Source organism: Aotus nancymaae, unplaced genomic scaffold (genome assembly GCF_030222135.1).
Source record: "Aotus nancymaae isolate 86718 unplaced genomic scaffold, 86718_ANA_hifiasm-v0.15.2.pri h1tg000002l, whole genome shotgun sequence".
Taxonomy (NCBI): domain Eukaryota; kingdom Metazoa; phylum Chordata; class Mammalia; order Primates; family Aotidae; genus Aotus; species Aotus nancymaae.
Window position 1 is genome coordinate 51609966 of NW_026988413.1, and position 72089 is coordinate 51682054.

At 40.7% G+C, this 72089-nt stretch overlaps 1 long non-coding RNA gene across 1 annotated transcript; it reads left to right on the top strand.

Annotated features, from left to right (window-relative positions):
- Nucleotides 1-25405: 25405 nt before the first annotated feature.
- On the top strand, nt 25406-54068 carry LOC135269906 (uncharacterized). The gene is made up of 3 exons (XR_010338161.1): nt 25406-25539; nt 50831-51043; nt 52860-54068. It is a non-coding gene; the product is annotated as an uncharacterized LOC135269906 (long non-coding RNA).
- The last annotated feature ends 18021 nt before the right edge of the window (nt 54069-72089 follow it).

Consider the following 72089-nt stretch of genomic DNA (forward strand, 5'->3'; position numbering starts at 1 on the left):
ACAGCCCAGGGATAATGGAATTTATCCATCCATCCATCCATCCATCCATCCATCCATCCATCCATCCGTCCATCCACACAGCAGTCCATTCATCATTCTATAAACACATTGAATATCTATCATCTATTGGGCACCATAAGAGATGTAAGGATGAATAAGACATGGTGCTGAAATCACATGTCTTTCAACCTCAGGATCCTGTGACACTGTAGTTTTCTCCATTAAATGATAAATATACAAATCTTCCTTTAGCCACAGTAAACAGTTGACTACTAGAGAAAGAGGTATCTGAAGTCAGAGTTTAGGTTCAAATCCCAGCCCCATCATAAGTTGTGTGATTGTGGATAAATTAATTAAACTCTGTGGGCCATAGTCTCCTCATTTGTAAATGGGAAATAATTCCAACTCCAGGAAGTTATTATATGGAATGAATGAAATGCATAAAACTCCTGGATATAGTAGTTCTCTTTTCTTATTTTTTATGGGAAAATCTTTCCCTCTAACAGGAGTGTGGCATTCCTCTTTAAAATAGTTGGTGTTTATAACTTTAGTTTGAGGCTCATAAAGAAAGGAATTTGATTGTATACTCCAAGTCAGGCTTACCTGGCAAGTCTCCTAGTTTTTTTTCAAAATAGCTCTCTTCCAGGATTCTTGGAATGTCCAATTTAAAGAGGTTTCAAAGCTCTCAAGCAGCCTCCTGCTTCATGCCAGGTCAACCTGGATTTCTCTTCTTAACAGTGCTGAATCTCCTTGCATATTTTGCTTATAGTGCATGCTAGTGCATTGAGGACTGCCAAAGGGGCCATCATTGCTCTTACTCATGCTTAAACATTTGCTCACCCAGCCTACAGACTCAGACTCAATGACACATACCAGGGAGCCACACACATTTCTCAAGTATGTAAGTCAAAGGCTAGTATTTATTTATTACTGGATCAGACACACACTATATATAAACTTAATTTAGTTAGTTTTTTTTTTTTTATCCTAAAGTCTCTCCAACCAAAACTTTAGGATCACCCAGCCTACAGACTCAGACTCAATGACACATACCAGGGAGCCACACACATTTCTCAAGTATGTAAGTCAAAAGCTAGTGTTTATTTATTACTGGGTCAGACACATACTATTTATAAACTTAATTTAGTTAGTTTTTTTTATCCTAAATTCTCTCCAACCAAAACTTTAGGATCAGAAAACATTGAATTCTATTTTTTTTTTTTTTTTAAAATGAAACAGGGTCTTGCTTTGTCACCCAGGCTGGAGTACAGTGGAATGGTCATAGCTCACTGCAGCCTTGAACTTCCGGGCTCACGTGATCCTCCCACTTCACTCTCCCAAGTATCTGTGACTACCACCACCACACGTTGTTAATTTTACTTTTATTTTTGTAGAAATGGGATCTTGCTGTGTTGCCCAGTGTGGTCTCACACTCCTGGACTCAAGCAATCCTCTGAAAGTGCTGGGATTACAAGTGTGAGCCACTGTGCCCAGCTTAAATGATCTTCATTATTTAAAAATGCGTTTATGGTTCTTATGAAAAATAAGATGAATATTGTTAAATGTCATTTCAGCAAAGATGGGAAATATCAAGAGAGGTAGAAATTCTGCAATGTGTTGATAATTTCACAAAGATTACATTGGGCAAATTGTAGAGCCTTTAAATATCTTGTTCCACCAGTCTTCCTTGCTAACTGCTGATGCCCTTTATTAGCTCTGTAACCATGAGCAAATACTCCTTCAGTGTTTTATTTTTTCCCATTTGTAACATGGGGAAAATAATACCTATATTCAGGATGATTGCAAGATCACAGATAATGCCTATAAAAGATGTAGCAGAAAGCCTGGCACATGACACTCAATAAACACTATATTACAGGTATGCCTTATTTTATTGCGCTTTGCTTTATTCCACTTTGCAGATTTTGTGTTTCTTCACAAATTGGAGGTTTCTGGCAATGCTGCATCAAGCCAAGTCTATTGGCAACATTTTTTTCCCAACAGCATGTGTTCACTGTGTCATATTTTGGTAATTTTCACAATATTTCGAACTCTTTCATTATTATTATTATATCTGTTATGGTGATCTCTGATCAGTGATATTGGATGTTACTGTTGTAATTGTCTTGGGGTTCCATGAACTATGTCTATATAAGACAGCAAAGTTAATCAATAACTGTTGTCTATGTTCTGACTGCTCCACTGACCAGCTGTTCTGTCTCTCCCCATCTCCTTGGGCCTCTCTATTCCCTAAGACACAACAATATTGAAATGAGGTCAAAATGGCCTCTAAGTATTCAAGTAAAAGAGACAGTTGCATGTTTCTCTCTTTAAATCAAAAGCTAGAAATTATTAAGCTGAGTAAGGAAGGCACATAAAAAGCCAAGATAGGCTGAAAGCTAGGACTCTTGAACCACAGGTAGCCAAAGTGTGAATGCAAAGGAAACATTTAGAAATATATATTAAAAGTGCTACTCAAGTGAGCACATGCATAAGAAAGTTAAACAGCATTATTGCTGATGTGGAGAAAGTTCAATTGGTATAGCTGGAAGACTAAATCAGCCACAGCATTTAATTAAGCTAAAGCCTAATCAAGAGTAAGGCCCTAATGCTCTTCAATTCTGAGTCCGAGAGAAGTGAGAAAGCTGCAGAAGAAAAGTTTGAAGCTAGCTGAGCTTGTTTCATGAAGTTTAGAAAAGAAGTCATCTTCATAACATAAAAGTGCAAGGTAAAGTCCTGATGTAGAAGCTACAGCAAGATATCCAAAAGATCTAGCTAAGATAATTGATGCAGGTGGCTTCACTAAACAATAGCTTTTCTGTGTAGACAAATAGCCTTCTATTGGAAGAAGATGCTATCCAAGACTTTCATCACTAGAGAGGAAAAGTTAATGCCTAGCTTCAAAGGACAAGCTGACTCTTGTTAGAGTTTAATACAGCTGGTGATTTTAAGTGGAAGCCAATGCTCATTTACCATTCTAAAAAATCCTAGGGCCCTTCAGAATTATGCTAAGTCTACTTTCCCTGTGTTCTATAAATGGCACGACAAAGCCTGGATGACAGCACATCTGTCTGCAGCATGATTTACTGAATATTTTAAGCCCACTGTTGAGATCTACTGCTCAAAAAAAAAATATCTCTTTCCAAATATTACTGCTCATTGACAATGTACCTTGCCCCTCAAGAACTCTAATGGAGATATACCAGGAGATTAATGTTATTTTCCTGCCTGCTAACATTAGATTTATTCTGCATCCCATAGATAAGGAAGTAATTTCAACTTTCAAGTGTTATTGCTTAAGAAATATGTTTTGTAAGCCTATAGCTGCTACAGTGATCCCTCTGATGGATTTCAGCAAAGTGAATAAAAACCTTCTGGAAATGATTCACTACTCTAGATGCCAGTTAGAACACCCGTGATTCATGGGTCAAAGTATCAAGATTATGAGAAGTTTGGAAGCTGATTTCAACCCTCATGGATGACTTGGAGGGGTTCCAGTGGAGCAATTAACTGCAAATGTGGTGAAAGTAGCAAGAGAATTAGAGTTAGAACTGAAGGCTAAAGATGTGGCCGAATTGCCACAATCTCATGATCCAACTTGAATGGATGAGGAGTTTGATAAGCAAAGAAAGTATTTTCTTTAGTTGAAACTTACCCCTGGTGATGATGCCGTTAACATTGTTGAGATGCCAACAGCGGATTTAGAACGTTACGTAAACTTAGTTGATAAACGCAGCAGCAGGGTTTGAGAGAATCGATTCCAGTTTCTAAAGGCGTTCTATTGCTATCAAACAGCATCTCATGCTACACAAAAGTATTTTGTGAAAGGAAGAGTAAACTGATGCAGCAAACTTCATTGCTATCTTATTTTAAGAAATTACCACAGCCACCCCAGCCTGCAGCAACCATCATGCCGATCAGTCAGCAGCGATCGACATAGAGGCAAGACCTTCTGCCAGCAATAAGATTAGGACTTGCTTAAGGCGGAGATGATTGTTAACATTTTTGTTTTTAGCAACAAAGTATTTTAAATTAATATATGCACACTTTTAGATACAATACTATTGCACACTTAATACTCTACAGTGTAATGTAATTATAACTTTTATATGCACAGGAACACAAAAAATTTGTGTGACTCACTTTATTGCGTTATTATCTTTATTGCAGTCGTCTGGAACCAAACTTGCAATATTTCCAAGTATGCCTATATTAAGATTTATTTTCCAAACATATTTCTCTCTGCCTCTATGTGTTACTATGTCTCAAAGATGACGGCTTTTATAGGTCAAAATGTCATCCATATGCAATATAAAGTATCTAAAAATGCAATATTTTTCTTCTGTCCTTGGGAAAAGCAACCCTTCTCTTTTTAACCCTTCTCTTTATTAAGCATATATAAAAAGATTGCTTATGAATAACTGATCAAATTTACTAAATTTTAGTGTTAAGAGTTGATTGAGAACTGAAATCCATATTGTAGTGGACACACAGAGAGGCAGTGAGAATTTCCTTAATTTCATGCATTGAAGTTGTATTTATTGCACATCTTCGGTGTCAGGTGCTGTTAGGTTTGGGTATGGAGTGATGAACCAAACATACCTGGTCCATATTTTCATGACGCTTAAAGCCTTAAACAAACACAAAATTACACATATAATTATAAATGGTGTTAAGTGCCATCAAATAAAAGACAAGGATCCATAGAGAGAATGACATGCAGGACAAAATTTTAGATTGGGGGATTGGTCTGTGGGGAAGAGACATTTAAACTTTGAACATTGGTAGGCTAGGAGCTAGCCAGGCAAAAAGTGGGCACAAAGTGCATTGTAAGAAGCTTGTTAAGAATGGATCTAGTTTAAGGAACGAGGAGAAAAGTGTGGACACAATCACTGAAAGAAGGGGAGTATGAGGAAAGAATGGGTACCAGAACAGGAACCCCAAGGCCTCGTCAGGTTACAGATTCTATATATTATTATACAGGGCACAGTGGGGACCTTAGGAATGTTTTAAGCAGGAGAATAAGCTCCTTAGATTCAGGATTGTTAGATGATATTCTAGCTGCTGTGTAAATCAGGTACTGGGGCCGGGATGGGAAGGTTGAGGGGGCACAGAGGTTAAGAAAGAAAGCAGGAAGACCAGTTGGAGGGTGGTGAGAGATCAGGTGATTTGGCATAGGGTGAGGTGGGTAGAAAGAAACAGAGGCAGAGCTGAAAGTACTTGGCGATGGATAGATAGTAGGAGAGATTGATGAGTGGGGGATGGAGAGTGACTTTCAGGTTTTGTGCTTGAGCAGCTGGGAAGAACAGAGCATCGTAAAGATGGTCTTAAGTTGGTTGTAGATTTCAGTTGCTGTTATATGTGGTATTAATTCATACATTTAGAGAATTTTGGTTAGAATTTTCCATTGATTGTTTTGTTTCTATCCAATTGCTTAGTTGTTACCACCTCAATTGGTCAGAAGATTGTCTCTAATTCTTTGCTGTCATCAAGGTCTTTTCACACTGGAATATAAAACTAGTGGGTTATGTACATAGTCTTTTGCTCTGTCTTTAGTTGCCATTGCAAATCTTTTTTTTCTTGTAGAGACAGGTCTTGCTACGTGGCCCAGTCTGGTCTCTAACGCCTGATCTCAAGTGCACAAACGTTTAATCGCCATGCTTTAGAAGAATCACCCACTCCAATGAAATTGGTCTCCTCACTGTTAACTGAACATCTTCCCCTCTTTTTTTCTGTATATTTGCTCTTGTCTGAAATGTCCTTCCCCTTCCTGCCTACTGATTAGCCCTCATCACACTAGAAGTTGAAGGCATTCAACTACCTGGCTAGATATAAATAATATTAAATTTCTAAAGTATTCTGCACATATGACAAAATAATTGGGCTTATGGCCTCTGTTCTTGCCTATCTACCAATGATTGGGGATTCGAATAGAAGAGGAAACAGCTTTTAGAGCTTCGTGATATTTCCATACTATTTGTTGCTGTACTTTCTAGAGCCATGCTGTCCATTTTTGTTTTTCATTCTCTGAAACACATTTATCAAGATAGCTCCTGGGCATGAGTCCAAAAAACAGTTGCAAGAATTCAGGGAATTAAATAGCACCAACCAAATTTTCAATCGCAACAATAGTTATTAAGTAGAGCTCCTTTAATTCCAGGCTATGATCTGGACCAAGGAAAATTAACTCTTGCCTTTTTTGAAGTCTCGCTATTTGTAGAACAGGGACACCAAAGTCATGTCTGTTTAAATATTTCATAGCCTAATCTTCCACCCAAGGTGTGCTAAATTATGACACATGTATCTTTAAGTCACATCTAGAGTAAACTTCCTTTGAGACTTTGGCGACTTTTCAAAATACTCTAGAGGCCACTTACAGTATCATAAAACCAGTACACATAATCTTTTGGTTTGGGAGATTGAAGTAAAAATATGAAAGATAAAGTCAATACAAACACAATCTAATTTTTACATTGTTTAATTGTCCTCTTTCCAGAAAGCAATTCATTGAGAATCCCCTAAACTGGATTACTCTCATTTTCTGTCTGGTGGTTGGGGGAGGTCTCAATATCTAGCACAGTGGTTCTTAACTCCAGCCTAGATTAGAATTAACTGGTTCCTAGGCACCACGGTGATCCTAATGTGCAGCCAGGGTTCAAGACCAAGGCAGCTAAACTAAATAAGGCAGCTGTAATGAGTATGCTTCTATCTAAACCCAGTGAAACAGGAATGCTTCTAGCAGCCTTCATTATAACAGCTGCAGCCTAGAAACAACACACATGTCTACACACAGTGGTATAACTAAATTGTGGAACACTCATACAAAAGAATAGGATACAGAAATGAAAATAGCTAAGTCACTATTGTACCAAACAGCATGGATACAACCCCAGTAATGTTGAGTGAAAGAAGTAAGACATAAAAGAGCACATACGGTTTCATTTTCATTTTATTAACTTCAAATACAGGCAAATCTAATCTATGGTGTTAGAAGTCAGGGTATTGGTTAAGTTTGGAGAGGGAGATGGAGGCAGTAATTAAGAGAGATCACAAGGGAAAGATTCCATGGTGCTGGTAATAGTCTATTTTTTAAGGTTTGTGGAAGTTAGAGGCCAAAGGTTATACAAAATAAAATTGGTTTTTGTTTTATCATTTCAGTATGTTCTAAAATCTATACACTGAAATGATTAAAGAGATTCACCTATAATATCAAACACTATAATATTTTGGAGGAAGATGTTTGGTTAAAAAATAATCAGATTTTACAGTGACATTTATTATTGCAGGTCTTGATTTTCTACTAGTTCTTGGTCTTTTAATATAATATGATCTTTGAGACAGACCTACTTAAGACAATATTTTTCAAGTTAATTCCAGCAAATGGGGTCTTAGATAAATCTGCTCATTTATTCTGCTCCAAAGTAAATAGGCTATGATGTAAAGCAATTTAAATATTTTTCAAATAACTGTAATATCTTATGAATTCGTATTGCAATATAGAACTGAACAGCATTAACACTGGGCTATTTTAAACCCTCTTAATATCAGGAGAGTGCCTAATAAATTTGTTAATTGAAATATGTTATTGAAGATGATGATATCTGGTACTAAATTATTTAATTCATTTACAAGTGTTATTATTTTCTAATTATAACAGTAATAGGTTTATTGTAAAAAAAAGTTGGAAAATAATTTAAAAATTAAAAATGCTTTAATTCAACCACTTAGAGGTAAGCACTATTATAACACTGTGGTATAATTCTCTGGGAAAAAGAAAGGATGTGTATATGCATGCAACAAAATTAGCTACACAGCTCTGAGTTCCATTTTTTCCATTGAGTAATGTAGTATAAGCATTTTCCTGAATCATAAATATTCTTCACAGGTATGAATTTTAAATATTAATTTCTTTAAACTCTGGTGTTGGACATTTAGGTTATTTCCACTTTCTTGCTTCCATTAGATGTTAAGAATGGAGTGAGCATCGTTGGTGGAGAAAACAGGCTGAAGACTTAGGCAGGTAATGTGCGAGGGAGGAGCTTGCATGGCCAAGCTTTGCAATCGCTTATACCTTGTTGTCAGTGTTTGCAGCCTTCTCTGGCTCCGCTTCCTCTTCTTTTATCCTCACACCTTTTTATCGTACCTAACCATACCTTTTCCTCCTCTCCTTTTTCCCCTCATCCTCCTCCCTCCTTTCCCTCTCTCTCCTTCTCCATTCCAGCCACACTGACTTCCTTGCTGTCAATATACCAGGTCCTTTTGTGCCCTCAGGAATTGTGGCTCCTTCTGCCTGAATTACTTTTCTCTCCTGTCACAAGTGTCTCCTTCACACCTTCACTTCCTTGAGGGGCTAAATAATTGTCCCCAGGTCAGATACCTAAAAGGTGAATCCAGGTCTTCCGACTTTGATTCTTTATTTAGGAGATAGCCCAGGGCTGGGATAGCCTGGTGAGAGAAGCTAGTGGGCCTGTAGGCTGGTCCTCTTTCCAGCTCCTATTTGAAAGTCCATGGTTGCAGATTCATCTCTGTATTTAAGACATTCTTCCAGTATCTCCCTCTAGAAGAGATAATACACAGAACTGTACATGTAATATTCAATGTCAGGCACTGTACACAACTTTCCATGCACCATCTCAGTAAACCGTCACGTTGACCTCTCACGTGGGAGTTCTTATTCCAGTTTCCAGGTAAGGAAACTGAGACCTTACGGGAGCGAAGTGACTTCCTCAAGGTCACATGGCTAGTTGTGGCAGATTGTGACTATCACCCTAGACTCCTGTTCCAAGTCCTCTGTACCACAATTAGATCTCTCACAATGAATGATTCTCAGATAACCATTTGGAAAAAGTGGTAAAAAGATATACTTAAGATTTCTAGTTCTCACCCAGGCACTGTTCTCCGGGTGATTTTGAGATTGTTATCTAACAATTTTGGTGTTTCTCTCTCTGAAAAACAGAGATGACATATTTATGAGCTTTGTCTTTGATAGGTTGCTGGGAGGACCAGTAAAAATTAGTAAATCTCACTGACAGATTAAAGTTACCAAGTTGAAGCAATGAGCTTGAATCCTTCTACAATCACACATTCGTTCCAGTAGAGGTGAGAGGTGGGATTTCAGATGGCTCTGATACTCTCCATCAACTTCTTTCCCCAGATCTGGCCATTTATTCTCATTTCATTCCCAGTTCTTCCCTTTGTTCTTTTTAAACCATATTTCCCATATGTCAGCTCGTTCCCTGTAATTTCTCCTCATGTCTAGCAATTGTCATTTCCCATATGTCCACATAAAATCTACCATCTAAGAAGAAAAAAAATCAGAAAACAAAACCAGAGAAGTAAGACTCAACATTAAAATTTAATTTAAAGTTAACACTTCCACTCAAAATATAGCAATAGGGACTGAATTTACATTCCTACTGGAAATAACTAAAAAAGTAGACGAAGTATATGAAACAATAGTTCTCAAGACATAAGACGTCAGTCAATGAAGGACAGTGATCCCTGAGAGATGGAAAATAAATGAAGAGATCCATAAAATTGTCCTAACTTACTGACTGAACAAAATTTACAGGCCATGGTACAGAGAGGAGGAAATCAGGCAGAGCTGAGGAGTTTCCCTGAATTGTCGAGATAGTCAGTAGTCCATGGAGGCTGCTGTGTTTCGTATCTAATGTGTATTAGGAAACTAGCTGAGACCAAGAGGAGAAACACCCAAAAGGATTAGAGGAAACAATACCCAGGATCACATGGGGCCGGGAATAATCCCTGTTCTCAGTAGCTGGTGTGGAAGACCTCATAATTCACATGCCATTTGGTAGAATGCTAAGGAGAGTTTTGCCACAGCAGTGGAGAAAAATTATCCCTCCACTAACTACTGCTCTGGTCTTGTCTAAAAAGGCTTAAAAACAAGACCTGAGAGGATAAAACTATTTCCAAGGAACTTAACTGTGTCCCTAAACAAAGTTCAAGAATATTTATGAGAATACAACAATATCCAGCACCCTCTAAGGTAAAACTCATAATGTTTGGCATCCGATCAGAAATTACCAGGCATGCAAACAAACTGGAGAATACAACACATAATAACAGGGAAAATCAGACAGCCCAAATGGACCCAGGAATTTTGCAGATAATAGAATTAGTAGAGAACATTAAAATGGTTATTATAACCATATTCCATATGTTCAAGAAGTTAGAGTGCAGATTGAGCATGTTAAGTAAAGACAGGCAAGTTAAGAAATCCAAAATAAACTTCTAGAGATGAAAACTATAATGACTAAAATGAAAAATCTCATCTTAAGATTTCTAGGTAGGTTTAATGGGAGATTAGATATTTTAGAATAAAAGATTAGAGAACTTGAAGACATAGCAATGGAAGCCATCTAAAATAAAACACATAGAGAAAAGAATACTTCAAGTGTAATTGGATCACCAAGGGGTAAGACAGGTAAAAAAATAGTTAAATAAGTAATGGACAAGAATTTTTAAAGTTGATTAAAACTATAAATGTATAGATTTAGTAAGCCCAGTGAACTGTAAACACAGGAAAACATGAGGAAAACTATGCTGAGTCACTTCATTTATTGATTTATTGCTTAAATTTGAAAATAAAAAGAAAATCTTAAAAGAACCCAGGAAAAAAATACAAATAAAAGCAGATTTCTCAACAGAACTGATATTATCTAGAATACAATGCAGAAACATCTTTCAAGTATATTAAAAAATATTTTTGTGACCCTGGATTAGGCAGATTTCTTAGTTACAACACCAAAAGCATGATTCATTACAAAAAAAAAAAAGGACCTTCTCAAACTAAGAACTTTTACTTTTTAAAGACTTTTAAAAGTATTAGATGATAAGACACAGGCTGAGAGGAAATATTTACAAGTGACATGTGACAAGGGGCTTGTATCCAGAACATAACTCTCAAAACTCAATATTGTGAAGATAATCCAATTAAAAATGGGCAAAAGATTTGAACAAACACATTACCAAAGAAGACATATGAATGACAAGTAAGTGCATAAAAAGCAAAAAGCTGCTCAACATCATAAGGCCTTAGGGGAAATGCAAATAAAAACTACAATGAGATAATACTACACATCTATTAGAATGTTTAAAACACTGACCTACTAAATGATGTGGTAACTGGAACGCTCATGCACTGCTAATGGGATTGTAAAAATGTAACCACTATGGAAAACAGATAGGTAGTTTTTAAAAAACATTTAAGCATACACCCAGCATGTGACCCAATTTACTTCCAGGTATTGTCACTAAAAAGATCAAAGCATATCCATACAAAGCATTTTACAGGAATGTCTATAGAAGCTTAATTTATACTAGGCAAAATGTGGGTACAATCCCAATGTGCATGATGTTTTAATGAATAAGGAAAACAGTGATGAATTCTTGATATATAGAACAGTGTGGCTAAGGTTCAAAATAATTATTCTGAGTGAAAGAAGCCAGATTCCTCACAAGAGAGAAAGACAGAGAATGTCCTGTATAATTTTGTTGATATGGTATTCTAGAAAATGTGAGAGAATCTATAGTGACAGGAAACAGACAAGTGATTGCCTAGGGCTGGACGTTGGGAGGTGTAGGATGGAGGGATAACAAAGGACATTTTTAGAGGTGACAGATATGTCCTTTACCTTGATATGGTGATGTTGACGTGGATATATGCATATGTCAGAACTTATCAAATTGGGTACTTTAAATAGGTACAGCATTTTAGTCCATTTTATGCTGCTTTAACAGAATGCCACAGACTGGCTAACTGATAATAAACAAAGTTATTTGGCTTATGGTTCTGGAGTCTGGGAAGTCCAAGGGTACCTGAAGATGCCAAAGAAGTCCAAAGGCATCCCGTGAGGGTTTTTGTGCTGCGTCATCCCACTGAGAAATGCAGAAGGGCAAAGAGCACACAAGAGAGCAAGAGGGGGCCAAACTCACTTGTATAGAAAGCCCACTCCCAGGTCACAAACTTACTCTTAGATGAACAATATTAATCCCATTCATGAGGGCAAAACGTTCTTATTAGTCCCCACCTCCCAACACTGTTGCAGTGGAGATTAAGTTTCCCACCCATCATCTTGGGAGACACATTCAAACCAAAGCAAGTGTTCACTGTATGTGAAGCCGTGTGTGTGTGTGTGTGTGTGTGTGTGTGTGCGCGTGTGCGTGTGTGTGTGTGTGTGTGTAAAGTATGCTATTAGATCCTATCAACCTCCAGGACTACTATGGCATTGCTCAATTTTGAAAACTGATCCTCAGGCATCCACTGATTCTATGAATCCTCAGTATTCCTTTTCTTAAAATATAAATGCAGTTGGGAGAAAGGGAAACACTCTGGCAGTTATGATATGTAGCAATTAGAGAAATGTGTCATAGTTCTTGGAACTGTGGTATAGAGGCGTAGTGTGTGTTTGCCTTAGGCAACTCTGATTCGGCTGATCTATTCATTATTTGTTTCCCAGTTATCTTCTGCCTCTTCCTGCTATATAATGAGCAAAACCTGGTTTGTTTTGATCACCTTTGCATTTATAGTAGAACAATAAACACCACATAGGAGGTGCTCATTAAATCTTTCTTAAACAAATGACTGAAATTTATTGCTCCTGTATAGAGCGTATATCCAGATATTAGATAATACTACCAATAGAAGTTCCCTAACCCATCATAATTTCACTGATTTCAAGACTTTCATTTTTAAACAATTTGTAGATTTTGTTAAAAACAACCACAAGCGGCCGGGCGCGGTGGCTCATGCCTGTAATCCCAGCCCTTTGGGAGGCCGAGGTGGGCAGATTATGAGGTAAGGAGATCGAGACCATCCTGGCTAACATGGTGAAACCCCATCTCTACTAAAAACATAAAAATTAGCCAGGCATGGTGGCACGCCCCTGTAGTACGAGCTACGTGGGAGGCTGAGACAGGAGAATAGCTTCAACCTGGGAGGCAGAGGTTGCAGTGAGCCAAGATTGCACCACTGCACTCCAGCCTGGGTGACAGAGGGAGACTCCGACTCAAAAAAAACAAAACAAAACAAAACAAAAACAAAACAACCACAAGCAACCTAGCCTTAAAATTTTACTTTCTGTATCAGACAATGCCCCTATTTGTCCTTCATTCACACTCTTATGTAACTGAATGAAGAAGATTCTATAATACGTTTCTTGTTTAGGAAAGCCAAATTCTTAATTTTTTCACAGTCAGACAATGAAATCTGACCATGTGAAACTCTGCAGTGACGTGGCAACAGAGATGGAGAATTGCTCTGGGCTGATCCTCGTAAGCTGCTTGGAACATGAGTGCAGTTAAATGAAAATGCATTCACGAATATGCTTACTGCTTGCTCAAATAACAAAAATCCAACACTTAAACAAATAAGTCATTTTTCCAGAAAGTAGTTTTGTAAGAGAGATAGAGGGGTAGAAAATTGATGAATTCTTCACTTGAGCCTTTCCTCCTGGAGATGTGGAAAGGCTCACATCTTGGGGGTGTGGAACGGAAATATGAAACCTGGGAACTTGTTGAAAGGGAGGATTGTCTTAGTAACAACATTCTCTAAATTGTGCCTTAAGCATTGACATGGTAATCAAAGGCAGTCACTTAATACTTATTATAAGTGGCTCAGAAGCTGACAGTTTTTACATGCTTCAACAACTATGTTTCATCATGTTTACTTTGTTCGTGTTCACTTTGTACGTGAACACTGACTTAGTAGTCATTTTATTCCCCCTTAAAAATGGATCCCATATATTCCAGTGGATTTTCAAATTTAGCCTTCCTGAGGTGGGGAGTGGGCAAAAGGGCATTCCTTGATATCTGTCTTTTATTTTATTGAATACTCAGGGACCTACACTGTAAAAAGATTCAGACTTTTCTCAGTCTGTAGTCAATTTGAATTGAAAGCCCACTCTCTATAGTCAATTCAGCTTAACAAATTTGTTGTTATCTTCCAGGCATTGTAAGACATATAACTGAAAAAAAAAATGGCTTTCCTAAGGTCATTTGTAATGGGTACAGTAGATTGACCCTCAAAATCAGCCTGCCTTCCTAATGATACCTCATTTATTGGAAGATCATGAAACAACTTAGTGGGTCAAGATCAGAGTGATTTAAAATAAAATAGAAACTATTTCACAATGCATACATATATCAAATCATCAGGCTGTACACCTTAAATGTACATTAATACAATTCCTCTTTATCTATTATATTTCAATAGGTTGAACTTTTTAAAAAATGAAATAGAACCATAATGAAAATATCAGAATACATTGCACTTAGTAAGGGTAAGTAATGTTTTATAAAAATTTTATTTCATGTACTCATATATGTGTGCTTATACTGGGTATGATAAAATATGCATTTCCTATAATGGTGTGGGGTCAAAATATTTGAAAGACACTGTTCCCATGTGTCTTTCTAAGCTGCCTGACTCCCTTGTACCTGGAGTTCTAGATAGGACTTAGGTTCAGCCAATGTAATATATAGTACTTGCCTGAGATTTGAAAGGTGTGATGGTTAATTAAATGTGCCCAGATATTTGGTCGATCATTATTGTAAGGCCAGGAGCAGTGGCTCATGTCAATAATCCCACCACTTTAGGAGGACAAAGTGGGCAGACTGTTGAGCTCAGGAATTGAAGAGCAGCCTGGGCAACATGGCAAAACCCTGTCTCTACCAAAAACACAAAAAATTAGCTGGGCATGGTGGCATGAGCCTGTGGTCTCAGTGACCCAGGAGGCTGAGGTGGGAGGATTCTGTAGGCCAGGGAGGCAGAGGTTGCAGTAAGGCAAGATCTCACCACTGTACTCCAGCCTGGGTGACAGAGTGAGATCCCATCTCAACAAGCAGACAAACAAGCAAACAACAATGAGAAACACCTCATCATTCTGAGTGCTCCTGTGAAGGTGTTTTTGGATGATATTAACATTTTTATTAGTAGACAATAAAGCAGATTGCCCTCCCTAATGTGGGTGGGCTCATGCAATCAGTTGAAGGCCTGAATGGAACAAAATGGCTGATACTCCCATGAGTAGTAGGGAATTCCTACTGCATGACTTCTTTCAAACTAGGACCTCAATTTTTTTTTTTGTCTTTGGACTCAAACCGAAACATTGGCTCTTCCTTGTCCTTGAGACTGCTGGGCTTCATGCTGAAATGATGTCATCAGCTCTCCTGGGTCTCCAGCTTGTCAACTCACCTTGTGGATCTTGGGACTTGTCAGACTCCATAATCATGGGAACCAGCTCTGTATAATAAATCTCTTTCTCTATAGAAATGTATCCCACTGATTCTGTTTCTGTGGAGTACTCTGACTAATGAAAGGTATATCTATGGCTATATTGTTGTTTCTGGCAAGCACAATGTGGTAGGCAAAATTCTAAAACTAGCCCCAAGGTTCTATACCCTAATCCCAGAACACATGATTATGAAGAGACACTACTGCTGTGATCATACTGTTATCTGGCACAGCTGATTTCAAATAGAGAGATGATCTGGGCGGGCCTAACCTCATCACATGAACCCATTTAAAAGCATGGAATTTTCTCGGCTGGAGGCAGTAAAGGAAGTAAGAGAGATTAGTGTTGGGGGACTGGGGAATCCCACATAAGGGATCTTGCTGCCAGCTGTGATGCTGTGAGAGGATCTGTGAAAAAGTTCATGCAAGGGAAGGGTCTCTAGAAAGACCTTAGTCCTACAATAGCAAGGAACTGAATTCTGCCAAACCTGAATGAGCTTGGAAGTAGATTCTTCCCCAGAGCCTCCAGATAAGAACCCAGCCTGCTGCACTTTGACTTCTGCCTGGGGAGGCCCTAAGCAGAGAACCCAGCCAAGCCCACCTGGACTTTTGACCTGTAGAAGTGATATAATAAATGGATATTGTTTTAAGCCATTAAAGTTGGTGGTAATTTATTATACAGCAATAGAAAACTAATGCACATGGTCACAGAGGCGTGTTTTTCTGCAGCAGCATTAGCAGAGATTCTAGGGGCCAGTCATTGCTATCAAGAGGCAGGTATAGGGCACCTGTCTGGGCTCATGCAGAGCTAGCAGGTATAATGGCTCTGAAGCCAACAGCTCCAGTGGCCACCATCTTGTTTTTAGCCCTCCCATTGTGGAAGAGATCCAGGTTACACTGGCAGGACAATTCTGAGTGTTGTTCTGGGATTCCAGGGGGCACAGCCTAGAGCCCATATATTCAGCTCTTCTAAAGATGTTATCAGCATCTGATTCCTCATATTAAATCACTTTCTGCTTAAATATAAAGTGATTTCTGTTATATGCTGCGGAACCTCGGCTATTACATCTCTAAGTCTTTCCTACTTGTTATATACAATGACTTCTGTTGGCTTATTTACGTCTTGAAAGTATTGAGCACCTCTTACTTCCTGAAAATCCTTTCTCTTTTCATTTTGACAACACCTGCTTTCCTAGTTTCTATTACACATTTTCCTCCATTAACTTCCATTTCATTTTCCTAGTTTCTTTTCATTTAAAACTCAGGTATTGAGCATCTACTGGGCTGAAGATTCTGGGTGAGCAAAGCGCAGGAGCCCTATCTATCTAAGAACTGATCATGGATCTTGTCCTTCTGGGACTTGCCAGTGTGTAAACAAGTAACTATAGTGATGTGATAAAATCTGTCTTAGAGATGGGTAAGATATACTCTGGAAGCCCAAAGGAGAAAAGATGTCACTCTTTCTGGGACAGTTAGGGAGGGATTCACAAAAAGATAGAACTTAAGGCTAGTCTAGATGCAGGAGTAAACATGTTTCAGATCAAAAGGACATTCCAGGCAAAAGGACCAAAGAGGACAAAGAAATGAAAGTTTGAATACGTGGCATATTAAAGGAATAGCAAAGAGGCTGGATTTCTGAGCGCAGGTGAAAGATTGGCAGATAAATGAAGTTAGGATTGGTATAGAAGGTGACATGTGGATTGGATCCTAGAAATAGAATTTATTGGAGATAGTTATCTTAGTAAACCTCTTAACTTTTGTTCATTATCCATTCTATTCAGATAAAGTATGAACTAGTTAGTTAGACTAAAAATGTCTAGCATCACTTTCATCCCAATATCCTCTCCCCTACCATTCGTTCACTCATTTGCTCATTTATTCATTTAGTCAAAGAGGTGGTGGAGGACAGATCATGTAAGATGCAAAGGTCATTGAAAGATTTGGGCTTTTAGTCCAGGTGAGACAGTAAATCAGTTGAGTGGCCTGATCTAATTTATATTAAAAAAGAATTACTCTAGTTACTCTCTGGGGAGTAGAATGGGGTGAGAGGTAAGAACTTAATCAAAGAGACAGATAAGGAGGGCATTGTAATAATCTAGAAATGTCCTTGTCTTGAACAAGGATGGAAGTGGTGGAGATGATGAGAAGTGTTATGATTCTGTGTATGTTTTGAAGGTAGAGATAATAGGATTTGCTGGTGAACTGAATGTGGGTTCTGAGAGGAAAAAAAAGGTATCAAGGATGATGTCTGGGTACAGTGGCTCATACCTGTAATCCCAGTACTTTAGGAGGCAGAGGTGGGCAGATTGCTTGAGCTTAGGAATTAGAGACCAGCCTGGGAAACATGGTGAAACTTCGTCTCTACCACAAATACAAAAACAATTTAGCTGGATATGGTGGCATGCACCTGTAGTCCCACATACTTGGGAGGCTGAGGTTGGAAGATTGCTTGAGCCTGGGAGGTGGAGGTTGCAGCAGTGAACCAAGATCACACCACTGTCCTCCAGCCTGGGTACAGAGTGATACCCTGTCTCCAAAAAAAAAAAAAAGACACTAAGTTTTTTGGGCTGAGCCATAGGATGGGGGTAGTTTCCATTTATTGTTAGACATCAAGGAAAGGTGGATTTTAGGGATAATATTAGGAGTTGGTGTTTTAACTTGGTGATTTTAAGATGCCTATCATACATCCAAGCTTCATTTTGGGTATAGACTTGGATTTAGGAGCCCAGAGCTCAGAGGGAGGTTCAGGAGGAAATCATCAGTATTTTTCTTGGCACTTAAAGCTGTGAGCTTGAATGAAATCACCTATGGAATGAGAGCAGTAGATGAGGAAGAGAAGTATAAGAATTGAGTCTTAGGAAAGATGCAGAGAAATCAGCCAAGGACACTGGAGTAGGTGGAGAAACTCAAGGAGGAGGAGAAAGAGGACTATCAGGAGGGAATCAATTCCTCAAGTCAAGTGAAGAACAAGTTTCAAGGAGAGAGGGATCAAATGGGTCAAATGCTGATGGCAGGTCAAGTAGGATGAGGTCAAAGGAATGGCGATTGGGTTTCACAATGTAGAGATCATCAGCACGTGACAGAAGCAGTTTCAGCAGAGTGGAGGAAAAGCTTAACTGGAGTGAGTTCAACAGAGAATTGGAACTCTACAGTGCCTGTAGACAGTGGATGAGACAATTCTTTCAAAGAGTTTTGCTATGAAGTGAAGGAAAATGAGACAGTGGCAGGGGTGGGACTGATTATGAGTTCCAGAAAGACTTTTTTTTTTTTTAAAGATTTGAGAAATAATAGCATTTTTATATGCTTAGGGAAATAATGATATGGGAGGGTGGGGAGATTGCTTGCAGCAATGGCCTTGAGAAGGCAAGAATGCCTCATGTCTAGTGTTCAATGAGTTAGCACAGAGAGGGATTAACAGTCCATCTGTATTAACCTCGGTGAGAGCAGAATACATGGGATTAGACAAGGTGGGATGGTAGATGTGCTGGCCGGTGATTTTGCAAGTTCTCTTCTCACTGATACAATTTTCTCAGTGAAATAGTGAGCAAAGTTGTCAGATGCAGGCTGATGAAGGGGCTTGGGAATATTTGGAGGTATGCAGAGAAAGAAGTTGTAGAATAATAGTCTACGGCTGTGCTTGAGTGAGTGAGTGGCTTAGTGACCTCCCTTAAGGTCAGTGGCCTTGAAGTAAGGGAAATGTGGTTTTCTCCAATTGCATTTGGGTGTTCAATGATGACGGGGGAGTTAAATTGAAATTCTTACAGTTCCCCACTCCTTTACCTTTGCACAGGCTGATCCATCTGCCTGGAATGCCCCCTCAGCCTTGTTAATTCAACTTCTGACTCAACTGCCACTTACTTAAGCCTATCAGGCAGACTTAATTATTCCCTTCTTGGAAGGTACTGTGTGCATCCCTCTATTGTAATAGCTGCCATATTATAATAATTTGCTTTTCTGTCTCTCCAGTTAGTCTAGCCACTCCTCGGGAGTGTTAATTTAGGAACCTCCATCCCTAGCATGGTGTTTGGCCTGTGGCTGACATCCATTAATTGCCTATTGAATTTCATTGAATTGAATTCTATGCAGAGAATCAGTAGAAAGAGTTAGTTAGCAGACGGGAGAAACTGAGAGGGTGGTGACATTTAGAAGTAGGCTTGGCTGCTCTACAAGGAAGGGAGCTCCTATCCCTGAGGGTGAGTAATATAACTGCTAACTCAACTCTAATGGTGACGTGAAATGGGCCCTCAACCTGAAGTCAGACCTGTGTAAATTGGGTCAATAATACTTCTTTGGAGTTTTCTTTGAGGATAAAAAGAATTCATAGACCTGGAAGAATTTTGTACAGTTAATGAAAATGTACTCTACAATGTAAGATAGTATTTTTGTAACACTCTATGGAGAAATAACAGAAATGTGTTGAATTTGTATATTTTATTAGAGCACAGGCTACATAACACAGAAAGAGGAAAATGGGTTAAAGATAAAAAGAAAGATTGTAGCTGTCACCTTCTTGTTGATCTCTAGTCTTAAGTCTGTACGGAAGATGTTATCACAGTCTCTTTCAGTTACAGCATGTTCCAGTGCCTGTCATTGTCTGAGCCAAGAGCCTTGTCTGACCTACTTTATTAAGCCAGGTGGTATCATAGACAGACAAAAGTGCCAGCAGATTCTGTAGGAAGTGGAGGATGAGGAACCTGCTGATCTGACAGACACCATATGACTGGCTGATGTCATAATGAACAGGTTTGGGAAAGTTGTATTGCTTTCTGAGTACTCAGAAGAAGCCAACCTTCCACAAGATTCCAACACTCAAACAAACTTTTTAATGCATTGGCAATACTAACAATAAAGCAATAGAGTGTTGGATCCTTGATGCTGAAAGAAAATAGTATTGTTTTAAGTTCTCTCCTAAGATTCTTAAGGACAGGGACCATATTTTATATGTGATATTCTCTATCCACACACCTAGTACAGTGTTGTAGGGGTACTCAATTACCATATGTTGTTGATAGACTTGTTTAGCAGATGTCAGGCAGTTTTCATGGTAGCCAGGTACAGACAGAGCATAAAGAGGGAAGCAAGAACAGGGATTTTCATTTTATTTTTTTGAGACACGGTCTTGCTCTCTTGCCCAGGCTGGAGTGCAGTGGTGCAAACATGGCTCACTGCAGGCTCAACTCCCTGGATTGAAGTGATCCTCTTGCCTCAGCCTCTCATGTAGCTGGGACGAGGGGTGTGCGCAGCCACACTCACCTAATTTTTGTAGACATGGGTGTCTCACTTTGTTGCCCAGTCTGGTCTTGACCTCTGGGCTCAAGTGATCCTTCTGCCTCAGGCTTCCTAAGTGCTGGGATTATAGACATGAGCCACCATGACCAGCCAGAACAGAGATGTTTTTAATGGTATAACCCACAAATTGCTTAAACTGAAACCCTGGGAACATAGGCTTTCTTGCATGAATGACTGTCGGCTTAGGACACTTATTCTACTCTTTCTTCCCAACAATTCAACATATCTGTATTTCTGTTTATCTTTCACTTTCTAACTTAAAACAATTTGCTTTTGAGATAACCGCTCATGTGGAATTTAAACTCATAAAAGAAGCAGCTCTAGAAAATACACGGGTATGTGCTTTGAGGTACACCAACAAGGCTTCCTTATTTATTGACTTTGTAGGGTAGATTGGATTATGCCATCATTTATCTAGGAGGATCTTTTGCATGCAAATATATTTCTTGCATACAATAGCATGTCAGTTCATTATCATTGCTATGGCGCGAATATTTGGCTTGGTTGTTTGGCCCCACCAAGTCTCACGTTGAAATTTGATTCCCATTGTTGAAGATCGGGCCTAGTGGGAGGTGTTTGGATCATGGAGGTGGATCCCTGAAGAATGGCTAGGTGCAGGAGTGAGTTTGTTCCCGTTCTTAGTTCTCACAAGAACCAGCTGTTGTAAAGAGCCTGGCACCTCCCTCCCCTCTCTCTCTCTTGCTTCTGCTCTCTTGCCATGTGATCTCTGCACACAGTCCTGCCTCGACCTTTCTTTTACCTTCTGTCACGAGTGGAAGCAGTCTGATGACCTTGCCAGGTGCAGATATTGGCACCATGCTTCCTGTAAGCCTGCAGATCCATGAGCCAAATAAGCCCCTTTTCTTTATAAATTACCCAGCCTCAGGTATTCCTTTATAGCAAAAAAAATGGACCAAGACAGTTATCTAGTGGGAAGTCTAGTTTATTCACAGCAGAGTTAATCATATTAGTTTTTCATTAAGGAAATGAAAAACAGGACAGATTTGGTGTATGAGAAAAGGCATTGTAGCATTCTGCGAGTGTAGAGTGATACCTAGAGAAACACAAAAAACAATAGCACAAGGCTAGGGACGCAAATCAAGAATCATCCTGGAAAGCCGAATCAAGGCATCAGAAGAAAGAGCAAAGATAAAAACCGCCTAATCTCTAGAGGCTGGAGAGGGTGCTCCAGTATGAAGTAAACTTCAGAGTTAGGGAGAGGCCAGTTAGTATTCTACAGACTCCCCATCACCACCCCAGACCATTATCTTCCAACTCTCATGCAAAACACCTTTCCATTTTCCCTTGAGATTCCTGCCTCGATCTTCCTCAGTCCATCTCCTCCATCCCTGGGCACACTCATTGTTCACTGGACTCCCTGGAACCCCATTCCTATTCTTCTCATTCCCTTCCTGCGTTTATTGTGGGTAACCTCAGAATCCTGGTACAATAGGTTCAATATGCAGCTTCAAAGTTCTCTAATTTTCTGATTCCTACAACCTTAATTTCCGAGTCCCTTTAGCAACCTACTTCCATGGCTACACTACAATCTGGGCTCTGACATCACCCCATAAAAGAGGTCCAGCTCAGGAATCTAAAGTAAACACCCTAATCTCTCAAAAGCGCCACCCTGACCAGGTATCCCACTACCTTACCCTACAATTTCGCTTCTTCAGCATGATGTAGACTTGTGGTCTTTCGCTTTCTCACACCTTCAAACCCTCACTCAGCCCCTAACAACTACAACTTTCAACACCTTCCAATGCTCCCATCCAAGTCTTAGAGAGAGAAGTGTTTCTTCTCCCACTCATAACTTACTCATTCAATCAACAATGACTGAGTGCCTATCACATCCTAATGAACACTGTGCTATATGCTGGGGAAACTAGAGAGGAAGATACAGATCCTACCCATTAGGAGCTTAACATCATGTAGAGGAAACTGATCTGTAAAGGCAAAACAATTTAACGTGCATTAAGGTGTAATGATAGAAATAAACACAGAACGTTACAAGATCATGGGAGGAAAAGCCACCTAACTCAGCCTTCATTGGAAGAAAATAAAGTGTCATGAGGGAATTCCTGGATGGAAGGTGGCTTGATCTAATTCTTAAAGAGGGAGTAGGCATTAAGTAGGCAAAATTGTGGTAAGAAGGAGACCAAAGAGTTAAGGATTGAAGAGCACAGAAAAGAGATTGAGTATAGGAAGAGATTATAAGTGAAATATCATAATTGTGGGGTAAGATATTGGGATACCTGGTCAGGGGTGGTTACTTGCAAGTTGGAACTCACAAGTAACCTCAAGCTCCACACTTTCTCCCCAGGCTTTTTCATCCTTTATTCTTTATCCTAGTATACGGCACCCCTACCAGTTTGGTAACCAGAAATATAGATTTCTTCCATTTCTCCTGTTTCCTCACCTCTGTCCTTCAACTAATAACTTCTCCTGATTCTTCTGCATCAACATTGCTTGTATGCCTGTCTTTCTCCACCTTTACTCAGGGTTAGTGCCACAGTCTCTTAATTGGCCTCACCTCCATACTCCTAGTGATCTTTCTAACATGCACAACTAATTACATCACTGACCAGCCAAATACTGGCTGTTCCAGAATGATAGAAAAGACTTTTGTCATACAGCCTCCGCCCTCACCTCTGCAGCCTTATTATTCCCTGGCTATTTGTCATGCCCCAAGAACTATCAGCAATTTCCCCAATGTGCCGCCTTATTTCATGCCTATGTGTCTTTCCCCCAAAAGGCACAAGAACATTTTGATGCAGCATCTTAATATGATCACATTTTAATTCAGTCTAAAGTAGTAATCAAACGTTTAGCTAGTCTTAATTTTTCTTTCCCAAATAATGACTGTAATGGACAATCTTAACCCATTCTTCTATCCTTCCCTTTTGATTTTCTCCAGGATGATGATGACACCAATGACCTTCAACCCATTGACTCCCTGTTTTAATCTTCCATCAATAGTCTTAAATTATCTTAAGTGTCCTGCTTCGAGTTACATTGTTTCTGCTGCTTCAAATGCCCTTCTATTTGCTTGTCTTGGGAGGGCACCTCATTCTCCTTTTATTACCATCACCACCACTTTCCTCTGTCACCTCTCAGGAAATCCATCCAGTTCCCCATTATAGTCCCTGATTACAATTGACCACACCCTCTCTGTGCCCTGTCGATCTCTACATTCACTTCTATTGACACCTCTTACACTTTTATGTCCCTCCATAGGAAATAGTCTCTCTGAGGACAGGGATTATTCATTCTCCTGACTTCCAGCACCTTCTATAGCTTTGGAACAGAACGTGTGCTCCATTAATTGACGCCAATGCAGAGGGAGAGCACGCTAAGGACCACAGTAGATCCAGGGGAGGAGGTACTGCCCTTATTACAAGGGAGGGCCCTTGGTGTGGCCCTGTAAGGGAGGAGGGGGCATGGGAGGGCGGACAGTGGCAGGGACAGAAAATTGGAATCCCATTTATAGTAATGGAATCTCAAAGGAATGCTACTCTCTTATTCATATGTTTTCCTATTATATGTGTCCTAAGGAAAATAATATTTTTTTCCCTAAATGGTTTTTAAGGTAATATATATGTAGTAAAAACTCACTGAGTATAAAAGGATATTCAATGAAAGTAAAGCTCTGTCCTACCCTATCCTCCATTATTCTTTCCCAGGGGTGACCTCTAGTCTCAGTTTCTAGTCTTTTCCCCAAAACCTTTAAGTATATAAATGTATATAATATATACATATATAATACACCACACAAGTCTATCTAAATCCAATACATCACACAAGTCTATCTAAATCCAAACCTAACTGTACATCTCTATCTATATTTTAAAATATAGTTGGTAGCATCCTGTCATCGAGAGCTCGCTATTTTAGCTCATAAAGACATTATTATCATTTTAGTGCAATAGGAACACATAATGTGAGCTCTACCTTCTTAGCAAATTTTTAACTGTATGTGATAGTGAGACATTATTTGTTAAACTGCTACATTATATTCCTACTATAACTGCCTGATATTTAATCAGTTCCCTATTGATAAATATTTAATTTGTTTTGGTCTATTACTATTTCAAGCACTGCTGTCATGAAAGCCCTTGCACATATGTGTGTGAGTCAGGGTCCAGCAGAAGCAGATGGCATATCCCAAGCTTACCTGAAGAGTTTAATAGCAGAGGTACTATTTACACAGGTGCTGGCGGGATGAATGGAAGCAGCAATAAATGGCTAAATACTCAGGAACTCCCAACAGTGGTAATCCTTCACCACCCCAGGCATGAAGGGACAAGGGGAGGGAGCAGTGTTACTAGAAGCCAGTGGGACCGTGACTGTGGGAGAGGCTAGCCAAACAGCTACAGCCACAGGATGAGAAATGCAGCCAGTACCAAAACTGCAGCCATCAGAGCAGGAGTGAGAGGAAAAATACCCTGACTGCTGTTTCCTCTTGCTCTCTGGTTTTCTGTGAGTTCTTCCCAGCTGCTGAATAGAAGTGGAAGCCAGAGGACAGGGAAGCTCAGGTGATGCCGTCCATGGAGGTCAGTCTGCAGGGTACAGGGTAGGCAGGGAGAAGAAGGATAAGTGGGGAACAATCCGTGTAATATGTTGTCACACAAATGTGCTGTTAATCCGGTAGAAATTTTCCTAGAAGTGGAATTGTGGTGTCAGCAGGAAGGAAAGTGCTGGCAAAGTGTTCCTCAGTCTCCCTTCTCTTCCTCTTCCATGGTAATACAATGCAAAGCTGTGCAAATGGCTGCCCAGAATTAAGACTACATTTCCCAGCCTCCTTTGCAGCCCAAGCACTGGAAGGGGAAGTGTCGCATAACAGCTTCTGAGAAACTTCTCTGAGAGACAGATGACAAAGGCCTTCTGTCCTCTATTCTTTATTACTTCTTGTAATTCACATGCTGCCTAGGGCCACACCCTTTGGTTGTTGAGTGGGGAGCTGGAAGGAGCCAGGCTCCTGAGGACTTCATAGGGTAAGAGCTGCCCTGCCAATCTGAGCTACATACCTCCAGATTTTATTATTTGGGAGAGAAATTAACTTTTACCTCATTTAAGCAACAGTTATTTTCTTTACTATGTCAAATACCTGATTCTAATCCTAATGAATATAATGGGTATAAAAATTTTGAATTTTTATGGATGTTGTCAAGTTTGGTTTATTTATTTTTAATTTAAAAATATCTAATTGGCAAAAAATATATATATTCAAGGTTTACAAGATGCTGATGTGATACACATATATGTACACTGTGTACTGATTACTATGATTACTACAGTCAAAGTAACTAACACATCCATTATTACCCATAGTTAGTGTGTGTGCCTGTGTGTGTGGTGGGTATTGTGTTTTAGCCTGAATTTTCCAGACTTTCTGGGTTTGAATCTCAACTTCTTCATTTACTACACATGCGATCTTGAACAAGTTTCTTAAACATTTTGTGCCTCAGTGTCCTCATAGGGACAATGATAGAAGCTACCTCATTTGGTTGTTACGACAAGTAAATGAGTTAGAATATCTGAAACACATAGAATATCTATCTGACATAGCTGATACGCAAAAAAATGTAAGCTATTTCTGTTATTATTACTAGTATCATTTTTAATTGTCCTCCAAAGAAGAAGTACCAATCAGTCTATTCAATGTCTGGAAGTGTCTCTTTCCTCTCCCCTCATCAATACTGTGCATTAGCAAAGATTTTTGTCCAGTAGATGGATAGTGTTGTTTCATTTTTATTTTAAATTACCATCTAAAATTTTGAGGTTGAACATCTTTTTATATTTTTATGCCATTCATATTTCTTTTCTGGTGGATTTTCTGTTTATGTCCTCTGTTCATGATTTTTTAAAAAAAACTCTTGAATGTATTAGCCTTTTGCCTGCTATGGGTGGAGCAAATATTCTCCCATGTTTTTGTCTTTTGACTTTATTTTTTCCATACATAAATTTTAACATAGTAAAAATGATCCTTCTTTTCCATTATAACATCTGAGCTTAATGAGAAAGGTCTTTCTCACTCTGGATTATAAAAATAATTCCCCCATTTTTTTTTTCTAGAACTTTATAGATAGGTTTATATCAAAAATTTTTTTCCATTTGGAATTTAATTTGGAGTAGGCGGTAAAGAACGTGTTGGAGTAATTCTTCGGAAGGTTTGGTTGGAAGGTTAGCAAAAAGGAGCTGTCTGACACATAAATCCTGCAGAAGTAGCAGCTTACTGAACCACACCATAGGTACATTTTAAACAAGTATGCCAGTACCCCCTGGCCAGCAGGCATGCAGATGTTTGATGAGCTTGCCTCTTCAGCTTTCTTTTCTTTGTGGGAAACACATGGGTTGTTTGCAATGACATTTTGTATTTCCAGAGTAAGGTCTTGCCAAGTCTAGCACAATTACTTAACCAGTTTTCACACATCACATCACCTGGCTCTTACTTCCAGGTAGCACACAATTTCTTCTTCTGCCAGCAGGGTCACCTTGCTATTCATTCATAGGATAAATAATAATGCTACAACATTTCATACCTGTGCTAACAATGACCCACCTGTGGACATGACAGTCAGGGACTGCCCATGCATCACAGCCAAGGAGGGATGGAGCCCAGCAAGCTGGCCCAGGACCTGCCACTGGCCTTCATCTTTGTCTTTTTTCCAGGTAGTTTATCACAATGGTTAACACAAGCTCTAGAGTAAAACCATTTGGCTTTATACTTCCACTCTGCTGCTTTTGAGCTATCGGAGCAAGTGCCAAGTCTACTTCACCTTTTTGTGCTTTGGTTTCTCATCTGTAAAGTGGGGATTATAACATTGCGTAGGAATTAAATAAATAAACATAGGTAAAGTGCTTAAAAATTGCTTGGCAACCAGTGCTCAGTAAATATTAAAAAGGCTTTTCCCCAATCCAGAATATAAAATAATTTCTTTATTTTTTTCCTAGGACTTTACAGACTGATTCATATTAAAAAGTACATTTTATTTATTTATTTGTTTATTTATTTATTTGAGACAGAGTCTCCCTCTGTCACCAGGCTGGAGTACAGTGGCACCATCTCAACTCACTGCAACTTGAGCCTCCCGGGTTTAAGCGATTCTCCTGCCTCAGCTTCCCGAGCAGCTGGGACTACAGGCGTGTGCCACCAGGCCCAGCTATTTTTTGTATTTTTAGTCAAGACAGGGTTTCCCCATGTTGGCCAGGATGGTCTTGATCTCCCAACCTCGCGATCCGCCCGCCTCGGCCTCCCAAAGTGCTGGGACTACAGGCGTGAGCCACCGTGCCTGGCCTAAAAAGTACATAATATTTATAATAAATGTAACTATAACAAATGTATAATATTATAATAATTAAAACATTGGTAAGAAAAATGTATTATAACTTTATGAGTAGAATCACTATCATTTGAAGAATGCATTTCCTTCTAAATGTCACCTTTATCATAACTGAATTTGCATGTGTTTGAGTCTAGCTCTGGATTCTCTATCAATTCATTTATCTAGCTTAATCACATATGCTTTATAATATGTTTTATTATCTAGTAGAGCTTGCCTAATTCATTATGCTTCCTTTGTAGAAATTTTTTTCTGGCTAAGCTTGAATTTTGGTATTTATACAATAATCTTAGAACCAGCTGCTCTTATTTTTTAAAAAATTAATATTTTATTGGGGTTGCAACAAATTTGCATATTCATTTGGAAAGAATTGACAGTCTTACAATATTAGCTTTTCCTATTTCAATTTAAAAAGCTCTTCATTTATATTCAAGCTGCTTTTCTTTTAAAATGTCTCTCGGAAAGTTTTTTGAAAGTCTTCTTTGTATATAGTTACTGCACATTTTGTAAGTTTATTCCTACTGTCCTCCCTCATTCCTTCCTTCCTATCCTTTCCTTTTCTTTGTTCCCTTCTTCCCTTTTTTCTCCTCCTCTTCTCTTTCTTTTCTTCTTCTTCTGTATGGTAAATGGCACCAATTGTTTCATTAAGTTTTCTGGTTACTTCTTGTTTGTACATGGAAGAACTATCAGTTGTTGCTTCATGAGTTTGTATCCTACAATTGGATCAGAAAAACAAATGAAAATTTTCTAACCTCACCTTCCTCGTTGCAATTATGTATAATCACCATATGTTGGAAGGAGATAAACTGAGTCAGGAAAACAGTTGTTTTAAAAGAGAGGCCCCAGAAGAGAGAGGCTGGAGAACAAGTGGGGAAGGAATACTTGTGACTGAGAAAAGGGCTGACTGTGAATGAGGTGGTTGGAGCAACAGTCCACAAGCGCGTTGATGAGCAACAGCGCAGATCAAAAATGGTTGCATGTGACCGAAAGTGCACGTAGGAATTCTATGCTGTTTGATTCTTTCTATTACTTTAAATGATCGAATTAAAACTAGATAAATGAAGCAATCTACTCAACAAGATAGATATATAAATCAGACATTATTTATAAAACTAATAGCATTAAGAGATAAATTCAAGAATTGGTTTGCTGGGAGAAAAATCCAAAACAAAATTAATAAAATCAGAACTAGGTTTTTTTTTTAATAAATGAGAAAATTCAAATAAACAAAACTAAAGAAGTAAAAGGTGATAACAGTATAAAGTTTTTATTATTAAAAAAATCTATGCCAATAAAGTAGGAAATACATGATTTTTGAGAACATGTACATAACAAATTTATTATGGAAAAGTAGAAAACTAATTTACAAAAAAATATGGAAGAAATGCTTTTAATCAAGGAATTTCCTCCAATAAAGATTTGGGGACAGTTGTTATAAAAGCTATTCAAGTCATTTTTTTAAGACTAGTATAACCCTGATACCAAAGAGGCCATGTATAAGACCCAGGTGCAGATTGCCTGGGTTGGGTCTATATAACAAACACTTGATTTTGTTCTCGCTCAGTGCCAGGCAAGGTTCTGAGATTTCACAAATATTCATTTGCACATTCCTCCTAAAACCCTATGAGGGAGGGATAATTATTATCCTCATTTTACAGATGAGCAGACTGAAGAAGTGAGAGGCTAAAGAACTTGTTATTCAGTGTCACCCAGGTGACACGTGATGGCAGGGACCAGTGACATTCAATAGTGCCCTAAAGCATGTCCTCTATAACCAAAGTACCTGAGTTCAAATTGTGGCTCTCCTGTGTTCTAGCAATATGACCAAGGGCAAGATATTTAATACTTTTCTGCTTCAGTTTCCATAGATATAAGACTGAAATATAAATAATTTAAAGAACTTAGAACAGTATCTGGAACATAGCAAACAATCCTTAAACATAATGATATTATTATAATCGTTACTATTACAGAGAATACATAAAAAGACATTATAAATTATAAATATAAATGCAAACTGAGCTGAATAATGCAATAAAGGAATTACCATGGCCATGGCCAAATTGAGTTTAACTCGGGAGTACAAGGATGTTTTATTCATCACTTTAGTATATCCAATAAGAAAAATATATTTATATACATATATAATGCAATAATCTCAATAGATCATTGCAATACCATTTCTAAAGTAAACAAATAACAAATCTTAGACAGCCAACAACACCAGATTTTTCCTAAACATGATAAAGAATATCAATATTAAATAAGCAGCCAACATCATATCCTGCTAAATTACCTGGAACCAAGGGGAGGGTCTCAATCTCCGAAAATAAGCATCACCTGGGGAGCTTTTTAAAATTACTGATGCTTGAGACCTACTCCGGACCAATTAGATCAGAATTTCAGGGGGTTGGGACTCTGGCAACAAAGTAGGAATAACTAGCCTAGAAGAAAGCTAATTAAAATCAAGAACTAACTAGGATGCGTACCATGACAACTTTTATGTGACATTATTTTGGAAGTTCTCATGCATACACCGAAACATGAAATAAATAAGAGATTAAAATTCTGACCAAGAGGAGAAAAAAAATCATCATTCGTATCCAATGTGATTATGTACTTGGGAAATGCCGGTAAAATAAACTTAAAAACTTGGAAGAATTTTTAAGATAATTTACTCATCTATAAAGGTAGCTTTCCAATGTATCAACAATACAAGTTAGAAGATGTAATGATAAAGATTTTATTTAGATTATTAACAAAAAGAAAATAAATAACCCAAAATAGAACTTAGATAAAGGTTATAGTAAAACTTAGTTTTAAGAAGATATCCTGTATCTGTGGTTTTCAAACCAAGCTTTCGGGAGTCCCTGGACAAAGGTGACCTGATGCACAGTGACAAATGGATCTAAGAGGACCACAGGACTCCTACCCCTGCTTTAATTGAAGCAGCTCCATTTTTCTAAGTGTTGACCTTCTGCATACAATTGTGCTTGAAGGAAGGTTTTGGCTACTGACAACAACTTAATGTTTAAAAACCTGTAGCTTAAATAAAGTGTTCATGAAGAATATCTGGTTCCCTTTGCTATCCATTCAGTCACTTGTTCTATATTTACTGAGAATCCACAATATATAAAATTTACATTTGTTGAGTACCAGCTGGGAGCCATGACTGTGTTAGCTTCTTTATGGATTTTATCTCATTTACTTTTTGCCAATACCATGGGTGGAAGGTATTATTTACATTTTGCAGCTAAGGAATAATATTCAAAGTAAGGAACTTGCCCGAGTCTCACAAATAATGGGAACTACAGCTATAATTCGAAAGTATTTCAGCTTGACTTCAGAGCTGTTTCTCTTTTCCCAACAGACCACACCATTTCTTAGCAAGTAGGAAATAGTGATGGCATTTGAGATGATGGTAATAATTGCACTGGTGTTCACGACCCATTGTAACATTGATGAGGAAGTTGATGTTGATAGGTGTGGAAAAGGAAATGAAGGAGATGTTGATATTGGTGCGGGTGACGCATATGGGATGTGTGTGGTTCTGTAGAGGTGGAGCTGTTCTCTCTGACGGCTCCTCTGTTTGTCATGGCAGGAGCCAGAATTGGCTTGGTCTCCCTGGGTCAAACACCTTCTGTCCAGAAAAGTAGGCCTGACTATGGGTCTGGAGAGTAGAGGACATGTTTGAGGGAGTGGTGTTAAAGAAGAGGAGATGTGGAATGAGGAGACTCAGGCTGAAATCGAGTCACCTGCAAAGATTGCTTGGGCAGAGGAGTTAGCATGTTAAAAATATTTTCTCCACCTGTGGCAGTTCTCAGAATTACCGTGTTCCTACATTGATTGCACACGTGCCAATAGACACATACCCGGCCCTGTGCTTAAGTGGAAAGAATGAAAGCAGGTTTTATTCTGATTGCGGATTGTATTAGTCTGAAACCTTGGAATTAGGGCAGACATCCTTTGCATAGTAGACATAAATGTTCTTATCACTCAAATATCATCTTTTGTTGTAATTACTGACATATAGTTTGTGCCAAGGCCTGATCATTAAAAAATATATATATCCATTGAAGTTCTAGGTTCACAGAACTGAGACAGTAAACCTCAGTTTGTAGTAGCTGAGCCAATGCAGAGGACCCTAGAGTATCTTAAGATCCTGCTTAAAGCGACAAGTCCTCTTATCGTCACTACAATATGACACAGGCAAATTTATGAAACACCAACATGTTCTGATTAAACAACAATGTGAACTAGAACCTATGAGGTCATAGACTCCATGAAATAAAAATTCTCATTTTTAATAAGATCTGTGATTATTTCAGACCTGCATGAAGTTGAAATAAATATTATGGACAACTGTAAGTAAGAACTATCCAAACAGAGTGTGAGGAATCAGAGTTGACTAGATGATTTACTTGTATCTCAAGCAACATATTCTAATTTAATAACTATTCACATACTCGAAGCAACAGAATAGATGCTTATTCTATTTGACGTAGTGGTTCTTTCTACCCAAGTGAAAACAGCACACACACACACACACACACACACACACACACATATATTTTGGACGAATATAGATTATTAGCATTATAATTTATGTAAATGACGCTCTATGTGAAGAAAATTGGTATCTTAGTTTTATGCTAATTATTGCATAGAGTATAAATAATCATGTAAAAGGATTTTATTTTCTAGCTAAAACTCTATGTATTTAAAGGTTCACTATTGTATCATATAAAACCTAAAAAGAATGACTCATATACGTTCCAAAGCCTTAAAAATAAAAACCCTGTTTGGTGTTCTAAAACTTTTATTTCTTAGGGTTCAATAGGCCTAAGTGATCATTAAAATCCGGAGCAGTAGTTACCAACATTATTGGAATTGATTGTCCTCGTGGTAGTCCTTGGGAGGAAGAATGAGTTTAAATGTCTCAAATGTGAGTGTGCCTCACGATCACCTGGAGAGCGTGTTAAAACACAGTTGGCCGGGCTCCACCTTCAGAGTTCCTGATTCAGTGGGTCTGAGCTGGGGCTCAGTAAATTCGCATTTCCCAGGTGATGCTGATGCACATGCTTCCAGATCCTTTATTTGATAGTTGTTTGCTTGCTCCAACCTGGGCAAGGAGAGGTCTGTGTTTATGAATTCCATGGGAACCTTTTGAATTCCAACCTGGACCTAGGCCAAGCCAGGCAAGTTTCTTTGCAGTCTTCCTGTACCAGTAGACGGAATTTTTTCTAGTTCCCTCTTCCCACTCAAGTTGTACTTCTTCAAGGGTGGTTCTAGCTTTTTTTTTTTTTTTTTTGAGACGGAGTTTCGCTCTTGTTACCCAGGCTGGAGTGCAATGGCGCGATCTCGGCTCACCACAACCTCCGCCTCCTGGGTTCAGGCAATTCTCCTGCCTCAGCCTCCTGAGTAGCTGGGATTACAGGCACGCACCACCATGCCCAGCTAATTTTTTGTATTTTTTAATAGAGATGGGGTTTCACCTTGTTGACCAGGATGGTCTCGATCTCTTGACCTCGTGATCCACCCGCCTCGGCCTCCCAAAGTGCTGGGATTACAGGCGTGAGCCACCGCGCCCGGCCGGTTCTAGCTTTAGATGTGTGTGTTTTGTTTTCTGTTAATTTCTCCTTTTTTTTTTTGATGGAGTTTTACTCTTGTCACCCAGGCTGGAGAGTAATGGCGCAATCTCTGCTCACTGCAACCTCTGCAAGTCATTCTCCTGCCTCAGGCTCCCGAGTAGGTGGGATTACAGGTGCCCACCACCATACCTGGCTAATTTTTGTATTTTTAGTAGAGCCACTGTTTCATCACATTGGCCAGGCTGGTCTGGAATTCCTGAACTCAGGTGATCTACTCCCTTGGTCTCCCAAAGTACTGGGATTACAGGCATGAGCCACCATGCCCGGCCAATTGCTGCTCTTCATAACTTCTTTCACTGAACTGTCTTTGGATTTCATTTGCTTTTCTTTATCCAATTTTTCAACATGAATGATTGGTGCTTTTTTATAGCCTTGCTGCTTTTCTGGTACATTTATGTTGGCATTTAAGTTTCAACTTTCTACTTGCAGTTGGCTCAAGGCTTAGTCTTGTTTTTCTGAATGGCTGTTAAAACCCAAACTCCTTCGTTGGGATAAGTCGACACGGTAGGACAGACAAAGCCATTAGGGCTTGCTGTCCTCCTTTGCCTTCAGCTTTCTTCCTGTTGTTTTTGCTCCTAGGAAATTCCTTCCCTTTCTCACCAGCTCAGATTTGCATTTACAAGTCTGCTGGTTATCCTCAATGATTCAGTCTAAGTGGTTTGCAGTAAGAGACTTTTCAGGGTATCTACTCCATCATATTGCTAGAAATAGAAGTCTAGAGATGACAACTCTGAGAGATTGTGAGAATAAAATGATAATGCCTGTAAACCCCTTAGCTCAGTGCCTGCCACATAGGAACTTCTTAGTAAATACTAACTGCCTATTATTTCCATTATTATGTTTGTATACCTAGACCTAGATCTCAGTGGATCACTAGCAGCAGAGGTTAAGAAATTGAGTCCTAGGTCGGGCGCAGTGGCCCCCTCCTGTAATCCCAGCTCTTTAGGATGCTGAGATGGGTGAATCACTTGAGGCCAGGAGTTTGAGACCAGCCTGGCCAACATGGTGAAAACCTGTCTCTACTAAAAATACAAAAAATTAGCTAGGCATGGTGGCACACACCTGTAGCCCCAGCTACTCGGGAGGCTGAGGTGGGAGAATTGCTTGAACCTGGCAGGCGGAGGTTGCAGCGAGCCAAGATCACACCACTGCACTCCAGCCTAGGTGATGGAGCGAGTTAAGACGCAAATCCTACCAGGAGGACTAGTTAGTGATGGGAAGGGAAGGGATCATGGTAAATTCAAATTTTAATGAAGATTGTGATAACTGGTTGGGGATGTATTATATATTTTCTGGATAGACATAGAAAATGGATTCAATCAAGAGAAAATTCTTATGCAGAGGGAAAAATCCTGGAATCAAATTTGGAGCTACCATATATAGTTGCTGAGGCTCAGTGAGTACAGCTCTAGAGGCACCGTTCAATAGACCAAGATGTCACAGTGACTGTGACCAGACTGAGGACATGCTTCTCCAAAAAGTGCTTGGGCGTGCATTTTGGCAAAGTTAAAAAGGGAGCAAAGATGTGGAAATGAGCTAGACTTTTTTGTAAGGGAGTAATTGAGAGAGTTCTTCTGCCTCACAGGTACACAACCTATGTTTAAAATAATAGCTGAAAAGCAATGCTTAGTGTAGCTTTCTGCTTGTTTCCTACTGACATTGCTTTGTCTCAGAGCCCTGGAAGTCCCCCTCTTGAATCAGGTGAGTACGATCAAGTTGTGTTCAGGCCACCAGAACCATCTGAGGCAGAAGAGCTAAGTATGGGTTCCTGGTGCCATGTGGCTCCTCTCCCAGCTCTCCCTTTCTCGCTTCTCTTGCTCCCTCTCTGCTGACCACTTTCTCCTGTCTCCAGCAGTAAACACCAGCCCCTTCCTGTCTCATGTCATATGGCAGGCAGTTCTTGGAGCAGCTGTTCTCTTCAATTCTGGCTGGCCATAAGTCCTTTGGAGCCAGGCAGGCCCCTACCTTTAGAACTAGGTATCAGGCAAATCATCAAGACAGGGGAACTAGGAAACAGGTTGAGCCTGTTTATCATCATGTGGAAGCTAGTTATCAAAATGAAGGCACAAGGCTAGACCAGCAAGAACAAAGGAGCCGAGTCACTCCATCTGCTGCTGCACAGGCTTCTTGGGTTTACCCTACTCAGGTGTGGGACTGTCCCATAGCTGAGAGTGGTGACAGCGAGGAGGAGAGGGTTCCGGCAGCCATTACCTGGGCTCTCTGGTTGGAGCGCCATGATTCTCTCTTCTTCCCTGGCCTGGGTTAAGCAAGCAGCAGAGGCCTTGATCTCTTGTCTTGAGCACCTCCTCTAACCAGAGTCAGAGGAAGCCCAGGAAGCTGGGAGGACATGCCATATACAAACTTTCACTGTGGTTCTGCCACACCTGCGCTATGGGTCAGCTGGGGGAGAGTGAGGCTTCCTCTCCTGAGAACTTCAGTGTGAAGGCTTTCAGTAAGAAAACAGCTCTTTGAAGTCAGAGGATAGATATCACCCGGTCATTTGTGAAGCAGAAGAGCCACCTGTTCCAGATTCTTTGGGCCTTTGCTGTAGGAAAGGAGGAACAGTGAAAGACTGATGAGATGAGCATGCTTGAAGATGCCAGACGTGGCCTGCACTGCCAAGGTTAGTCCATTATCTTTCTCCTTCTCAGTGCTACACAGATTCAGCCAGTGAGGCGGTTAGGTGACCAGGCTTGGAGTGCCATGTGACCTTGGAAACACAGAGGTCAAGCCAGGAGACAGCCCACAGATGAGCACACACAGCCATCCTGTGAAGACCTCACCCCCAGGATGGCTTTACTGCCATTTGACTTAGAAAACTGGCAGTGTCAAAGGCTGCAACCTAATAGTTACTAAGTGCAGTCTCGCAGGTAAAATACCCTCATAACTCACCTGTCCAGGTGCTGCTTCTGGCCTACCCGTTTGGCTTTTTCAGTAGATAATGGGAGTCTGGAAGTTTGAGAAAGAGGATGGGGCAGATGCTGGGGTCCCCAGTAATTCTGTGTCAGTCTCTTGAGGTCCTAATAATGGCACCTGAACTATGCAGGAAGAAAAGAGAAAGCAGAAAACACATAGGCAGGCCCCATCCAGGGTCCTGGTCAATAAATTCTAGGTGCAAATGAAGGCTTTTAAAAAGAGAAAGGAATTCTTCAGAGTATTCAGGATCTAAAGATTGTGTTCATCAACAAAGCAATCAGATTGCAAATTAATTGTATTATTAAGTTATACACAGGGTAATTAAAATTAATTTTTGTAGAGCAGTTTACAGAGTGAGCCACATATATTATTGTATTTGATGCTCACAATAACTGCCATTTAGAAAGTGTTTATTGTGAACTCAGCCATTTATGCAAATGATCTCATTTAATTCTCACAATCTCTCTATGAAGAAGGCATTGTTATGATCCCCAACTTTATAGATGTAAAAACTGAGGCTCGTAAATGGCAAATAACTTGTCTAAGGTGACACACAGCAAGTAGTCAGAGCTGGAACCCTAATCCAGTTCTGAGTCCGCCATCCAAACTTTTAACCACGATGCTAAACCACTGCACAGCCTGGCAGGTGGAGACGTAATAGCTGTCTTCTCTTTCATAGGAATGGAGATTGTAGGTTGAACTATGTGAAGTGGCTGATGTTCTACAATTTTTGACTTACAAAAATGGCAGTTTCACGTGCTACAACCTAATAGTACTAAGTGAATATCATCCCAGTCAGTAAGTGTTCTCCTAAAACCCTAAACTCCTATTCTTTCTGCTACTCCACTCATTCTGGGAGTAAATGTCTGAGAGTAAACAACCCACTTAGTAGGCGTGGGTGGTTGTGACAGACACATGGTGCCATTTGTAAAGAAGACCTCAAGAAGAGTCTTGATTTTTAGATAATGCTCTATGAGATCGTGGAGGGTAGTCCTGGACAGGTCAGGAAGACTTCCAATCCCGACTCCAGACTGAAGGAGTAGCTCCCACAAAGTCACTGTGGTAAGGATGAGCTGCGCCTCCAAGGGGTTTTAGGTCGCTGGGCTTGGCTAGAGGATAGGACTTTGATTATGGAGTGTGGGAAGATTGTGGGGCACATCACAAAGTGCTTGGAATTATTACAGAGGCTGGATTTTATTTCCTGCAGGGCAGCATTTAGATATTGTAGGCACTACAGTGACACACAGATCTGTGCTGAGAAGACCTTCCTTGCATGTGTGTTCAGGAGGGATTAGAAGGGCGTGCCTGCAGCAAGAACACTAGTTATGAGAAATCCAGGCAAGGTAGGAGGAGTGCCTAACCAAAGAGGTAGAGGGGACAGAAGACAGAAGTGATTTGGGACCTGTAGGAGGCAGAATTGAGGGGCCCTGGTGACTGGAAGCAAGGGATCATCTACAAATGAATAACTTATTTAGAAACTAAGATAGATCCTCAGCCTCACCCAGTCTTACAAACAGTATCACTCAAACTCCCAGAAGAGGGAAGGATGAATCCTCTACAAGAAGGAGCCCCAGGCCACCACGAGCTACGTCCTCTTTTTAACAAAGATGGGAACAGGTTAGGAATCTTCCACCCTGGTTACCAGGGGATGTCTTTCCACTCACGATGGGGCCAACATTCTGCGATATATACTGAGCTCACATACCAGCCAGCATCCATTTTTATTGCTGATTGCCATGCTTTATGGGTTGTCAGATATTTTGATCATCATCCCTGCTTTTTGCACCAAGAGGACAAACCAACCAATCGTATTGGTGTGAGAAGTACTATGCAAGGATATGTACATTTTTAATCCTTAGTTACTCAATGGAAAACAGACTTTTGAATGTCCCTAAATCCTTGGGAGGAAAGGATGGCTAGGCATCAGAATCTAAGGACAAGGTTTGGTTTGCTGGGTGGTATAAAATGCCTGAAGAAAAAGAAGGAAATTCAGGAATAGCTCAGCAGGGTCTTAGTTCTTGTTTAATTTCTGGAAGAGAAGACATATCTAGCTGTGCTGGGAACAGCCCAGGCACTGTGCATCCCCATTGCTGTGAGCCCTCAGTATAAGGGAGTCGCCCTGGACCTGTGCAGATCGTTCCCATCCTTAAGTTAGCGTCAGCAGTATTCCAGCCTCCCCATGGGAAGTGACAGGAGACTTTATAGATGGGTTTGTCTCACTGCCCGACAATTTAGTGAAATACAATAGCAAAGGTCATTTTGTATATACCTAAAGGGAAGTTCTGGGGAACCTTTCTTGGGGTAGTCAAATTCAAAACCTAACCTCTTGAAAGAAACTTTGTCTGCTTATAAAATTAAACACACAAAATTCACCACATAGCCCTTCCCGGTTTGAAAGTGAGTTAAAAGGAGGCTATGTTATCATTAGGCATGTTCTTTAACCAGCTAGCACAGCAAATTTCTGAAAGGTAGTCCAAGAAAGAATTCAAGCCCACTTAAAACCTGTTCCTGGAAATCTGTATTTCTCTCCCCTGTATGGCTTATATAACCTAATATGAATTTTTAGAGAGCTTCAATATAGGAAGATGAATTTTTACCAACTCTCTCAAGCAGCCTAGTAAAAAGGTTTCCAAGGCTGGGAAGACAGATATATTAATCAATAGCTTTCAAAGTAGCAAGACTCCCAGCAGTAATCAGAAGAGACATCTGTCAGCAATGGTAAACCGCTTGACGGAAGCAGGAAACAACATCAGCTGCCAGATTAAATCATTTCAAAGATCTCTGTGTTGGAAATGCCTCATGGTCCTTGTCCCCCATGATTTAGAGGCCTATGAAATGACAGAATTTAACTGCTTCTGAAGGTTTCACATTTCACCCTATTTCTGTCTCTTTGTCTTGCTCTGCTCTTCTGTTCCTTGGTATCTGTGTTTCTGGAGGTGTGGATGTGTTTATCACACACACAGGCAAGGATTCCTCAGGTAAGCCAATTGCGGACTTGGTTAAAGACTGGCCTTCATGGGAAATTGTATTTAGTAAAACCTGAAACTGGGCATGAGTGAAGCCAAAGGGTGGTTCCAAGCCCAGGGACAGCTCAATCTTGCCCTTCATGTGTCCTGTAAGTATATCTAGGGCTACGTGGTCTAAGGAAGTGCATCCCCCAACAAAGACAAGATGAGGAGGTTAGAACGTGTCAGAATGTGGTCTTGATCTGTCATCCTCCACTGGGCCCTGTGTTCCCCAATTCAGAACCTTAGAGCAGAATGACTAATGCCCTAGAAAAGAAGATTTATTTTCTTGGATGCAAATGTAGAGCGCCCTCATAGTCCCAAAGGGCCCCCTTTCTCTTCAGTCTTTGCTGCTTTTGGAGGAACGTTCCTGCTCCTGAGATACATAATGTGCAGTCATTTGAAACATATTTTTCTCCCTTAGATTGATGGAATAAAGGATTATTGAGTACAAATGAAAATTATATTTCAAGGACATTGTGGGATAGAATAGGTTCTATTTATTGAACTAGGAAAATAGTAGAAATATGGTTGTGAGAAACTGCTTTCCAGGTTACAAACAACCGATGTATAAACATAATTGGGAACCCAACTCACTGGAAAGTTAAAAGATGTTATTACTGTAACATAGTAGAAATTTAACACATGATATTAAGCATTCTGTGATGGAGATTGCTTGTTGTCTTCCAGATTCCATAGTAATGGAATGTAAGCTGAGCAAATGGCCTCTCGAAGATTCCCTTTCTGAGCCTTCCTTGCAGCCAGGTGTGTTAGCTAAATCGCTAAGGTGATAGCAATAACATGCTTGACGGTGTGTGTATGTGGTTTGTGTTATGGGGGATTGGATGTGGGGGTCCTTTGCCTCTTCTTCATCTTCCCTTCCTCCATCCTGCTCCGTGGGATGCACTTGCTCGGATCTTGGCTCATGGGATCAAGGCCAGCTATGGCAATGCAATCAGATAGGACCCTGGGCTTCTGATACTAGGAGTCAACAGGTCTTAACGTCCTTCCTAAATGTTGATATAAGAGAAATAAACTGCAACCCTGTTTAGGCCACTGTCATTTAGGTGGTGGAGTGGGGATGGGTGGGGGAGGGGTGGGCTTTCTCTCACAGCTGAACCTAATTCTAACTGACAAACACTGGGTCTGCCATTTGGTATTAACTCATGATATGGCTTGGCTCTGTGCTCCTACCCAGATCTCTCATTGAATTGTAATCCCCAGTGTTGAGGGAGGTGACTGAATCATGGAGATGGATTCCCCCTTGCTCTTCTCGTGGTAGTGAGTGTGTTCTCTTGAGCTCTAATGGTTTAAGAGTGTGTGGCACTTCTGCTTTCAGTCACTTGCTCACTCTCTTGCTCTGCCGTGGTGAAACATGCTTGCCTCCCCTTCGCCTTCCACCATGATTGTAAGTTTCCACAGGCCTCCCAGCCATGCTTCCTGTTAAGCTTGTAGAACTGTGAGTCAATTAAACCTCTTTTCTTTATAAATTATGCAGTCTCAGATGGTTCTTTATAGCAGTGTGAGAATGGACTAATACAGTTTACCACCTAGATTAAGTTCCTTTTGTTAGCCTTGCAAACTTATGTAAGTGTGTACACTCTTTTTATATAAAGCAGCTTGTTTGGTGAAGTCATTTATTAGCATGCGCCCATAACACCAATATTTCTGTTATCAATTGGTAGGAAGCCTGGAAAGAATCAATTTTGCAAGTAGATTCATTCTTTTGAACCCATTTTCAAAATCTGTGTCAAGAAAGGGATGAAGACTTGATTCATTTTCCCCTTTGGATCTTCTCCAATATGAATGTCATTGAGGGACTGGTTTGACTGAAGGTAGAACGTAACTATCAAAGTTACTGATTAGAGTGGAAAAACAGCTTTTCAACATTCTATGAGTATCAGCTGTTTTGGAGGCTTGCTGGTCTAGGATGGCCTCCCATATGTGGTGGTTGGCTGGCTGTCAGCTGAGTCAATGGGTGGCCAGACCACATGTCTTTCCTTATCTAGCAGGCTAGCCTGGGTTTGTAAATGTAATGGTGGCAAGGTTCTGAGAGAGAAATGTGCAAGGTCTCTAGAGCACTCAGCTCAGAACCGGCATGCTGTCACTTCCATCACATTCTATGTCAAAGCAATTCACAAGAGTAGTCCAGATTTGAAAGGTGGGAAAATAGACTCCACTTCCTGATGGGAGGAGCCACAGAGTTATATTGCAATGGGTGTGGATACAGGGAGGGGTGGAGAAATGCAGCCATTTTTGTAACCAGTCTAATACTCTATGATTCTTGCATTAAAAGCTCTTTGATCATGTGGATCAAATAAGACAGGATACTCCCAAGAAAGCACATCAGTTTTTCCATAGATTAAAGAGATTAGAATAGTTGTGATTTCTTAGTTGAGAATCAGGGGATTATAGCTTCGGTTCTCAAGTTCTCCATCAAATCACTATAATGCAACCCAGTTTCTATTTTAATCTCATTTTACCTTAAACCATACCAGCCAGATAATGACAATCAGAGGGTGTGTGTGACAGTAGAAGTAGTCATTAAGTAGCCTTTACCTTTGAACCCCACTACTCACTCATTCATTGATAAAATTCTAGGCTCTTTGCTAGGGGGTAGGGATGCAAAATGAGTAACACTCAATTCAACCCCTCCTGGAGCCATAATCAGTTAGAGATGAAAGCAACTAAGGGGAATACACTGTCGTAGGAACAAATAACAGGTGCATACGGGGACAAGGATGACACAGGAGGGTTGTCTCTGGAGGCAGAGTCAGGGATGACATTCCCGGTACCCGCCACTATGCGTACTTTCCTAAGTCCCCGTGGCCCCCCAGGGTTCTCTCACACTAGACCACATTGTGCTCCTAGTTGCTATTGAGACTGTAAACCCTGAATATCTGATATGGGTCTCAGTTAATTTAGAAAGTTTATTTTGCCAATGTTGAGGATGCGGGCCCATGACACAGCCTCAGGAGGTCCTGACATGCTTTTGTGGTCAGAGCACAGTTTGGTTTTATGCATTTTAGGGAGACATGACATCAGTCAACATATGTAAGAAGAACATTGGTTTGGTCCGGAAAGGTGCGACAGCTTGAAGCGGGGAGGTGGCTTCCAGATCATAGGTCTTACTAATTTGGGGGGCCCAAGATTTATTTTCCTTTCACAAGAGCAAAGGCACCATCTGGTGCCTGTCTGGGCTACTCTGGCAGCTCCCGTGGTTATTCACTCTCAGATAGCAGAGTTCTCTCTTCTCAGGGCTGTTTATAAAGCTTCCACCAGGATGGGCTTGTCTTCCAAATGCCTTACAGCAAACCCGAGGTGTCAAGTTTTTTTTCTTTTCTCCAAGACCTTTAGGTCTTTCATATTCAACTTTCTCTCAAGAAATGTGATAAAAAGAAAAAAGAGGACATAAAGCTCCTCTATGGATGGACAGCATTTGAAAGACCAAACAGTACCACTCCTCATAGTAACTCCTTTTCTTCTTTCCAGCTTTTATTTTAGGTTCAGGGGGTCGATGTGCAGGTTTGTCATTTGGATAAATTGTGTGTCATGGGGGTTTGGCATACAGATTATTTCATCACCCTGGTAATGAGCATAATACCTGATAAGTAGTTTTTCGAGCCTCAGTCTCCTCCCACCCTCCATCCTCAAGTAGACCACAGTGTCTACTGTTTCCTTCTTTGCATCCATGTGTACTCAATGTGAACTCCAACTTACAAGTGAGAACATGCAGTATTTGGTTTTCTGTTCCTGTGTTAATCCACTTAAGATAATGGCCACCAACTCCATGTTGCTGCAGAGGACATAATCTCATTCTTTTTATGGCTATGTAGCATTCCATGGTTTATATATACCACATTTTCTTCATCCAGCCAGCCACTGATAGGAATTTAGGTTGACTGTGTGTCTTTGCTATTGCGAGTAGTTCTGTGATGAACGTACGCATACGTGTGTCTCTATGGTAGAATGACTTCTATTCCTTTGGATACATACCTAGTAATGAGATTGTTGTGTCAAATGGTAGTTCTGTTTTAAGTTATTTGAGAAATCTCCAAATTGCTTTTTACAGCTCCTAGATCTCATAAACAACTTCAGTAAAGCTTCAGGATACAAAATCAATATACAAAAATCAGTAATTCTTCTTATTAGCAAGTTTTGGTGACCTAGGATGAACATAGCCTCAGGATGAGCTCTCCCCATCGTTAGTGGTACCCTTTACCATTTTCCCATTAGTGAGTCCTTGGCTGGCCCAACAGACCTCTCCAAATCCTTTGAGCCATCTCTTCTAGAGAGCACCCAGACTCTTATGCAAATGCAGCCTTTGACCATTCTACATCTCCTGAGGTGGAAATGCTGATTGGGTATCCCCTATGTGACCCTCACCACACTTCTCCTGTAGTTAGATTTCTCAGCGTTCATACGATAACAATTTTTTAAATGGAGTCTGTCTTTACATGAGTCAGAAAATCTCACCTTTCTAAATAAAGGTCCATAGCTAAATATACTGCCCATAGTGGGGTTGGCTTGGAGCTGCTGTCTTTTGATTCTGGAGACTGAAGTTAAAGCATAGCATGGAAGTTCAAAGAACTAGTAATACAATTTTTCTCTTATATACAAAGCTTTTCAGGAAGATGTTAAAGGACAGAATTAGGCTTTTTAATTTAAAAAGAAAGTTTTGAGACAGCATCTTAACTCTGTCACCCAGGCGGGATTACAGTCTCAACCTCCTGGGCTCAAGCAATCCTCCTGCCTCAGCCTCCTGAGTAGCTGGGACTACAGGTATACACCACCATGACCATCCACTCTTCTGCACCCCTTCCCCATAGAGACAGGGTCTCGCCATGTTGTCTAGGCTGCTCTCAAACTCCCGGGCTCAAGAGAACCGCCTGCTTCGGCTTCCCCAAAGTGCTGAGATTACAGGCGTGAAACTACATTCTAGTGCATCCTCCTCAAGCACTTACAGAGAAGCCTGCTAGACTCTATACTAAGTACCTTACCCACATTATCTTACTTAATCTTCACCATAATCATGCAAAGTAGAAACTGTCATTATATAAATGAAGATTTTTTTTTTTCTTTTTCGAGACAGAGTCTCTCACTTTGTTACCCAGGCTGGAGTGCAGTGGCCTGATCTCAGTTCACTGCAACCTCTGCCTTACCAGCTTAAGCAATTCTTGTGTCTCAGCCTCCTGAGTAGCTGGGATTACAGGCGTGTGCCACCACACTCAGCTAATGTTTGTATTTTTAGTAGAGACAGGGTTTCGCCATGTTACCCAGGCTGGTCTTGAACTCTTGCTCTCAAGTGATTGCCTGCCTCAGCCTCCTAAAGTGCTGGGGATTACAGGTGTGAGCCACTGCACCTGGCTTTCTTACCCTTCTGGTTTAGATTGCTGTCCCACATTGGCTATGAATGGGATTGATGTCCCCTAAGATTATTGGCAATAATACTGTAGCATGAAGAATAAAGAAGAAAGTGAGCATGGACAGAATAAAATAAGCTAATTCCGTAAAAGTCTAAAACCTTTTTAAAAATCCAGTATATCTTTTCAGCTCTCAACTAAAACTAAACAAACAAAATGACTGATTACTGCCTTCTGAACTTCTCGTCTCCATTAAAATGGCATTAAGGAGAAATACAAAGTTTTGATGTGTTTGTATTTTCCTCTTTTGTTTCAACCTTAGTCTCTCTGAGTTTGCCTGGGAAGCAAATCATAGTTTATGACATTTTCATGAAAAAAAATTCAAATTCCAAACAGTTGGCTGACAAATGCAATTTTGAAACAATCCATTTATGTCTTTCTGTGCAGACTGCTTCAGAAGTTGAACCTTCTTTTTGATTCAACTATGAATTCCTTGATATCTTCCATTTAATATTCTGAAATCTCTATGTGATATACAAATGCAGACATACCAGTTAGAAATTCTTATTTTACTAATTGCACCCATCCTCTCTCCTAGTATTCTTGTAACAGCAGCCTCACTGAAGTGAGTTTGCCAAATAGTTGATGATAATTCTATTTCAAAGCCATTCTAGTTAAATTCAAAGTACTACTTTCTTTTTATGTTAGAATAAGGAAGATGAAACAAGATGAACATTTCCAGCTGTCAGTGTTAAAAAAAAAATTCAAAGTAGCCACTAACCATATGTAGCTATTGAGAACTTAAAAGGTGACTAGTTCTAATCGAGATAATTAAAATACACACCAGATTACAAAGATTCAATAAAAGACGTAAAATGTTTACAGCTTTATATTGATAACATGTTGAAATAGTTTTTTGTATGTTGGGTTAAATGAAAACATTAAACAAATTTAAGAAAGTTGAACATGATGGACAGGTATTTGTAGATGAAGAGCAAGGAAGGTGAATTCTTGACACAGTATGTACAACTGGGGATCTCAGCAAAGTAGACGAGTGGTTCTTTTGGTTTGTCATGGAGTAAAATAGACAGGAGAGAAGGAATTTTGCTCTTTGGGCAGAACGCGTTTAACTTCAACCTTCGTGTTGTAATCCCAAGAGCAGGTAAGAAAGAACAAGCCGTGACAGAGTCTCTTGTGTGTTGCTGGTGCTGGGAGAGCCGTGCAGGTCACTAAGAAGCGGTGCTGACAACACACTCCCTTTCCAGAGGTAGGAGGAGGCAACCTTTTCCAGGATGCCGTCCACAAAGGGTAGCTAATGTGGCTGCAGAACACTTCCGGGTATTCATTCATTCTTTACTTCTGCGTATTTTCTCCTCCCCTCCATTCAAGCCGTCAGTCCACTCCGTGCTCCTTGCCTCAGAAGGCACGAAGCAGGTTGGAAAACAGAAGCAATCTTGCTGGCTTTTGTTTTTCCAAAAACCTAATTCTTAGAGGTCTAAGAAGAGGGAAGAAGAAGAACAAGATTTTCTGATAGAAACAATATTTAGAAGAAGCCAACATTAGATTGGAGCTTCACTCTCACACTGGGTAAAGACCATGCCCTCCAGAGTTAGAGGGAGAAAAAGAAGACTGTGGGTCCAGGAACAGCAGGGATACCTTGAGGTACAGGACCCTAGGGGTGAGGCTACATAGTGTGTCTAGGCAGAAGGGCTGTGGGAGCCTGGCCAAAGAATTCCATGGAACAGCAACAGGCGAGACCCCCAGATTATGACACCTTGCGGGCCTAGACAGCAGCTGCCTCAGTGGTCACTTGGACCACGTGGACACTCTCATGTCAGAGAGGTGACACTTTGTAGGATCCCAGAACTGTGGCATATTATGGGGAAAAGGGAATGAACCCTAAAGTTAAATTTTCTACCACGACAGTGGAATGTGGCTTTAGCCAGAAACAAATTCAAATTGGAGACAACAGACACTGCTAATCATTTTACAATCTGTTTATTGACTGAAGACCTGTCCCTACTACAGTAGTGATGAAAACAGTTTGGGGCCATGAGCTCTTCTTCTCTCTGCCATACATTTTCCCCGAGCATCTCCTCTCAGTACATAAACAGGTAGGGGCACAAGGTAAGATTAGATTGACCTTTCTTCCGATGCTGTGAGTTTCACATCTCTAGGAACTTATAGTTCACATTGCTTCACAGCTTCCCCTCAGCAGGAAATCTGGTGAGACCCCTCCCACCCCAGTATGAGTTAGGTGGCTGCGTCCTGCGGAGATCATGCCCAATGAACTAGAACATAACTGATTTTACTGCCTCAGACACTTCTTACTATGACAGTAAAATGTTTTTCTTTTTTAAAATGTTGCTTATTTAATTTCTTTAACATGTATGTACTTATTTATTTTTAAATGGACAGATAAAATTGTGTGTATTGTGTACAAGATGTTTGAAGCATATAGACATTGTAGATGTGTCTTCCTTTTTATAAGACATAGTTTTACAAATTGGAAAACCAGGGAGCTTGTAAAAACTTACCTACCTGCCACTTTACTGGGCAAAGCTCTTATTTAGGAAAACAATTAAGCTCCATCCCTAGCACAGCTGATCAACTCTCCCCTCTCTCCCTCCCTAAGGTGAAAGTTCCTTCAGAATAGAAAATGCCAAGTGGGTGCTTTTAACTGTGTTCGGGAACATTCTTATTCTCTCTGTCTTTTCTGCCACGCATTGTGTGCCTGTGTTCTGCTTTTCTCTCTCAACCTTCCGTCCCTGTTCTAAATTCAGTGGAGAAAAACGTGAAAATATTGTTCACTTAAAAAAATACATACTGCTATTTGCTTTCTATTGGGAGGAAGGAAAAGCAATAATCAACACTTAAACTGTTAATATCCAGACCTTAGAAGGCATCAGGAAATAGGGGAGATTAAAATGCTGAGCGGGAGGCAATAGAAGAGTTTCCATTCACTGGGTCAGGAAACAAATACAACTTTCAGTGTTTAAATGTTCTATTGGCACATTAGTTATCAGTTGCCGTTGACAAATACAACGTCGCTGGTGCTGAAGAGAATCTAGGTCTGGTCATTGGCCTTTTCTAGCACCATATCCACATGGCAAGTTCAGGGGCCAAGGTTGGAGTTCTCACTCCTCCCAGGCCACGCATGTCTGGGGCCAGGCAGGCACCTGGTGAATGTTTGCTGATGCTGCAAACTATTCTCATCCTCCCACCAGGACAGGAATAGCCAGTACAGCCTCCAAACCCAAATTACATAGAATAAAAAAATCACAGAGCTATGGTATTCTCAAGTAGAAAGGGTCCTTGGAGACAGTCTGGGGTAACCCCTTGATTTTACAAAGAAAGGGATGCCACATGAGGCCAACAGACATGTCCACAGTCTTATCACCGGTTACTGCTAGAGTGAAGGGCCCCAACTCCTGATGCCCAGCCTTATGTTCTTGCTATCCAATCTGTTAATAACTTGAATGACAACTATGGCTTAACTGAGGGGCATAAATATAGCACAATCGAGCACATCGAACCTAGTGGTGGACAATGAGAAGTCACGGGCCTGATATGGATGGTGCCTGCCCTGCCTGAAGATGTTCACGTTTCCCTCTGTACAAGTTTCCTAGTGATACTGTAACAGATTATCCCAAACCATGGCTTGCAACAACACAAATCTATGATCTTACACTTCTGAAGGTCAGAAATCTGAAAAGGGTCTCACCAGGCTAAAATCAAGGTGCTGGCAGGGCGATGTTCATTCTGAAGGCTCCCAGGAGGATTTGTTCTCAGCATCTAGAGGCCATCTGCATTCCTGGGCTCACAGCTCTCTTTTATCTTTTAAGCAGCCCATGGTCAGCAGAGCTTCTCACAGTGCCATCCCTCTGGTTCTGACTCTTCTGCCCCTCACGTGCACCTTTAAAGGATCCTTGTAATTACGTTGGGCCAATCCAGACAACCCAGGATAATCTCACTATTTAAAAATCTTCAGTTACCTCTGCAGAATCCCATTTGCCATGTAAGGTAACATATTCACAGATTCTGAGGACTGGGATGTGGACATCTTTGGGAGCCGTGATTCTGCCTGCTATACTTTTTTTTTCTCTCTCTCTCTTTTTTTTTTGAGACAGAGTCTCACTCTGTCTCCCAGGCTAGAGTGCAGTGTCGCCATCTCGGCTCACTGCAACCTCTGCCTCTTGGGTTCAAGTGATTCTCCTGCCTCAGCCTCCCAAGTAGCTGGGGCTACAGGCAAGTGGCACCACACTCAGCTAATTTTTGTATTTTTAGTAGAGATGGGGTTTCACCATGTTGGCCAGGCTGGTCTTGACTCCCTGACCTCAGGTGATCTGCCCGTCTCGGCCTTCCATGGTGCTGGGATTACACACATGAGCCACTGCGCCCAGCCTGCCTGCTATATGCTTTATAAAATGAGGCAAAGTAAATACCCTTGGAAGCTGGATGTAGCCATGGACTGCCAGCTCCTCAATTGACTGCCATGTTGAGTGTCATGGCACATAAGAAATGTGAGAAAGTCTCTAACCTGGAGGGCGGTCAGGCTGGAGAATGAAAGTAACCCACAAAGCAACGAGGCGCCGTGTGCCAGAAAGGGAAGCGCCATCCCGCATGGGGGCTGTGAGTGCCGCCAGTGGCTTTCTCTGTACTACTAAATGCCCACAAGTCTTGCATCTCAATCTAAGTTATGATTTATTCATCTTAGAGCAAGCAGAAGCCTTTTGTGGGGAAGTGACAGGGTGAGTTAGTGACCGAACTGGGATTAGAGCTCTGGTATCCTAAGGCCCAGCTCGGTTCTCCTGCCGCCCTACAGGTTGTTCACTACCAACACTCTTGCCTAACATTCAGTGACTCTGCTTTGCCAGCCACTGCCACCTTCTCCGATGACCCAAGGTGGCCTTTCTCTCAAGTTACTCTCCTTATCATCCCAGGACAATGGCACCAGACTTGTTCTCATTGATACACTTATTCACCTACATCTTTGTTCATCATTTGTCACTCACATACCGAGCATGTACCATTGCTAGACTTTGAACCAGGATCTACAAACACAAGGGCAAATAAGAGCCCATCCCCTTTCTTTAAGGGGCTTCGGGGCCGGAGCAGCACTTCCTGCCCCTGTTATGCCATGCACAAAAGGCGGGGAACTGTTCACTCCTTTGTGAAGTGTGTGAGTGTGTTCACTCCTGCTGGCTATATTCCTGGGTACATTCCCTCCTTCCTTTCCCTCTTAAGAGAGAAGAAAGAGCAGAAAGAAGGCCAGTGAGTGAGAGCACTATTACTCAAGGGAAAACTTTCATTGTTTCTAAGTTACACATAATCATTATCAACGTACATTATTTACAAATATATGTAAGTAGCAAATGACTTGGGTCATGCTGCTACAACTTGCAGGTAGGAACTTCTAATTTAGTGGTTCATGTGGTCCTTCCTTAGAATGCCCTTTTTTCTCTCCCTCTTTTTAGCTTTCTATTTTTATTCTTCTAGAGATGGAATCTCACTGTGTTGTCCAGGTTGGTCTCTGACTCAGCTTAAGCGATCCTCCCACCTTGGCCTCCCCAAGTGCTGGGATCACAGGCATGAGCCACTGTATCCAGCCTTCTATTTTTTATTTTTTATTTTTTATTTTTATTTATTTATTTTTTTTTTTGAGACGGAGTTTCGCTCTTGATATCCAGGCTGGAGCGCAATGGCGCGATCTCGGCTCACCGCAATCTCCGCCTCCTGGGTTCAGGCAATTCTCCTGCCTCAGCCTCCTGAGTAGCTGGGATTACAGGCACGCGCCACCGTGCCCAGCTAATTTTTTGTATTAGTAGAGACGGGGTTTCACCATGTTGACCAGGATGGTCTCGATCTCTTGACCTCGTGATCCACCCGCCTCGGCCTCCCAAAGTGCTGGGATTACAGGCTTGAGCCACCGCGCCCGGCCCCAGCCTTCTATTTTTTAATCTAAGTGAGCACCGAGGAGTTCCAACTAGTCCTCATTTTCCCAAAGAGAAGAAAAGCAACTCAGAGATAAGAAACTCTATACCCTTTTGAGGACAGAACTTGGCACCTGAATTTTCCCGTTTGTGTTCTTTGAACAAACATCATTAAAGTATACCAAATCTACAAGCAGTAAAAGATTTGGATGAAGACAGACAAAAATGTGAACGGACTACAATGAAAGAGGCACAGACATACGTTAACCAGGTATAGTAAGCTCGAGGTGAGTCACCAGTGGGCAGTGGTGGCTAAAAATGCCTTGCCATCACAGGCAGCATAAATGAGTGACAGAATCTCCAGTTAGGGAGGGAATGGCCACATGGCACGCTAGACCTCAGACCACAGCTGAATGCTGCATTTGGATTCAGTAGATACTCTTTGAAAGAGCTAAAAACAAACTTAATTATGTTCAGAGGAGCATGCCCTGAAGAGACAGTGTGGGGTCCTGGTAAGAACATGAACTCTGGAGGCAGCAAGATGGGTTTGAATCCATCTACCACTTACCTTACCAGGTAGTGACCTTGAGCAGGCTGCCTAACTAACCCCTTCGTGCACAATTTTTCCATCTGTGAAATGGTAATAACGTGAGGGTTGCATGAGTCCAAATGCTTAGAACAGTGCCTCAGACAGAGTAGGTCTGGGTAAAAGATACTTAAGAAAAGTGAAGGGCCGGGTATGGCAGCTCACGCCTGTAATCCCAGCACTTTGGGAGGCCAAAGTGGGTGGATCACAACGTCAGGAGTACAAGACCAGCCTGGCCAAGATGGTGAAACCCCATCTCTAATAAATATACAAAAATTAGCTGGGCCTGGTGGCAGCCGCCCGTAGTCCCAGCTACTTGGGTGGCTGAGGTAGGAGAATCGCTTGAACCCGGTGGCAGAGGTTACAGTGAGCCAAGATCACACCATTGCACTTTAGACTGGGCAACAGAGTGAGACTCCGTCTCAAAAAAAAAAGAAGAGAAAAGTGAAGAAACTCAACATCCGAAAAACTCCTGTGAGAAGTGTTTTAAGGAACTGGGAGTGTTAACCTGAAGAGGAGGAAGTTAGAAAGGGAAGCTGAGAGAAGTCACCTGGCAAAGGGAAGAGATTTACTGTGAGTTCCAAGGGAGCAGCGCCAATGAGAGGAAGCTACATGCAGGTGTGTTTCACACTTAAATAGCTCGGCCCCCAAAGCAGTGTGGTCAAAAGATCACTAGATTAATCAGGAAACGTTTGGTTACAAGGAACAGAACCTTAGCACAAGACGCTAATGGAAAAAATAAAGGGAGAATTTAGTAACATAACCTCAGGGGCCAGGGCTAGAGTGACTTCAGTCACCCCTGGGTTCACATCATGGTTCTTTGAGTCCATCTCCACTCCTGGCCTCTGCATCCACTGCTGGCTTTCCCCAGGGTGGGCTGAGAGGACAGGCATTGGGGATGAAAGCTCTGTGGCCCCAATTCACACTCCTATAGGACACCCGTTCACCCATTCACAGTCACCCATTCACTAAGGTAGCACCATCCAGGGATTGTCTTCCAACGAAACAAACTCTGTGACCCGGGAGAAAGGCGCCGATTGGCTTAGCCTGAGTCCCATGCCACCCCTAATGCGGGCAGGGAGGCATAGGGGAAGGAGCTCCCTGCCTAAACCTCATAGTCTGAGGGTGAGTTGGCTCCTCAAAACAAAAGAAACTCCAGCTGCTTAGCTGAAGAAGGGGGAATGAGGGATGGGCAGGTGAACAGAGCAGATGTCCACTCAGACGCTGTCTATGCCACCAAGACAGGTCAGAATAGATAAAGCCTTTGGTTTTCTTGTTCCACACGAGGGCCATGCAGGAAATCTTCAGCAATCCTACCCTCTCACATGCCCACGCCACACCTGCCCTCAGCACCATTCTCCCCACTGAAGCATCCCTCTGCTCTACCTTCCCACCTGATTCTCTTACAGGAAACCTGAGAACTGGTCTGACAGGTAGGACTGGAGAGAGGACAGGCCAGAGTGTGTGCTGGGGGAGGTGGGGAAAGGGGGACTTGCAACTTTATTGCGTTATCTTAGCCCATCGGGGAAAAGATGTGAGTTATCTCCCAAGTTGAAAGGTCGGCCTTGGAAGACACAGTTCTCGACCCTGGAGGAGAGGCTGTGCTCCCCACATTCAGGACCTGGAGGATTTTAAACTTTCTCAATGTCCTGCTGCTGCCACATTTGAACTGTATACAAGTTCACTTGCTGTGTCTTTGAAGAGGAAATTTCTCTTCTTATCTGCTATCAAGGGTGTTGCTAATAATTTAAAGTGAGTTTTTTTTCTGCATTTTAGTCTGGCACATCTGGGATTCAAGCGTCAAGTGCTGAGTCTTGTAAGGGCTGTTCTGCAGCCAAAAACCCAGGAAAGGAGAAACATAAGCAAAAAACCAGTCACAAGTGAAAAAACTCAGCCAGCCTAATTACATCTTTGGGATTAAAAATAGTTTGCCACCTGGAAGGGGAAATGCCCTTTTTGTCCTATCATTCATTTCTTAGCTAAATAACGGATTCAATGTATATAATTCCAAAATCAAAATTAGAATTTTTAGAAGATACCCCCAATATTTAGGCATTTTATCTCCTGACCAATTTGTCTTGGAAGGTATTCCAGCCTAGGAAATTCTAATTTATTTCTCTATGTTAAAAGACATATAGATTTTTGTTTATTGGTCAAGGTGGGTATGTGAGAACACCTGCTTTAAAAAGTTCAAGACTGGCTTTATGACTCCGATCAAGTAAAACTCTAGAGCCTCAAGATCTGTTGAAATGGAGAAGGTTAAAACTGCTGGGTCTCTGCTTGCCCTTCCCCACCCGAAAATTCTTGGCCCTGACCCTGGTCCTCCCTCAGACCACCTGTAGATGAACGTGGAGTAGCCTTCCGTTGAGACCCCTGAGGCTCTCTGGCTGTCATTAGGAGGGCATCAGCCGACTGTCAAAATACAGTGTTGTATTTCATCAGCATCATAGAATATCATCTCAGACTCACCGAGGGTCAGCAGTGCTTAAGGACTCAGTTATGAAGAATTCTGTTTTAAGGAGAATTACCTGAAAGAGATGTAATCATGATACTTTAAAATTTATCATTGGGTTTGCAGACCCTCAGAGAGCAGCCCATGTGACCGCTCAGTTCTGTCTCCCCACTGACTTACTGAGCCCAGCTTTGGCATTCTGCCATTTGTACACTCTGAGGGGAGGGAGGAGTACAAAGCTGTGCCAAGAAATGTGATGCTGAACTTACTCTAAGCAGGCGTGGAGAAACCATTCACCACTGTTTCAGGGTTCCTCCGGCATGAACTGGAATCCCAGTATGTCCTTTTATTTGCAGATGCTCATTCCTGCAAATCCCAGGCCTTCAAACGGACTGTAGAAGGTTTGAGCTAACACTCATACTTTGGCCTTCCCTAAGGTAACGTGCCAGGTGGAAAAGACTGGGAGCCTGTCCAGTCACCTTGGGCTGTGCTGCTAAGTGGTCATTTTGCACTGGGAATGGACCTTGCTAGTTATTTTAGGCAGCAGATGGCTGTGACTCTGAACATTTACTTCAGGAGCTTCACTGGGGCCAATGGACTGTTTCATGGAGATTTTAGAGCTTTAACTGACCCTGATCACTTAAGGACAGATGCTGTGTCCTGGGGCTATGGGGTCTGGTCACTTTTACATAATTTGAATGTGCCGTCTAATCATCCAAGTACCGTTTTAAGCATTTAAGTTCTTGCCAGCAATTAGGCTGCTGCTGAACATGGGAGGTGTACGCGCCGCTTCACTTGTTTCAAACAGCACACTCAACCTTAGCAGTTATTGCATCAGCTCAGGGCAACCTGCTCTTCCAATCAATTAAACTCTTTGTGCTTGAATAGGAATGCCTGCCAATCACACTTTAAATCACCACCTCACGCTTATTTCACGATAAGCTTACTGAATGAAATGACTTCCTAAAACTTAATCAGTCCCGCCTCTGGCAAGCTGGCCTTTAAAGAGATTTTGCAGTGTCTCTGGGAACAACCCTATTACATTCCTCCCTGAGGACCTTCTCAGGTCTCCCTTCCAGAAATAGTAATACTGCTGCCGAGTTGCTGGTTTGTATTTGTCCTGGGACGGACACTATGAATGATGAAATTAATTGTGTTTACTGGTCCTCTCCTGCCTCCCAGTAATTCATGCTTATAATGGAAAAGAAAAATTGAACCATACAGCAAAGCAATGAAGAATAATTAAGTTACCTAAATTCTCAACATCCCAAAGCTACAATGGCTGAAATGTTGGTTACCCTTCCAGGTTTTTGTGTTTCTTCTTGACAGTGGCTGCTAGAAAGAGCCAGATACAAATCCCAGTATAAATGAGACTTTAATATAAAACAATGGAGTGAAGATGTGTAATAGACGGCACTGGCCCAACTGGCTCTCCATTTGGAAGAAAATAAATATGAACTCTTTATACCACATGGAAAAGTCCATTTCTGATAGGTTAAAATTTTAAATGTAAAAAATATAACAATGAAGGTATTGTTTAAAAATCTGGCAGGCTATGTGTATATTCTAGGGGTAAGAGAGAACTTTTTAAACAGACTAGAACCTATAAAAGAAGGAAGGGATAGTTATTTGATTTTTAAAATTATAAAGTAATAGGTTTGACAAAATAAGAAAAGTACATTTGTAATGCAAGTGGCAGTTTATGCCTATGATAAAAACTCTTAAATTTGATGAGAAAAGGACGGAATGATGAGATAAAGATGTTCAAAGGATAAACACTTCACAGACATTGAAAGGCCAGCCCACATATGAGAAGATGCTAAAATTCACTAGTGGTCAGAAAAAAGCAAATGGAAGTTAACAATAGAACACCGTTTTACGCCTAGACTGGAGAAAAGAGCTAGAATATCATACGCTGGTGGGAGATAGGAATGTCGTCTGATACTCTGCTGGTGAACTGTGATGTGCTAAAATCTTTTAGGAAAGAAATTTGACAGTATCTATTAAAATTAAAAGGACATGTACCCCTTGATCCAGCAATTCCACTCACGGGAGTGTAGCTCAGTAGAATTAAATGGGTAGTTTGAAGGATATACAAACACAGAGGTTTACTGCAGCATTGCTGAGAGGGAAAAAAAACAGGAGAAAAGAGAACGCCCATCAGCCAAGCAGTGGCTTAATAATTTATAATATTTCTCACACAAAGGAACATTTTTTAATGACAAAAAATATGAATTACAACCAAAACAAATGATTTGGAGGGATTCCCATAAGATACTACTGAGGATAAAAGAGGAGTGCATATATCCTATTGAAAGAAAAAATGACAAACTATGTATGTGTACATCTGTGTGGCATCCAATCTCAACAACCTCTCTGGACAGAGGGCTGGACAGAGGATACATATTAGGTTGTACACGTTGGATGCCATGGTCAGGGGAGGAGGGAGGGCTGATGACAGTGAAAGAGGGGGATGAAGGGCAGGACAGAGCTAAGTTTTTAAAAAAGTTTAAAAAGTCACTAAAAATAAATGAAAATATATGCATATGGCCATATTTAGGCTTTTACATAAAATTATCTGTAGATTTATGTTTTATGGGTTGATTTATGTCCCCTCAGAAAATATATGTTGAAGTCCCAACCCCTAGTCCCCCAGAAGGTGACTGGATTTGGGAATAGGGTCTTTACAGAGATAAGCAAGTTACAATGAAGTCATTAGGGCAGGCCCTGGTCCAATATGACTGGTAGCCTTATGAGAAAAATTTGGACGCAGAATCAGACATACACAGAGGGAAGATGTGAAGACGCTCAGGGAGAACTCTGTGTGATGATGAAAGGTTGGAATCATGCATCTGCCAGCCAAGCAAGGCCAAAGATTGCTGGAAACCAGCAGAGGCCCGGAAAGCATTCCCCTACTGATTTCAGAGGGAACTTAGGTCTGCCAACACCATGACTGCAAACTTCCAGTCTCTGAAACTGTGAGACAAAAAATTTCTGATGTTTTAAACACTTAGTTTATGGTACTTTGTTCTAGCATCCCTAGGTTGTGAATACAATGTGTGTGTGTGTGTGTGTGTGTGTGTGTGTGTGTGTGTATCTATATATACATGTCTTTCTCCTTTATATTCCAGGATCTGAGCTGGATTCTCCTCTTTTTAGAAATTTCTCAGAGCTCTGGGGTTGGCAGTGTGCTTTTAACTCTTGGCTGTCTGTTCTCTTGTCTCAAGTGGATTCTCTGCTTCTCCCTAAGAACTGCAGGGCAGCACCTACCACCCTTTGGGTCCAAATATATAAAATCAAACAGCAAATTTTTCAAAAATCAACACAAATGTATTCTCTTATAGTTGTAGAGGTCAGACATGTGAAATGAAACTTACTGGGCTAAAACCAAGGTGTTCACAGAGCTGGTTCCTTCTGGGGGTTCCAGAAGAGGGTTTCCTAGCTTAGAAGCTAGGAAAACTCTGGAAGTTTTCTCTAGGAAGACTCCAGAGAGTCTGCCTGTATTATTTGACTTGTGATCCTTTCAGCTTTCAAAGTCATCAGCGTAGCATCTTCTCTGACTCTGCTTCTCTTGTCACATGGCCTTTTTATCTAAGACTAAAAAATTCTATTAAGTTCAGAGTCATATTTACACCTCAATCCTAATGAGTAGCATTCCAGTGTTTTTGTCTCATTTTATCTCTCACAAACATCTTCTACAAGCATGTTGATGCTCATCTTAAATTATTTTTGGAACATGGAGCCATGGGTTTATCTAGATCCTATAGACTCAGGGCTGGTGGCCAAGTTGGGCTACACACACTAAAACTAGCCAAAGTGAGAGAAAGTGGTGGCCCCTGATGCAGTTTTGCATTCCTGTCAGTCTCCGTAAAGTGAAAGGTTGAATCCCTCTTGTCTTGACTTAATTAATACAGCACTGAAGTTGTGTGAGGGGTCCTATATTATGTAACAGAAAATTTAGATCATCTTTTGACACAGATAATTAAAAGACAGCAAAGTAATAAGAACTTAGAAACAGGCTGGGTATGGTGGCTAATGCTTGTAATCCCAGCACTTTGGGGGACTGAGACAGGCAGATGGCTTCTCAGTTCAAGATCGGCCTGGGCAACGTGGCAAGACTTCATCTCTACCAAAAAAAAAAAAAAGAAAAAAAATTAGCTGTGCATGGTGACATGTGCCTGTAGTCTCAGCTATTCAGGAGGCAGAGGTGGGAGGATCACTTGAGGCAGGGAGCTGGAGGCTGCAGTGAGCCACGATCATGCCACTGCACTCCACCCTGGGCAACAGAGTGAGACCCTGTCTCAGAAAAAAAAAAGTTAAATAAAATTTAAAAAACAATCTAGAAAGAAAGTTATCCTCTGAGACTGAAATTAGGAAGAACCACCATATAAAAGATTTAATAATCAAAGATCAGAAGTCACCTCCCAGAAAAAATAGGTGACTGAGAGGACACAGTAACTAAGGTAGCTGAGGTCAAATTGCATGAGCAAGATGGTCAAGACAAGTAAATCACTGCATAGAAGGCGGTGTCCCAGGGAGTCTGGTGAAGAGTGTCAAAGATAGCATGTGTTAGTGTACTTTTAACGCAAAGCCAGGAAAAGCCCTGACTCTCCAGGTCTCTCACGTTTGTGAGAATGTGCCCAGCGTGGAACAGGAGGCAGCAGTCTGCCTGACGGAATTTGAGGGCACCCATTATTCCTCCCATGGAGGAATGCAAAACTGCATCAGGGGCCGCCAAACAAAATTCTTCATTGTTGCCTTTGGTTAAAATGACATGGACCAAGCAGGCCTACCAAATAAAATGTATTTTCCTCCAGTCTAACACCCTGTCTGTTGGCTGAGATTGGATTTGTACATTGGTTTATATGTGAAGTCTCCCTAAATAGATAAAACCTAAATCTCCTAAGCTATACCCACTGCTGGAAATCAAAGCCTGGATTATAGCTTAATTAAGCTTAATCGTTTAATTAAATTTAATCGGTTCATTCATATACCAAAAGCCATGATCACTTGCTACATGCCATGCAGGGAGTGACATGCTTGGCACATACACCCAGCTCCTCAGTCCCCAGCTCTTGATCCCATTCAATACCCAAAGTCAGCCTGCTCTTGGATGACACTGATGAGGCTCTCTGTGCCTGGGTCTTCCTGGTCTGCTCTGTGGGTTGTGGTTATGCCAACACAAAGGGAAGTCCTGCTCTCTTAACACCATCTTTCTCCTTCATATTCCAGAATCTGAGCTGGATTCTCCTCTTTTTAGAAATTTCTCAGAGCTCTGGGGTGGGCAGTGTGTTTTTAACTCTTGGATGTCTGTTCTCTTGTCTCAAGTGGGTTCTCTGCTTCTCCCTAAGGACTTCAGGGCAGCACGTACCACCCTTTGGGTCCAAATATGGTGGATCTTGTTATGAGCCTCAAGGTTCTCCTCGAAGGACCCAGAGGAAGGTGGGTTTGAGAGCTCTTGTGAAAATGGTCTGGGCAAGCGTCCAAATTAGATCCAACCTGTAACCTTAATTAAATAAACAGTAGAGAGAGGAGACTAGTTGCACCCAGTGTTTGGAATGCCTTAGGCTTGGTGTTGGAACACTGCAGGCTGAGTGTTTGCGGTTCTCGGAGATGCTGCGCCCACTGTTTTGACACTTAGGAAAGAGTGATGTAATTTACTTGTGATAGGTTCCAATGGCACTAACATACAAGCATTCTGTAATTCTGGTCTGAAGCCAAAGTTTTGCTGTAATCTGAACAAAGAGAAAAAGTGCCTTAAAACTACCGTTTAACTGATTTTCAAGTTAAATTGCTTACTCCCAACTTTCTGAGCTCTGTCTAGAGAGGTGACTACTGATTTCACTTATATCTTCTTTTTCCTTTAACTTTTTTAAAATGACGGTTAACTCTTTGGAAGAGTTTTGAAAAATAGACACAGCAACTCTGGCTATCTACAATAATGTCAGTGCCAGCTTACTTTTTGTTTTTTCTTTTTAACAGAAAAAAAAAATGGCAGTTGTCTAAAAATATAGCAGAACCAACACGAGTCAACCATTTTCCTTTTTTCATGTGCTGGTGCCATTCTAGAGGGGAAATAATCCAGTTGCTGCACTGATGAGGAACTTCACTGGGGATCCCAATGAGGATTTAGAGCAAGTAGAACCAACCCAGGGTATAGAGAAGCCACAGCAGAGCAGAGAAATATCCCAGGACACTTGGTCATGGCACAAAAGGCTACAAAGGACTAGTAGGGCTTCCCCAGGCTACAAGCAACCCACTCTGGTCAAAGTGCTGCCTTGTGGCGAAGGTGGGCCGGCCCCTTTCCCTGCGAGCTCTCTCATCTCAGTTTGAATGAGCTGAGCTAAGCTGACCCATGGGGATTTATGAAGCCCTGAATCTCTTTTTGCTAGCTCAGCCCCATCTCCCAATTTTTGATACAAACACACACACAGAAACATTGGTACATTATGTCTGGTTATAAATATTCAGTCCAATTGTTAGGTTCTATGTTTGATGCTGTCTCAACCTTGTGTCTTAGATATTACCCTATCTTCCCTGCGTAAGTGTTCCTCACAAAGGGGAAAGGAACCTGTGGAATGGCAAAAGAAAGGGAAGAACATAAGCAGGAAAGGAAGAAAAGAAATATTACCCACCTAGTCTCTTTCTATTCTCTAGAAACTTGGTTTGTTAGTAGCTTAATATTTTTACAGTTTATTTTATGCTAGATGCTATTTTGTGTACATTATGAATATGAAGTTATTTTTAAAAAGTAACCACAACCCTAATTAACCCTGTGAGGCAGGTTCTACTAATATCCTCGTTTTTACAAAAAAGAAGAGTAGAGTCCCTTGCCCAAGGTCACTGCTAATACAAACCGGGGTTCAAACCCACGCAGCTTGGTTCCAGCAGACTGCTCTTAACTACCACATTCTAAGCCTCTTCTTTCTGGTGTTTTGTTTTTAAAGATTTTAACCTAAACATTTTATGATTATGTGAATACAGTGTTCTTACTATAGGAAATTGGAAAAGAGGTAAAGTATAAAGAAGGAGAAAAAATAACTCCAATAATTCCAGCATCCAGAAACAACTGCTCACATTCTTATTTTTTAAGTCTTTTCTCTATGTGACTTTTTCCCACATGTAGAGATTGCATCACATACACAACTGCATTTCCTAGATTTCCCTTAACATTATATAATAAATATTTTCCAGTAGTCACTAAACGCTTTTTAAAAACATTTTAAAGATGTAATACTGGCGATTCCAATTGCTGCTAATTTTTTTTCTCATAAATCTAGTCACATTTTGTCTTATTGTTTTCTTCTTTTTTAAAAAAGGGAAGATACTTGAGTTTAAAAATAACTGTCAGATTATAAAAGTAATATATGTCAGTTTTAGAAAATTTAGGAATAAAGAGATTTGTTGCGCATCTTCTACATTTCAGGCACTGTCAAATGTGAAAGAGACAATGGTGAGCAAGCATATTTCTACTCTCAAGGAGTCTACACTCTGGTATAGTAAGCTACTATTGCGTAAAGTGTTGAAAGAGAAAGAATGTCTTAGACCACCACCCAGAGATGATCACCACTTAAAATTAGGTGTATGATCTCTCAATTATATATTACATGCACACAGAGTTTTAAACCAAAATGGTATCACTATGTGTATGCGGTTTTATGTCCTGCTCTTCATGTAACAGTATCATTTTCTGTGTCATTAAGTGTTTGTCAAAAATTTTACCATTCATGGCGGTATAGTTTTCCAGTTTATATATGAAACACATTTAATCATTCTCTGTTGTTAAATGTTTAGATTGTTTCCAGTGTTTGGAATTACAAACAATGCTTCAGTGAATATAGTTGTACTTAATTTTCTTTTTTTCCTCACATCTTCCTGTAAAATAGTGTCTGAAAATTGAATTTCCAATTCACAGAGAATAAAATGTGGAAGATCCTCAATATTTAGGAAATTGATTTTCGTAAGCTTGAATATTTTCACTCCCACCAGGAGCACATGAGGATTCTTTTTAACTGTGTCCTTTCCAACACTGTTGATTATAATATAAACAGATCTTTGCCAAGATGTTATCTGATTAACATTTTATTTGCATATACCTGAGTACTGATAAGGGGCATATATTATTTTTCATAAGGTTATGTTATCTTGATTTTGTTTGTCTTTTCCATCTATTAATGTTTTTAAATGCTGACATTGCTAAATATATTAAGGATATACTTGTTAAAAATTTGCAAGATGTTTTTCTAGTTTGTCATTTCCCTTTAACTGCTAATCATATTTTTATATACAGAACTTTAAAAATGTTTATGTAGTCTAACCACTTTTCCTTTGTGATTTGTAACTTTGCTTTCTTGCCTAAAAGGAGTTTTATGGTATTATTTTTCCCAACATTTTATTACGAGAAATTTCAAACACATGGCAAACTGAAAGTATTTTATGCCGAACACCTGTGTACTCACTGCTACATTCTACCATAAACATATGCATCAATTTCCTGTTGCTTCTGTAACAAATTTCCATGAACTTAATGGCTTAACACACATTTATTATCTTACAGTTCTGGAAATGAGAAGTCTGTGTCCCCACCCACATCTCCTCTTGAACTGTAATCCCCTTGTGTCGAGGGAGGGGCCTGGTGGGAGTAATTGGATTATGGGTGCGGTTTCCCCCATGCTGTCCTCCTGATAGTGAGTCTCAGGAGATCGGATGGTTTTATAAGCCTTTGGCTCTTCTTCACCTGCTCCTTTGTTCTCTCACCTGCCTGTAAGACGTCCCTGCTTACCCTTTGCTTTCTGCCATTATTGTAAGTTTCCTGAAGGTAGCCATGCTTCCTGTTAAGCCTGCAGGAACTGTGAGTCAAGACTCTTTCCTTTATAATTACCCAGCCTCAGGTAGTATTCTTTATAGCATGTGAAAACAAACTAATACAAAGTGTGAAGTGGGTCTCACTGGGCTAAAATCCAGATGTGAGTAGGACTGCATTTCTCTCTGGAGGCTTTAAGGAAGATCCTGTTTGCTTGTTTTCTCAGCTTCTAAAGGCTGCCAGCGTTCCTGGGCTCCACTTCATTTTCCTCTGGTTTCAAGGCCAGCAATGTTGCATCGCTCTGACCCTCTTCCCATAGTTACATCTCCCCATGACTCTGCTCTCCTGCCTGCTTTATTTTAAGGGCTTTGTGATTAGATTGAGCCCACCTGGATAATCCAGGATGCTCTCCCCATTTCAAGGTCAGTTTAGCTGACCGACTTAATACCATCTGCAACCTTAATTCCCCTTTGCCCTGTAACATAATATTCACAGATTCGGGGAACTGGGATGTGAACATATTTTGGGGAGGGGTCGTTATTCTGCCCACTATGATATTTTACTATTAATACTTGCCTGTGGTGGAGTGAAGAGTAAGGAAAGGCTGGTGGTTGAGTATTATCTATAATTTCTGAAGGTAAGGCAGAGTACAGGCTTATAAATAGCATTATGGATCAATAACATCGTATTTCTGTACAAATAGTAGTAGCAGAAAATGATTAGGAGCCCACATGTTGACCCAGATTACCCAAATTCAAATTTTGACTCTGCCACTTAAACAAGCTGTGCAACCTTGAGCGAGTTACTTAACCTCTCTGTGCTTCAGTTTCCATGAGGGTGAAATAGCACTAAGGATAATAATAGCTACCGTATGGGTTGTTGTGAGGCTTAAATGAGGTAATCCATGTGAAGTACTTACAAGAGGACTTGAGATATAGTAAGTACTCTATAAATATAGCTATTATACCAAGAAAGGTATTTTAGACTTTTTTTTTTTTTTTACATACTTAGATATCTTATTCTTCTTTTTCCGTATTTGGATAGTCCTCACACGACTGTAACTCCTTCCCCAATGATATGTATAAGAGAGCCCTCCAATTTGTTAAGCAGTGTCCACATACACTGGGCCGTGCACTCTTAAGTATAGGATATAAGTACAAATTCTGCCCTCAAAGAGCGCTGAGATCTTGGGAAAGATGGTGCCATAAACTCTGATAAGAAGCCACCCTGTCTGTGATAAGGATTCTAAGAGAAATAGCACCGCCAGAAGACAGGCTCCTGGAGGCGTGGTGGTGAAATTCTGACTGCCAGGGTAATTAGGCCTTTCAAAGGGGCGGCATTTAGCTTGGACTTAGAGCAGCAGTGAGGTTCTACCAGGTGGTGACTAAAATTAGGATAAGAGGCCTTCTCAACCTTAAGCAGAGCATCAAACCAGCTGGGGGCTTGTTAAAACACTGGCTGCTGGGCCCCACCCCTAAAGTTTCTATTCAGTGGGTCTGGGGTTGGGCTTGAACATTCACATATCTAAGAAGTTCCTAGGTGATGCTAATGGTGCTGGCCCAGCCCACACTTTGAGAAGCACTAAGTTAACATCAGTAAAGCCAGTAACACCCTGGCTTTACTTTAGAATTTCTTGGGCAACTTGAAAAACAACAAAAATAAATAAAAATAGACCCTTGGATATCATCGAGGTATTGGTATTTAAATTTAAAAGCAAAACAAAAACTCCCTAGGTTATCCTCATAGGCAGGCAAGTCTGAAAACATTTTAGTTCAGGTTAACGTTTTTTCAAATGTATTTGCAATGTACAAATCGCTTTCACAGGCTCAATTTATCCTCACATGATTTGAGGTAGGTATTATTATTACTATCCCAGTCTATAGAGTTTCAGTTTTGACCTGGAGACACAGAAAGATGAGATGGAGTTGCTGAAGGCCGCCAAGTTCTTGATAAAGCTGGACTCAAGCTCAGGTCACTGGCTGACCACATGCCTATTTTGTAGCTGGGACCCTCCCAGAGTAAAATTATGCATCCAGATGGAAGGGTGTGAGCAGAGATAAATAGACGGAAGGTGTGTGAAGATGTGAACCACGCCTTTGATGGGCCACAGGTGCCATGGGAAGATGAGGCTGAAGCAGCTTGGGACTGAGGGGAAGGAGCTGGAAAATCATGTTTAAGAGTATGGACTTTATTTGGTAAGTTATTACCAAATATAACAACATTTCTAGAGAACTAAATTCTATGGCAGCCACTGTCTCCATGCGCTATACTCATTCCCCAATTCTTGCAACAATTGAGACTATTTCCCCCATTTGACAAATGAGGAAACTGAGCCTCAGGAAGGCTAAGTAGCTTGCTGGAAGTCGCAGAGCCTGAATTCAAAGTCAGGTTTGTCTGGCTCTAGAATCCATATGGTTTTCATTGTGTCACAGCCACATGCTTTGGAGGTGCTTAAAGAAAGCATTTTTTAGCATTGTATTTTGAAATATTTTAGAGAAAAATTGTAAAATAGTGCAGAGTTCCTAGCTACACTTTGCCCAGCTTCTATTAATCATTGTGCATAACCACTGAACAAATAGCGAAATGAGGATATTAATGTAGGCCTAATACAAAGACCTTATTTGAATTTCACCACTTTTCTCACTAAAGTGCTTTTTGATTGGTCCAGGATTCAACTAAGATCCCAAGTGCATTCTGTTTTCATGTCTTGTAATGTCTCTTTCATGTCCTGTTTTTTGACCTTGACACTTTCAAAAAGTATGGGACAGTTATGTTGTAGAACATCCCTCAATCTGGGTTTGTCATGATTAGTTTGAAGTTAAGCATTTTTGTGAAATAACAGAAAAGATATGCCCTTCTCAGTGCATCGTGACAGGGGGTAAGTGAAATCAGTAGGTCTTATTTCTGGTGATGCTAACTTTGATTACTCCTTTAAGGTTGTGTTTGCCAGGTTTCTCCACTGTAAACTTGCCATTTTCCTCCTTGTAATTGACAAATACTTGTGCAAAGTTATCTTGAAACTATGTAAACATTCTGTTTCTTATACTTTTGCCCATTAATTTTAGCATCCATGGATAGATTTTACCTGTGACAAGTGTTACATTGGTGTTTGTCTCTAATGGTGATTTTCTATGGCCGTCATTCTACAAGAAAGATTTTATACTTTCTACGTCCTCTCTTTTAAGCACTAGCGGTGATGATTTGAGGTCTGCCTGACTGCCTTCTTTGATTGATTTACGTCACTTCAGCAGCTGTGCTTGTCACACAGGTTCTACCCAAAAAGCATGAGTTTGTGTTCCTGCGCCATTGACTTTTATCTCCCTTCAGCTTTCAGAGGACTCCAGATAATAACAATTGGGGTGTCCTTCCCTCCTTCCCTCCCTCCCTCTCTCTCTCCCTCTCTTCCTCCTTCCCTCCCTCCCTCCCTCCCTCCCTTCCTCCCTCCCTCCCTCCCTCCCTCCCTTCTTCCTTTTCCTTCCCTCCCTCCCTTCTTCCTTTTCCTTCCCTTTCTTCCTGTCCTTCCCTTCATTCCCTTTGACAGGGTCTCACTCTCTCTCCCAGGCTGGAGTGCAGCACAGTGGCATGATCACAGCTCACTTCAGCCTTGACCTCCTGGGCTCAAGTGATCCTCCTGCTTCAGCCTCCCTAAGTGCTGGGTTTAAAAGCACAGTGGGTTTTGAATGAAAAATTGTCACATTTTTAGCTGCCTTCCCAGCAGCCCTGTCTAGCTGTGTGTCAATATGAACAGGAGCAGTCTCAGGGGTCTTGAGTTCAGTTAGAAACCTGGACACATGAAGGGTGTTTTCGGATCCTAGAGGGGAGTCAGCAAGTCATGGAGGAGTACAGAAGCCTGCAGCAGGCTGCAGAACTGGCTTCGAAGGGTCAGGGCACTTGAATTTCCCTCTGAGTTTTTCTGGATCTATTCTTTAGCCAAGATGAGAATGCAGTAAATGGTGGCCTACCTGTCCACACCTTGGGACTTCCTTGTGGATGTGTCCTTAGGCTTGGGATGAATGAAGAGAACCAACCAGTCTCTAGTCTGGAGATAGTTCTCGTATTAGGGTTTTCTGGAGACAAAGAACCAGTATATATATACATAGATACACACATAGATACACACATATATAGTGTATCTATGTGTGTATCTATGTATATATATAGTGTATCTATGTGTGTATCTATGTATATATATCTATGTGTCTATATATCTATGTGTGTATATATATGTGCGTACATAGCTATATGTGTCTATATATCTATGTGTGTATATATATGTGCGTACATAGCTATATGTGTCTATATATCTATGTGTGTATATATATGTGCGTACATAGCTATATGTGTCTATATATCTATGTGTGTATATATATGTGCGTACATAGCTATATGTGTCTATATATCTATGTGTGTATATATATGTGCGTACATAGCTATATGTGTCTATATATCTATGTGTGTATATATATGTGCATACATAGCTATATGTATATATATGTGTGTATATGTGTGCACATATCTATATGTATATATATATCTATGTGTGTATATATGTGTATATATCTCTATATGTGTATATATATATCTATGTGTGTATATATGTGTATATATATCTATATATATATCTATGTGTGTATATATATGTATATATATATGTGTGTATATATATGTGTATATATATCTACGTGTATATATATACATAGATATATACACATAGATACACTATATATATACATATATACATACATATATACACTATATGTACACATATATACATACATATATACACTATATATATATACATATATATACACATAGATACACTATATATATACATATATGTGTATATATAGAGAGAGATTTAGTATAAGGAATTGGCTTACACTATCAGTGGAGGCTGAGAAGCCTCATGATCTTCTGCCTGCAAGCTGGAGGCCCAGGAAGGCCAGAGGGGTAGCTCCAGTCCGAGTTCAAAGGCCTGGGAACCAGGAGTGCTGATGGTGTAAGTCCTAGTCTAAGGGCAAGAGAAGACTGACATCCCAGCTCAAGCAGTCCATCAGAGGGAGGGAATTCTCCCTTCCTTCCTTCACCTTTTTGTTCTGTTTGGGTCCTCAATAGATTCAATGATTCCCATGCACATTGGGGAGGGCCATTTGCTTTACTCAGTCACCTATTCAGATGCTCATCTCTTCTGGAAACCCTCACACCCTCACACAAACACTTAGAAATACTGTTGAGCCAAATCTGGGCACCCATTTCCCAGTCAAACTGATACCAAGTTAACCATCGCGGTTCCCAAGTTTGTTTGTTGTTCCTGTTATACTGTCTGGTGACTATCTCAATTTCTAGAAGAGACATAGCTCAAACAGGCCCATTACTCAGATGAGCACCAGGGAAAGGCCTGCCCAAAGCACAGGAAACTGAGATGAGCACCAAGGAAATGTGATTAAGACACTGCTTTCATTTTGAATGTGCTCAGGAATTTCCTAGCAATCCTAGTAGAGTGAATCTTTTTATTCAGCGGGTCTGGGTTGGGGCCTGAAGTTTTGCATTTCTACAAAGTTTTCACATGATGCCTGTGCTTCTGGTCTCAGGACCACACTGTGAGCAGATAGAATTAAGGGACATGTAAAAGTCTGAATGTTAAAAAATGTTACCCATAAAGTATATGAAGCAATCCAAATTGTCCTTTCTAGGACTTTTGCACCCATAAGAACAGGGAGAATTCTGTCACTTTTGGCAGGGGGAAACCTTGGGAATCAGGTTCAATGCACATTGTGATTTCATTGCAGAATATAGTAAAATGGGATTGGCCAGCAGGACAGGGCTTAGATGACTCATTTGAGTTTTTCCAACTTACCCCATATTTATCAAGAACTTACCCCATATTTAATGCTTGTGCCAAGGCATTAAAAAATGTGGAGACTTCCTAGAAAAGCTTTCTATATATCTACTTTTTTCTGAAACAAAATATGAATGAGTGTTCACACAGATGATACTCCCATGGTCATGTTCAAGGTTAAACACAGTTTCCCATAGTGGCCATAAATGCACCCTTTTCTCTCCCACTTAAAAGGAAAATCAGTATGCAAATGAATAAGATAAATAATTTTGAATATCCTCTATAAGTATTAGCAATTGTTGGTACTTTAAACTGTTAGTAACACATTATAGCGTATCGCAGAACTGATGATGACACATCAATGTGTCATTTCAAAATGGGTGAGAACCACTGGCCTAGAACTCACTTGGTGCGCCTGCAAAGCCACCTGTGCTGGGTACAGATTCTGGAACATGAGCCTGGGCCTCATGGCTGCCTTTATGCACCTTAGGAATAGCCTATAGTGGTAATGGTCTAGGTTCTATGCTGTCCAGTATGGTAGCCACCGGCTATAATTGCAGCGAGGGTCCCATAATGCTGTTGTTTTCCAGTTGTGTGATCACTTGAGATTATGGCAGTTGTTGATAGACTGAAAAGTCAGCCATGCCCTTCTTCACCTCAGCCAGCCAGCTAAAGCGAAAAAGGGCATGGCCCCTGAGCACTTGAAAGGTGACTAATTCAAAGTGAGATGTGCTGTCAGTATAAAATAACACGAGTATCAAATACATAGTATGAAAAAAAAGAATGTAAGATAACTCATTAATAATTTTGGTTTGGGATTACATGTTGAAATAATATTTTGATATATTGGTTAAATAAGATACTTTAAAATTAATATTTCTCTTGCTTTTCTAATGAGGTTACTAGAAAATTAAAATTTCCCCTATGTGGCTGCCATTATGTTTTTACTGGATAGTGCTGGTCTTAGAGCATATGTGTTCCTCCCGCTAACAGCATCTCTTTCTGGTATACCTACTTCTGAGAAGTTGGTACCTGTGCTCATCCTGGGCCCTGCCAAACCCCTGACTCCTCTGTGAGGAGTGAGGAGTGCCTTGGCAACTACTCTGATTTTTCTTCAGGTAAAGGAATTCGAGACCCATCTAATGCATGACCTTTCATCAATTTCTGAATTTCAAATGCAGACGTGTAGGTGTTCTATGTTTGTCTATGTACTATTCCTGAAACTCCTAGTTTACTAGGAGGGGTCAATAAAGTTAATAACACTAATAATACCTTAAACTATGAGAGGTCTTAGAGTAAGATGACAACCATAGGTATGGAAATCAATCACTTTTTATCTTTTAACCATCCCAAAATTTGGTTTGCCCCTATGCTAACTTAAATGACTCAGGGAAGGGAACATGCAGTGATTCCTAGCTAGGTAGGATTTAGGGGACCTGACTTGACTTAGAATTTTGCTCAGCTACATACTGAGCAGGACCTCACTGAAGCACAGTGGTAGACAAAGTTCATCCTGGCTCTAAGGTGCCTTTTATCTTTCTGCTGTCTTCCTTCCAGTGAGCCCCCAAGCACCCACTCCTAGTACGCAGGAATCTGACTGTCAAAGACTTACCTTTTACCTCTTGCTGTCCTCCTCTGGCATGTTCTCACCCCTGCTCTATTCCTTCAGAGCCCTGATCTCTAAGATTCAGCTGATTTGATTGATGTCATAATGGAAGAGCAACCCACAGTCTTAGGCAAGAGTCTTAAATTTGAGGGTTACAATGAAGAAGACCCAAGTTGTCCCTTTCCAACACAAGATGTCGTTTGAAGGATTTTGAGGATGTCGGATTTCATGTGAGATGGTGTCACTGAGCAAATGTTAGATGCCCCAACGCAGCAGATGAAGAATTAATAGGGGACTGCCCTTAGTGACATCTTGGAATGCTACCTGGAAAGAACTGGGGGTGTGGATAAGTTCTCCTGCCCTCCAAACACTTCCCTTCTCCCAGAATATAGAATTATTTGTTCAGAGCAAGTGATGGGAGAGGACGGGTTTATGAGAGAGGAAATGTTGAAGAAGTGCTGGACCCATCGGCCCCAGAGCTTGAAGATGGCCTTTTCCTCCCTCCAGATAGGAGGTTCTATCTTTACCCCTGGAGGGCAGCTTCTTGAGGACAGAACTTTCCTGTGCCTCTTGAAGGGAAAGGCATTATATAGGTGTTCAATACCTATTCAATGCTCAGCTGACTGGCTGAGGTGAAGAAGGGCATGGTCGACTCTGCGGTCTATTAATAACTGCCGTAATCTGAAGTGACTCACAGACCTTGAAAAAAAATGATGCGGCCTTCATTGCAGTTTTGCAGAAGTGAGAATCTCCATTGCATGTAACTGTCTGTTGAAAGGGGATCTTCAGAATGACTTTGGTGAAATGTTCAGTGACTCACTCGTAAACTGCAAAGCTGTACAAGGCAATAATGCTCATGATATCCCAGAGCAATGTGGGCAATGGCCACACCAGAGATCTTTAAGGGTGTTCTCTGAGTTAAGGGGGTTAGTACTGCATGAGTCAGCCGTAATGGATGGGAAGTGTGCATGGGGCACTGCGCAAGGCTCTTTGTGAAGAGAAACACATCATCCCTTTGACAATTTTCCACTGAGACCACACAAAGAATAAAATATTTAAACATAAACAAATTCTGTGTTTCCTCAAAATGTCTTCTTATCTAATTTCCCTCTTTTCTCCTCCTGTTTCCTCCCAATTTCTCTGCCAGGCTCTAAAAATTCTCTTCCTTTTACCTCTCTGTCCTGGACCATAAAGGGTCTTAATGGAGACTCCCCTCTCTTTCTCTCATGCAGAAGGCAGCTGAATTGCTTTCCCACTTAATTCCAGGCCTAATGAAAGTATTTAGGCCTTGAACCACTCAACCATTCAGGTTTTGCTTATGTTTTTTTCGTCTCTTTTCTTCCAACTGTCTAGTTTACCTTTTCACTCTGGTTAATTGTTTTAACTTGTTTTCTTGTACGAATCCTCCTTTAGATTACTTGGATTGTCCTGGAATGGGCATGAGGGACTTTATCATTCTGTGTCCAGCATTCTTAATGCAGCTCACTTCCACCTGGGCCTGGCTCAAGAAAAGAGGCAGACAGGGTTCTGTGTGAGTGGCCAGACACCAAACAAGGAATGGTCAGATGTCTGGGGTTCCTGGTGTCCTGCATCAGCAGTGAGTCAGTTGACAGGAACAAGCTTTTGGCAAAGTCTTTAAAATAAAAAACAACCTTGTTGTGGTTCTAGGATGTGTCTAAATCAGGGTTTGGAACTGGGTATGTCTTCGCCCAAAGCTCTTGGTCTACCAGTGTTGAAACCCCAGGTGACTCTGCCTTAGCAGTGATGGTGGTGTGAGGACTAGCTGCTTCCTTCATTTGTCATTCTGACAAGGCTTCAGGAAATTTAGCCAGTAGCAATTACAATCAATGTGCTCTTCTCTACCATATTGAATGAATGCCATATTGGACAATCTCATTATAGGTCACGTATAACAGAGACGTAGGTACTCTATGACATGGGAGTGAACTATAGTACCTTGCAAAGACCAGTATTTGTGGTTAAAAACAAAAGACTGATGCTCAAGTGTAGACATGAGAATCCAGAATGATTTCTACTTTGCCTTCTA